This window comes from Mobula hypostoma, chromosome 8 (genome assembly GCF_963921235.1).
Source record: "Mobula hypostoma chromosome 8, sMobHyp1.1, whole genome shotgun sequence".
NCBI lineage: Eukaryota > Metazoa > Chordata > Chondrichthyes > Myliobatiformes > Myliobatidae > Mobula > Mobula hypostoma.
In genome coordinates, this window is record NC_086104.1 from 122562304 (window position 1) to 122634392 (window position 72089).

Below are 72089 nucleotides of genomic sequence, written 5' to 3' on the forward strand. Positions count from 1 at the left end.
TTTTTTCTCCCCTTGCCTCAGTGGAAAAAGCCTGCTTGCATTCACTCTATCTATACCCATCATAATTTTATATACCTCTATCAAATCTCCCCTCATTCTTCTACGCTCCAGGGAATAAAGTCCTAATCTATTCAACCTTTCTCTGTAACTGAGTTTCTCAAGTCCCAGCAACATCCTTGTAAACCTTCTCTGCACTCTTACAACCTTTATTTATATCCTTCCTGTAATTTGGTGACCAAAACTGAACACGATACTCCAGATTCGGCCTCACCAATGCCTTATACAACCTTATCATAACATTCCAGCTCTTATACTCAATACTTCGATTAATAAAGGCCAATGTACCAAAAGGTCTCTTTACGACCCTATCTACCTGTGACGACACTTTTAGGGAATTTTGTATCTGTATTCCCAGATCCCTCTGTTCCACTGCACTCCTCAGTGCTTTACCATTAACCCTATATGTTCTACGTTGGTTTGTCCTTCCAATGTGCAATACCTCACGCTTGTCAGTATTAAACTCCATCTGCCATTTTTCAGCCCATTTTTTCAGATGGCCCAAGTCCCTCTGCAGGCTCTGAAAACCTTCCTCACTGTCTACTACACCTCCAATCTTTGTATCATCAGCAAACTTGCTGATCCAATTTACCACATTATCATCCAGATCATTGATATAGATGACAAATAACAATGGACCCAGCACTGATCCCTGTGGCACACCACTAGTCACAGGCCTCCACTCAGAGAAGCAATTCTCTACCACCACTCTCTGGCTTCTTCCATCGAGCCAATGTCTAATCCAATTTACCACCTCTCCATGTATACCTAGCGACTGAATTTTCCTAACTAACCTCCCATGCGGGACCTTGTCAAAGGCCTTACTGAAGTCCATGTAGACAATATCCACTGCCTTCCCTTCATCCACTTTCCTGGTAACCTCCTCAAAAAACTCCAACAGATTGGTCAAACATGACCTACCACGCACAAAGCCATGTTGACTCTCCCTAATAAGCCCCTGTCTATCCAAATTCTTGTAGATTCTGTCTCTTAGTACTCCCTCCAATAACTTACCTACTACTGACATTAAACTCACCGGCCTATAATTTCCCGGATTACTTTTCGATCCTTTTTTAAACAACGGAACAACATGAGCCACTCTCCAATCCTCCGGCACTTCACCCGTAGACAGCGACATTTTAAATATTTCTGACAATCAGGATCATGGCCTCTTCTCATTACTGCCATTGGGGAGGAGGTACAGGAGCCTGAAGACCTACTCTCAATGATTCAGGAACACCTTCTTCCCCTCTGCCATCAGATTTCTGAACAGTCAACGAACCCATGGACACTACCTCATTATTTGTCTATGTTTACACCATTTGTTTCTTCGTATAATTTATGTTTTTTTTTCACTGCACTCCCTCCACAAAACAACAGACTTCATGTCAGCTGAGTCAGTGATAATAAACCGAGGTCTTATTCTGGAGAAATACAACATCTCAGTTTTAATGGCATGCCTCGTTATTCCGGGGCTGGTAAATTACCTCACTGAGCCCGTACATTGTTGGGATGTGGGAGGTAACGGGGTCAGGAGATGTTTTCTGATGCTAATTAAGATCGGCGCCCGTTCCATCGGCACCCCAGTCACCAGCCCCATGAACAGTCCCTCCCTCCACTCCGGCACACACTGGACATATTCAACAGAATACACCATGGTCACTCACCCTGGGCTACTCCAACAGCCCTTTCTGAAATCTCCTCCCAGCTCTCCCTGCTCAGTAAAGAAGGCAGTGGGGGTGGGGGATGCTGGCAGGGGAACAGCGCCTCCCACAGGATTCCACCCCCTCCCTTTCTGACTCAGAAATCTGTCAGCCATTCATTCGGTGCTGCTGGATCTGAACCTTGGGATCCCTCCCGACCAGAAACGCAACCATGTGACTATCTTCCCCACACAGACTGCACCAAAGAGGTGGCTCACTCCCACCTTGTCACGGGAGGTGGTCAGGGATTATGTAAAAAAATAATGGTCCTGTCAATGAAACCCAGCAACTGTTGAAAATTAATAAAAATTAAAGTTGTTGACAATGATACACCAGGCGACATAAAGTCCTTACCTCTTCACAATGCTCCCCACAGGAAGGGACAGATTAATTGTCAGCGGGACTGCGCAGGAGAATTCTATGGACAGTGTCCGGTTCCTTACAACAATTCCATTTCCTGCACCATTATATCCGTGGACAGTGTTGGAATGTATAAAGTGTGTTCTGTTTACCTAGTTGTTAGAAAACATCATATTATTGAGTCATAGAGTATGGAAGTGAGCCCTTCGGCCCAACTCATCAATACTTGAGTGTCTATATTAACTTTGTCCCTCTTTCCTCATAGGTGCTGTCTGACCTGCTGAGTGTTTCAAGATTCAAGATTGTTTATTATTCTTCTTTAGTAAACGGGCGTAAAGGAGAACGAAATGATTGTTACTCTGGATCCAATGCAGCATAACACACATACACACACATCATTAGCTTAAAAACACAAAATATAAGTGTAACCACTCTCGTAAAATACAATGTACTCATTTGTTTGAGCGTGAGATGAGATGAAGGATGTCCCTTTAGAACAGAGATGAGGAGGAATTCATTTTGCCAGAGGGTGGTGAATCCGTGAAACTTATTGCCACAGATAGTTGTGGGGGCTAAGTTACTGAGTGTATTTTATGTGAACGTTGATAGGTTCCTGATTAGAAAGGGCGTCAAAGGTTATGGTGAGAAAGCAGGAGAATGGGGTTGAGAGGGATAATAAATCAGCCATGATGGAATGGCGGAGCAGACCCCCTGATGGGAGTGGGACAAGCAGTCCCTGAGCATCTCTGGAGCTGCACACTCCAGCATACTCTGAAATTGTAGGCATTGAATTGTACAGCACAGATTCAGCCCACCCTGTCTACGTCAATCGTAATTTCCCTCGATACTAATCGTGCGTTAATCTCATACCTCTCCATGTCCAGCTCATGCAGATACGTGCCCAGATGACACGCAAATACGGGTACTGCTCCTGCCCCCACTGCCTCCTCTGGCAGCTCATTCCACAATCACGAAGAAGGCACGCCCGCACTTCCACCCCATTAGGAGTTTGGCGAAATTTTCTATATCACCAAAGGAGCTGGAAAACCTCTCCAGATGTACCATGGAGAGCATTCTGATGGTTTGCATCACCACCTGGTACAGAAGCTCCCGAGCACAGGATCGCAAGAGGCTGCAGTGTGGTGAGGTGAAGACCCAGCTATCTCGATCAGGAGCACTGCCCCCCACCCATCGGGGACAGCTTCTAGAGGAGGTCTTTCAGTGTCACTCACTGTAAGACATGCCCTCTTCTCATTACTAGAGAAAAACCCACACTCAATGGTTTAGGAACAATTTCTTCCCTATCACCATCAAATTTCCGGCTGCTCCCTAAGCACTTAGATCACTCTTCCTCTTTTGCACTACTTACGTTTTTACAGGGTTGAAAGGTCAAATGCTAGTCGGCACGCACTTAAGGTGAGACATGGTAAATTTAATTGAGATGTGAGGAGCAAATGTTTTTTTATGCCGAGATTAGTGTGTGCCTGGAATGTACTGCCAGGAGTGCTGGAAGTGTTATTTAGATAAATAAGCATATGAATGTGTGAAGTAAAAGGAATCTGACAGTACGTTATGGGATAAAGGGCAGGAGGTGGGTAACCAGAGGGACGTAGGAGGGGGGAAGAGAAGGGGGAAGGGGGCCAGAAGAATGAGAGAAATCAGCGGGGGAATTGGAATTTGCTGTTGGAATTGGTTTATTGTCATCACGTGTACCAAGATACTGTACAGTGAAAAGCTTGTCTTGCATACTGTTCATACAGATAAGATCATTACTCAGTACATTGGGGTAGAACAAGGTAAAGCAATAGCAGATTGCAGAATAAAGTATAACAATTACAGAAAAAGTACAGTGCAGGTAGACGATAAAGTGCAAGGTAGATTGTGAGGCTATGAGTCCAATTCGTTTCATTGGAACTATGGAACTACAGTATCCCATAACAGTAGGATGGAAGCTGCATTTGAGGCTCGTGGTATGTACTCTCAGGCTTTTGTATCTTCTGCCCAATGTGAGAGGGAAGAAGAGGAACTGTCCGTGATCGGGGTTGGAGGGGTAGTCTTTGATTATGTTGGATGCTTCACCAAGGCAGTGGGAAGCTTAGACAGAGTGAAGCTTATTTCTGTGATGTGCTGAGTTGTGTCCATGATTCTTTGGACGTTTCTTGTGGTTATGGTCAGAACAGTTGCCATAGCAACCCGCGATGCATTCAGATAGGATGCTGGCATGGGACATTGATAAATGCTGGTATAAGTTATCAGGGACATGCCAGATTTCTTTTTGTAAAGACAACCGCAGAAGGACTAGCATATAAAAGCAAGGATGTACAGCTTAGGCTTTATAAGGCGCTGGTCAGACTGCATTTGGAATTTAGTACTTTGACAAAAATTGGGAAGGGTGGACGGGGACATGCCAGATTTCTCCAGCCTGGGTCTGACATCATTGTGGCAGTAGAGGAGGCTATGGACAGGCATGTTGGTGTGGGAATGGCATGTGGAATTGAAATTATGGCTACCGGGATCAATATATAATTGGTATGTAATTACCTTGAGCTTCGAGCCGCAGGATCTTTGATGGCTGTTGAAAGTGAACATAACCCTCCCGTGTCTGAGACTGGCCTTGCAGTTGGGATCATTCAGGTGAAGAGATTGAGCCACCCACCCATCGCTGAATAAAAGGCAGCGTGCGAATGAGATGCTGCTGTTGGAGCCACTGCAGGTTAGCTTGTAGTCTGCAAAAGGAAGGCCATTTCCGTCAGTAACTGAGGATTGACAGGGTCATTTTCCTGGGGAGTAAACAACACCAATAGCCTGCCCAGGTACAAACAGATCTACACCATGAACAGTAAAGTTCACCAACACTTCCAATCCTTCAAGGGGGTAAAGATATTTGACATGCCCCATTAAACCTCTGAAATGTTTATCGATGAGGGTCCTTGTTAATGGATACCACCTTGCTGAGGCATCACCTCTTAAAGATGTTCTGGATGTTATCACTGCACCATGAATGGATGTGTCATGTCTTGTACTGCAATTGCTCTTCCCATAACCACAAGAGACTGCAGAGAGCTGTGGACACAGCTCAGCACGTCACGGAAACCAGCCTCCCCTCCATGGACTCTGTCTACATTTTTCACTGCCTCGGTAAAGCAACCATCATGATCAACAACCCACCTACTCGGAAAACCCTCTCTTCTTCCTCCTCCCTTCAGACAGAAGACACAAAAGCCTGAAAGCACGAACCACCAGCTCAAGGACACCTTCTGCCCCACTGTTACTAGACCATTAAATGGTTCACTAGTTTAATTAGTTGCACTCTTGATCTTGCAATCTACCTTATTGTGACCTTGCACGTTATTGTTTACCTGAACTGCACTTTTTCTGTAGCTGTTACAATTTATTCTACATTTTTATTGTTTGACCTTTGCACTGTGTAATGAATTGATCTGTATCAATATAATGCAATACAGGTTGTCCACTGTATCTCAGTACATAAACCGTTTTCAGTTCAATTTCTTGATGGGGTCTCTATCCCTCGGGCATGAAATTGATGAGAACAAGGTTGGTATTTAACTGAGTGGGTAAACAGACTGGTCCAGATAGGGTAATGGATCATACCCCATCTAGCTAACTGACTATTCTAGTTAGAATGCCGAATAAAGGCCATAAGACACAGAGCATAGAGCTAGAATATAGGACATTAAACTTGGAACAATACAGCACAGAAACAGGACCTTCAAGCCTCACGTCTGTATCCAACATGAATCCGTTCTGCCTGCAGCACATTCCAGGCTCCCACCATGCTCTGTGTGAAAAGCTTTCCCCGCAGATCTCCTCTGAACTTAAATGTGTGCCTTCTGGTGTTGGACATGTTAACCTGGGAATAAGTTGCCAGCTGACTACCCTATCTATGCCTCTCATAATTTTATAAACTTCTATCGGGTCTCCCTTCATCCTCCACTGCTCCAGAGAAAACAACCCAAGTTTGTTCAACCTTGCTCTGCAGCGCATACCCTCTAATCCAGCAAGCATGCCGGTGAACTTCTTCCTGCATCCCCTCCAGAGTTTCCATATTCTTCCTCTAATGGGGCGAGCAGAAGTGCACACGACACTCCAAGTGTGGCTGAACCTAGGTTTTATACAGCTGCAACGTGCCACGTTCTCTCTCCTGTATTTATCCCCAACCGATGAAGGCAGGTATGCCATTTGCTTTCTTCCCCAACTTGTCTTCTTACGTTGTCACTTACGATGGACTTGAACGCCGATATTGCTCTGTATATATGTGCTGTTAGGGGCCCTGCCCGTAACTGTCTGCATTTCCCTTACAAGTGCAGCACCTCACACTTGCCTGGATTAAGCTCAACCTAGATCTGTGACCGATTTATATCTCGTTACACCTTTCAAAAACCCTCTTCACTGTTCACAACACGACAGTTGTTATGTCATCTGTATGTAAACTAACCAACCTACCTCCAGAGAAAAACTTTGTTTTACATGCCATCCATACAGAACATTTCATTAGAGCCCCTGTATCCTGCACATCGTCTTCTGCAATGTCCCCCATCTGCAAAGGGATCCTACCACTAACCACCTCCCCATCTCTCCCACTTTCCACAGGGACTTCTCCCTCTGCAATTCCCATGTCCATTCATCCCTGTCCACAGATTTCCCTCCCGGCACTTATCTCTGCAAGCGGCCCAAGTGCTACACTTGCCAATTCACCTCTTCCCTCACCTCCATTCAAGGCCCCAAGCAGTCCTTCCAGGTGTGGCGACACTTTACCTGTGAGTCTGCTGGGGTTGTCTTTTGTGCCCGGTGATCTGATACGGTTCTATATTGGTGACACCGGTCGTAAACTGGGGGACCACTTCGTCGAACACCAACGCTCCATCCACCAAAAGCGGAACTTCCCAGTGGCCAAACATTTTAATTCTGATTCCCATACTCATTTGGAAATGGACTCCACGGCCTCTTCTTGTGTCAAGATGAGGCCACCCTCAGGGTGGAGGAGCTACAGCCTCAAACCTGATGGCATGAATATCGATTTCTCCTCTTCTTCTATTCCCCACTCTGGCCTTTTACCTCTTCCTATCTCTATCACCTCTCCCCGGGTCCCATCCTCCTTCTCCTTCTCCACTGGTCCGTTCTCCTTCCCAATCAGATTCCTTCCTCTCCAGCTCTTTATCTTCCCTACCCACCTGGCTTCACCTATCAGCTTTTAGCTATCCTCCTTCCATTCCCCCCACCTTGTGTCTTCCCCTTTCTTTATCAGTTCTGAAGAACAGCCTCGCCCAAAACATCCACAGTTGATACATTTCCACAAATTCTGACTGGCCTGCTGAGTTCCTCCAACATTTTTTGTGAGTTGCTTTGGATTTCCAGTGCCTTCAGACTTACTTGTGTTCATTATTTCATTACAATGCTGCGTTGAGGAGTACAAGGGAAAAGCATAAAAAGTATAATAAACTGCGGCAATTACAGAGAAAGTATAGTGCAGGCAGACAGTAAGATGTAAGGTCATGACGAAATGGCCTGTAAGGTCAAGAGTCCATCTTGTCATACTGGAAGACTATTCAATACTCTTCTAACAGCAGGGTAAAAGCTGTCCTTGAGCCTGCCGATGGGGTGGGGGGTAAAGAGAGAGTGTCCATGGCAGGTGAGGTCTTTAATTATGTTGGCTGATTTACTGAACTGGTGAGAATTACAGACAGAGTCCATGGAGGGGAGACCAGTTTCAGTGATGTACTGAGCTGTGTCCATAACTCTCTGCAGGGCAGTTACTCTCAAGCCGTGATGCATCCAGATCGGATGTATTCCCAATGCTTCATCCATAAGAATCACTGAAGGCCAATGGGGACATGCTGGATTTCTTGTGTGGAAGTCTAAGCTATAGATGTGTCGTGGACAGTATATTGACCGGCTGCATCACAGCCTGGTGTGGAAACACCAATGCCCTTGAACGGCTCAATCATCAGGCTCTTGAACTAAAGGGGATAATTCACTCATCTTCACTTGCCTTATCACTGAATTGTACCAAAAACCAATGGATCCAGTTACCAGGACTCTGCGTCTTATGTTCTTGCTATGGATGTATTTATTTATCTATTGATAAGTTAATCTGTCTATTTGTTTGTTTATTCACTCATTCATCCATCCATCAATTAATCTATCTATTTATTTATTGATTGATAATTGCTGTCCTTTGCACAATGATTGAATGCCCAAGTTGGTGAGATCTTTCATTGATTCTGTTATGTCTAATATTCTATTATGGATTTATTGAGTATGCCCATAAGAAAATGAATCTCAATGTTATAGATGTTGACATATATGTCCTTTGATAATTTTTCTTTGAACTTTGAAACCAGGGTATGACTAGAATATAAAATCAAGGATGTACTGCTGAAAATTTATAAGGCACAGGTGAGACCACGTTTGGAATATTGTGAGCAGTTTTGGGCCCCGTATCCAAGGAAGAATGTACTGACATTGGCGAGTGTCCAGAAGAGGTCCACAAGAAGGATCAGAGAATGAAAAGCTTAATTATGAGGAGCGTTTGATGTCTTTGGGCGTGTCTTGATGGAGTTCAGAAGGATGGGAAAGGGGGTGTATCATATTGAGACTGCCTGATAGTGGAAGTCCTGAATAGAGTGGACGTTGAGGGAACTTTTCCATCTCTATGACGCCACAGCATCAGAGTATTTAGAACTAAGATGAGGTGGAATTTATTCAGCCAGCAGGTGGTGAATCTGTGGAATTTGTTCCAAATTTGGGTGTATTTAAGGCGAACATTTTTAGATTCTTGATCAGTCGGGGGTCTTGAGGGTTATGGAGGGAGAGTGGAGTTGAAAAACATAACAACGTTTGAATGGCAGACTCAATGGGCTAAATGGTTTAATTCTTCCCCTAAACCTCGTGTTGCACCTGTGCAAGAATGCACTTTGCTCTTTACGCTAAAATGGGCTTTATTTCATGTTCTAATTGTGTTCTTTCTTCAAAAAAATATAGTTTAATTTATGCTTAGTTTGTATTTTTCTCTGAACGTCGCTTCCAATGTCTTTAATTTTAATTTAGCTCTGTGGTTATATAATGCTAATTGTCAACGATGATGTTACAAACATTTCACTGCACACGTGCCTGACAATACAGTAGACTTTGACTTTGACAGCCTGGTATCGCAGAGAGTTACAGGTTCAGCCACCTCCATCATTATTGAGGACATCTTCAAGAGGCTGTGTCTCAAGAAGGCGGCACCCATGGTCGAGTACCCACCCCCTCTGGAACATGCTCTCCTATTATTACCATAATAAGGGAGGAAACACATGAGCCTGAAGATTCACTCTCAATGAATCAGGTACAGCTCCTTCCCTTCCGCCATTAGATTCCTGAACAGTCCATGAATACTACGGTATCTTGCTATTCCTCTTTCATACTAATTATCTTTTGCTACTTGCAGCATTTTTGTGTCTTGCATTGTACTGTTGCCGCAAAACAACAAATTTCACAGCATAGGAATGTCAGAGATAATTAACGCGATTCAGATTCTCGCTACTTCCAGAGTAACATGTACCCATCGGCCTACATCAGCCTTGCAGTACTTGCTGTAATAAATAAACATAATTGCAAACTTATCAGCTGTTCGATAGCGAACAAAACTAATTCAGGAAGAAGAGTTTGCTCTATTACCGTAAGTGCGGTGATTGGCGAGAGTGGTTGTTGTATTACAGAAGCAGCCGTAATTGCCTCCTCGCTCTCCACACCACTCCTCAGCCGTGCATTCCTGATCTCTGCATGGATTGGTTATCGCTGAGGAAAACAGCGGGGCGTTAGTTCACCGCGAGATTCAAACCTCGATGGATCTACACACACAGACATTCAATGTTGACACAAACCTGGCTAAATAGTCTACCCCTCCCCGCTCGACTCCCGTGGGTCGTGGAGTGATACACAAGATTAAATAGAACAATGTTGCACAGAGTCAGAGAGACCGCGGAGTACATTACCCCGAGAGCAGCATTACAGGTACTAGAGGTTAGACCACACTTGGAGAATTGTTATCAGTTGTGGCCACCTCATTATAGGAAGAATGCGTAAATTTTCGAGAGGGGGAAGAGGAGTTTTACCAGGATGCTGCCAGGATTAGAGAACATGTCTTAGGAGGAAAGGTAAAGCAAACTAGGCTTTTCTCTTTGGAATGAAGGATGATGTGAGAAGACACAATAGGGGTGTCTAAGGCAATAGGGGCACAGATGAATAGACAGCCAGGGACATTTTCCAGAGTGGCACTGGCTAATACCAGAGGGCATTCCTTTTAAGTCAAGTGAAGAATATTTGGGGGAGATGGCCGAAGGGTGGGCTTTTACACCGAGATTGGTAAATGCATGAAACACACTGCTGGAGTGTAGTAGAGGCAGGTAAGGAGATTTAAGGGCCTCTAGGTAGGGATATGAATGAAAAGAAAAATGGAGGACTACGTGGGAAGGAATGGTTAGACTGACCGTGCAGTAGGTTAAAAAGTCGGCACAACATTGTCTTCTGAGGATAGATTGAGTGAGCTAGGGCTTTTCTTATTGAAGTGAAGGAGGATAAGAGGCAACTTTATGGAGGTGTACAAGACGATAAGAGGGATCGATAGAGTGAGAGCCAGAGACTTTTTTTCCAATACAAGGGGGCATAATTTTAAGGTGTCTGGAGGAACATATTGGTGGTGGGGGTATGGGGAGGATGTCAGAGGCAATTCAAATGTAAGTTTTTTTTTTTGCAGAGAGTAGTGTGTGTGGGGAACACACTGCCAGCATAGTGGTAGTAGATGAAAATACTTGGGAGATATTGAAGAGACTCTTAGATATACGGATGAATGACAGAAAATGGAGGGTTATATAGGGGGGAAGTGTTAGATTGACCTTAGGCTAGGTTAAAAGGCCAGCACGCATCATGGGCAAAAGGGCCTGTACAGAGCTGTTTATTCCTAAGCGTGTCGGGGAATGAAGGGTGGCTTTAACGGGGTGGATAATACCATGAGGGGAATAGGCAGGGGGAGGGCATCGTCTTTTCCCCTCATTCGGGAAATCAAGATCTAGAGGGCAGAGGTGCAGGGTGGGTTGGGAAAGATTTAGTAGGACCATTTTACTCAAATGGTGGCCTAGATGTGCGGTGAGCTGCTAGTGAAAGTGATTAGAGCAGGTATAATAACAATTTTTAAAAGATGTTTGGAAAGGTAAACGGATAGGAAAGGTTTGAAGGGATATAGACCAAATGCAGGAAAATGAAACTAGCTTGGACTGGACACCGTGGTTGGCATAGATTGGTGGGGCTGAGGGGCCTGTTTCCTCTAACTCGATGAGAAACTGAATGAGCGGAGCTTGCTCAGCCAACAGAGGCTGGTCTGTCCTTCCTGAAGGCTGAAGGGGGGACTTAATCGAGGCATACTAGGTCACCAAAGGCTTATCAGATTTAGTAACCTTCTTTCCAGAGCAGAGATGGCTAAGGGTTTAGGGTGAGCATAGGCCGGTTGGGAGGAATCTGTATTTATAATCCCTCCCTCCCCAGAGGGTGTTTGGGATCTGGGAAACCCTGCCTGAGCACCCATGCTTCCCAGGACCCCGTCATTCACTGTTCAGAATAAACTCTTCACCATCCTCAGACCTACATGAGAACATGAGAAAATCTGACTGAATGGTGCCACGACAACAATCTCTCACTCAATGTCAGCAAAACCAAAGAGCTGATTATTGAGAACATGAGGAGGAAGTCGGAGGCCCATGAGGTAGTCCTTATTAGGGGATCAGAGGTGGAGAGGGTCAGTAACTCTAAGTTGTTTGGCATCATCATTTCAGATATCTGTCCTGGAACCACCACATAAATGCCATCAAAAAGAAGGCAGGACAACTTCTCTATTGTCTTAGAAGTTTGTGTAGATTCAGCTTGTTACCTAAAACTTTCACAAAGTCCATAGATACACAGTGGAGAGTATCCTGACTGGCTGCGTCACAGCCTGGTACAGAAACACCAATGCCCAGGATCAGAAAAGTACACTGATTTTGTTCATTTACTAATGAATCAAAAGCACAGATATATTTCCTTTAAATACATAATATGTTACTCAGTTAAATGGTAGTTTGTTTATTTTACCATTTTAATTATTTCCATGAAACTTCAGCTAATAAGGACAGATGCTTAATTGAACTAAAACGTACTGATCCTGATGTGTCCCAAATAACTAGAATCCTTTGTATTATCATTTGATTTGTATTTGTATTTACACAATTTGTCATCTTTTGCACATTGGTTCTTTGCCAGTCTTTATTTATGTCCAACTTTTCATAAATTCCATTGTATTTCTTTTTATGTAAATACTTGCAAGAAATTGAATCTCATGGTGGTATATACATACATTGGTAAGAAGGACCTGCTCAAAGTCTAGGGAATTTTGGTAACTTATCACAAATGTATCTATTATAACTACTGCCAATTCTTTCAGTGTCCTTAAATGTATCCCACCAGGACCAGCGGACATGTCTACCAGTTTGCTGATCACTACACTCTTTAGTGTCAATGACTGTTTCGACGTCCTCACTTCCCATTGCAGCCCTAAAGTCTCCCTTTGTCATGTTAGACGTGTCTTTGTGAAAATCAACAGAAAATGGTCACTCAAGGCCTCAGCGATATTCACATAACCTATTACTAACTACCCCTTCTCATCTTACAAGTTCCTACGTCCACGTAAGCCACCTTTTCCGTTTTATATAATTGCCAAAACCTGTATTGTCCACATTTTGTGTCAGTTTACTTACATAATCATTGTTCCATTTCTTTATTGATTTCTTTGTGGTTCTTCCTTTCTTTTTGAAGTCTTCCTAATCTTTCAGTTTCCCACTAACTTGCTCTGGAACTAAAGTCACCTTGGCCAAAATAAAATTGAGAAGAATTCCTCCCCAGACCGCTTGCACCTGAAGTTACAACCCCTCGTACCACACACCGCTTTCATGTGGCGGGAGACTTTCTGGAACATAGGAATGAACAGAAATAGTTCTTACGGCAAATTCTGGGATTGCGCCAGGCGGGAATATGCACCCCCTCGAGGATGCATCCTTTCTCGTAAGTGGTGATGGCTCTGCAAAGCCGTGTACCATTCGTGCCATGGAGGCACAGGTCGTACACACAGGACTTGTAAAAGTTCTCAGGGTCCAGACGACGGTGACAGGCAGCGAAGGGTCCGGCGATGTCGAGGATGATGGAGCACAGGGACTCAAAAGAGGGAGACTGGGGGCACCGAGGTTCGGTCACGTTGGAGTTATCTTCACATCTACAGGAGAACAGAATTCAGTGCATGGCAGGCCAGTTATGGTAGGAGGCCATTTTGTCTGCGTGTGACCCGTTCCCCCGTGAGATTGTGTGTGTGAAGGAGGGGTACCCCGTGTGTGTGTGAGCGATTGACAGAAAGAGGCAGAGAGACAGAAATAAAGAGAGAGCGAGAGAGACACTGAGAGACAGAGAGGGGGAGAGGCAGAGAGGGGGAGACAGAGAGAGAGAGAGAGAGAGACAGAGACAGACAGACGGAGAGACAGAGAGAGACAGACAAAGAGACAGAGACAGAGATACAGAGAGAGAGACAGAGAGAGAGAGAGAGAGAGAGAGAGAGAGAGAGGTAGAGAGACAGAGAGAGATACAGAGAGAGAGAGAGAAAGAGAGACAGAGACAGACAGACGGAGAGACAGAGAGACAGAGAGAGATACAGAGAGAGAGAGAGAGAGAGAGAGAGAGAGATCTCCTCCTGGTGGGTCAAAGGGCCTGTTTCTGTGCTGTACAACTTGATGCATCCGATACTCAGTGATGCTAATCCCACTTCCTTCTCATTCAAATTCTCCTCCGCTCTCACCACCCCCTCCACCACCTCCAAGAGTCTCCCCCTGCCCAGACACCAGGTGGAAATTCACAGTGATTGGTTAACCCACTGAGCACGGATCGCTGGGTTGTAGGACAGAACCGCCTTCTCCCGGGAAGCAGTTAATCAGTTACACAGGTTGCGGGGGTGGTAAAGAATGTAGACAACAGGCTTGCCTTTATTAGTCAGCGAATGTAGGTATAAAACTCTGCTCTGTCTAGAGTATCGCATTCAGTTCTGGTCATCATAGTACAGGAAGGATGTTGAGGATTCGAAGAGGGTGCAGAAGAGGTTCCCCAGGATGCTATTTGTATCAGAGGGTATGAAATATAAGGAGTATCTGGACTAACCTCGGTTGTTTTCTCTGTAGTGGCCGAGGCTGGGGCAGTGCGGATAGAAGTTTATGACATTACGAGAGGACAGAAAGAGTGGACAAATAGAATGGTTTCCAGCAATCTAGAAATATCTAATATGGGAGGGCATGCATTTAAGGTGGGGGTGCGGGAGGGGGCGGTGTGGGGAAGATCAAAAGAGATGTGCGGGGCAAATTAAACTACACTCAGTCCCTCTCCTGACACAATGTCCATAATCCTGAATATTCATGTGTCTTTCTCTAAGAACCTCTTAAATGCACATATCGTATCAGCCTTCACCAACCCCCTACCCCAGCAGCGCATTCCAGGCCCTGACCACTCTCTATGTAAAAAACATTTCCCACAATCTCCTTTGAACTGTCCCTGCTCACCTTAAATATATGTTCTCTAGTCTTAGATATTTCAACACTGGGGAGAAAGAAACCACCAGTCTATTCTTTCTATGCCTCTCATCATCTTATAGACTACTATCAGGCCTCTGCCGCTCCAGAGAAGACAATAGGGCGGGGAAGAGAGTGTTTGGCACTCTTCCTTCATCACTCCAGGCACTGAGTACAGGAGATGGGACATCAATCTACAACCTATACAAGATGTTGGTGGGACAGCACGGAGTACTGTACAGTGTGCAGTTCTTGCCACCCAGCTATGGGAAGAATGCCATTAGACTGGGGAGGGTGCAGGAACGACTCACAGGGATGTTACCAGTGACGGAAGGCTGGACAGGCTGGGACTGTTTTCCTGGAGTGAAGGGTGCTGAGGGGTGACCTGATAGAGGTTTATAAAACCATGAGGGGTGTAGATAAGGTGGATGGTCACAGTTTTCCCCTGGGGTCGGGGAGTCTAAAACCAGGGGAAAGACGGGAAGGGGAAGATTTAAACGTATAGGTTTCCACAGACGACGAATGGAAGGAGCTGGCGGAGGAAGTGGTAGAACCAGGTACAACAAAGACCTTCAGAAGATATTTGGACAAGGACTTGGATAGGAAAAGTTCAGAGGGATACAGGCAAACAGGACCTGTATGAGTAGGTTAGGTACGCTAGCCAGGTGTCAGAGAACATTTCTGGAGTGCAGTGTTATATGTTTTACTGGAACAGGGCTGCACGAGGATATACCTGATCAAATCTTTTCCATGGACGACTTCCAGACCGTTCGGGCACTGAGAGCGGTAAGCGTAAAGGAGTTGGGTGCTTACTATTCTGGTTAACAACGGATGGTGCAATCTGGGTCATATTACGATCGAGGAACGTGTTTGTAGACCGGATATTGAACTTTTTGCTGTTGGACCCCGGCCATATTCCACCGAGATACAACACTGGGCGTCACGGGAGGCCGTTCCTTCCTGTGGCCATCGAACTTTGCAGCTCCTCCCGTGGAGGGTCAGACACCCTGAGCCAATAGGCTGGTCCTGGACTTATTTTTATCTGGCATAGTTTGCATTTCATTCTTTGATTGTTTATGGTTTTTGTATTGCTATATTTATGCTCTATTCTTTGTTGGTGCGGCTGTAACGAAACCCAATTTCCCTCGGGATCAATAAAGTATATCTATCTATCTTGGTTGGCTGCGATGGGCTGAAATGCCTGTTTGCCTGCTGAAAAATGCAGCAACACCAGAAACTGCAGAGACTTAGAGACTGAATGAGCTAGGACGTTTCCCTTTGTCGTGAAGGAGGATGAGTGGGGACCTGAGAGAGGTGTATAAGCTAATAAGAGGCATAGACAGAGTGGACAGCCAGAGACATTCCCGGGGCAGAAATGGCTAATACGAGAGTATGTAGTTTTCGTCGGCGATTGGAAGAGAGTATAGGGGGATGTCAAAGGAAGGTTTTCTACACAAACAGTGGCAGCTGCATGGAGCGTGTTGCCAGGGGTGGTGGTAGGGGCAGATACATCAGGCACATTTAACAGACTCACATGGATGAAACAAAAATTGAGGGCTACGTGGAAGAGTAGGGTTAGATTGATCGTGGAGTAGGTTACTAGGTTGACGCAACACTGTGGGCCGAATGGCCTATCCTGGCTGTTCTGCTCCATGTTCTAAGATGCTTTCCCTCAGCGAATGGGACTGTATGGGGAAGTGTTCTGCAGGCCGTTCCCACCTCTGAGAGCTGTTGGTGATTTCCCAGAGATAGCTGAGCTCGCTGCCATTTCTGGAAAGCTCCAGATCGTCATCAGAAGGATCGTCATTCCAGTTGCCACACATCCCACGCAGGAGGCCGGCGTAGGACGGCCCCACCCTCAAAAAGATGGTCCCCTCCCCGTCGAAACGCACTTCCAGCTGGGACGCTGTGACTGCTATGACATCACCACCCACACTGGATACGCGGGCGAGGGAGGGACTGGTGAAGGGGAGAGAGATGAGTGCCCCGTTCATCTAAGAGGAAAAGCAAGGTGATAAGTTAGTTTGGTTGTCCACTTGATAACATTCTGTCTACCTCCACACCGTCCCATCACTCACGCTCGAGGTCAGACACAGAGTAAAGATCCCTCGACAATGTCCCATCACACACTACCGGGGTCAGACACAGAGTAAAGCTCCCTCCACACTGTCCCATCGCATACTCCTGGCATCAGATGCAGAGTGAGGCTCCTTCCACACCGTCCCATCAATTTTGAGTTTATTGTCTGATGCTCAAGCCTATGTGTGCACAGGTGCAAAGAAAAACTTGCTTGCCGCAGCATCACAGGCACTGAGCGTCGGAGACACAACATTCACAAGCACGGCAGTATAAAGGTCAGCGCAGCATTCTACAGTACCAGCCTCACTGATCGTGGTCCAGTTCACGCCGCTGTCTGTGAGGAGTTTTCACTTTTCCCCATGACCGCATGGGTTTCCTCATGGTGCTCCGGTTCCTCCCACAGTAACCAAAGGGTTGGTAAATTGTGGGCATCCTATGTTGACACCAGAAGTTTGCAACACTTGCGGGCTGCATTCCGCTGCACAATACTCTATGCAATCACTACTACAGTCTATGACAGCCACTGTTCTGGTCTATGCTACTGACTCCCCTCCTCTCCACACACTCTAGTCTACCTCCTACTGTACTCTACTCACTAAACTCACTACACTACTCGCCGCGCTGCTTGGCTCTTCGTGGTACATCCCTCGCCACTCACCGTCGGCGGCCTTCCCCTCTCAAGTACAAAGTCGGCGCCCACCAGCTGGAACCTGACACGGGTGACACCCTCTGCCATCTCGCCCTCCTGCCACTTCTCCGCCGTCACTCGAAACCAGGGGGCGGAGGAATTGTAGCAGACCTCGGCCAGCGTGTGTGTGCAGTAACCCCGGAGGCGGGCCGGTCGGCCGTCGAAGGTGAGGAGGTGGGTCCCTCCGCCTGTGACAGTGCAGAGGGCCTGGGCGGTGAAGCAGCCCCTCCTGCCCCCGCGGATGGTGCACACCTCCCCGGCCCCGCAGCCCAAGGGGACGCACTGGACCCTTCTTCCCTGCGAGCACTGGCACACCTCCGCACACTCTGGAGACACGCTTCGCTCTCCCAACTGCAAATAACAGAGAGACATTAGTTCCTGGCTGTGGGACAGCCTCTGTAACAGTGTGTAAATACAGTGGCTCGAATCTCCGGAATACGGGTTCGATTCCAACCTCCAGCGCTGTATGCGTGGCAGAGTAATTGTGTGCAAATTAGAATATGTGTGTGCATTAGTGAGTGTGTGTGTGTGTGTGTGTGTGTGAGAGAGAGACTGAGAGAGACGCATGGAGATAATGCACGTGTTTGTGAATGTCAGAGATAGTGTGTGCGAAACACAATGTGTGGATGTGCGTGGGAGAGAGGAAACTGCATACGTGTATAGCAACTCACGCAAAATGCAGGAGAAACTCCGCAGACCAGGCAGCATCTATGGAAGAGAGTAAAAGAGTTGACGTTTCGAGCGGAGACAGTCGTCAACTGTTTACTCTTTTCCATAGATGCTGCTTGGCCTGCTGAGTTCCTCCAGCATTTTGTGTGTTGTTTTGGATTTCCAGTATCTGCAGATTTTCTCGGTTTTGTATTTGTGTATGTGTAGGTGAAATAGGTAATGCGTGTGCACTTTAGATGTATGAGAGAGACAGACAGATCGAGACAGAGACAGATTCAGAGAGCCAGAGCGAGTGAGAGAGAGACAGCGCGTGACACTGAGAGAGAGCGCGATATAGCGCGAGAGAGCCCGAGAGAGCGAGAGCGAGCCAGAGAGAGCACGACACGGAGTCAGAGCGGGAGAGAGCCAGGAAGAGCCAGAGAGCGAGAGAGACAGATAGCGTGACACGGAGCCAGAGAGACAGAGCGAAAGAGAGCGCGTGATACAGAGCCAGAGAGCCAGAGAGAGAGAGAGAGAGAGAGAGAGAGAGAGAGAGAGAGAGAGGCCGGGGGAGGGGGTGCAAAGCGAGGGATATGTGTCGGCCACTCTGCATTTTCTTGCGGTCACGGGCAGAGCGGTTGCCGTACCAAGCCGTGATGCATCCGGATAGGATGCTTTCTATGGTGCATCGATAACAAAGGATGGGGACCTGCAGAATTTCTTCTGACATTTTCGGATGTAGAGGCTTTGTTGGCTGCAGGAGCCACTTGGTTGGACCAGGACAAGCTAGCGGTGATAGTTACTAATAGTAACTTGACTATCTCAACCCTCTCTACTTCAGCACCGTTGATACAGACAGGGTCGTGTACTCCACCGCGCTTCCTGAACTCAGTGATCAGCTGTGGCACTGAGGGAAAGATTGTTGTCGTGACAACATGCCAACAGGCGCTCTATCTCCTTCCTGTACCTTGTCTCTTGTTTGAGATATGGCCCACAAAGGTGGTGTCCCCAGAAATGTTTAAAGAGGAGGTAGACACATCTTAAAGAAGGTTGGGAAGCTGAGTGCACTGGGGAGCTGGCACTAGGGTTGAGGACTTGGGCAGATCCTAGATTCTCAGAGTCCCACAGCACAGAATCAGCCCTTTCAGCCGAACCCGACCATGATGATCAAGGTGTTTATCTACACATTTGGACCGTATCCCTCTCCACCTTTCCTAGCCAAGCATCTTTCAAACATTGTAACTGTACCCACCTCTACCACATCCTCTGGCAGCTTGTTCCACACACGCACCAACTTCTGAATGAAGTCATCTCTTTCATCTCATCTTTCTCAATTTAAACCTATTTATTAATTCGTTATGTGCCGTGTCGTAAGACATGGGCAATCGTGGTCATGAGCGGCGGGGACGGGGGTGAGGTGGTGGGGGAGAGCGCGCGCGCACCATACGGAGCAAGCGAGAGGGGGAGGGGACGCACCAGCCACACGGAGCGAGAGACAGGGAGCGAGCGCGTGAGACGTAGAGAGAGAGAGAGAGAGAGAGAGAGAGAAGGGGGGAGAGAGAGAGAGAGAGAGGGGGAGAGAGCGAGACACAGAGCCACTGTAAGCGAGAGAGCACGAATGAGTATGTAAATATGCGCGGAAAAGCTCGCAGCATCGGGCCACAGTGGTTCACGGTCCCAGTTGTGTGTAAGACCGCGACGAGACTGAGCTCTTGCCTTCATGTAGACACCGTGATGCAAACAGCCGCAGCGATCCGGGAGGACGCATTCGCTCCCGTCGCGGATGTAGCCGCGATCACAGAAACACCCTTCCGAGCACGACTCGTTGCAGTGTAAAGAGGGGGAACTGAAGACACAATCCAGGCCGCACTCATTCCCACACGCCTCATAGTGACTGTTGGCTGGACACCGGATGCCTGGAAGAGAGAACGACAGAATAATCCTCGCCAACGCTCTGCGCAATGCTCTCAAACCTTCTCTACAAGACTCTGTACATTTTGCTGCCTCGGTGAAGCCAGGAAAGCTTGCCGTACCCCTGTTTCCCCCGGAATCTAAAGAAAGTCAGCGTGTTCCAGATACGCCCCCCCCCCGCCGATTTATTACCATCATTCATAGATGCGTGAGGCGGGGACCTTAGCAGGACTCGATGGACTGAGTTGAGAGGAAGAGGTTGGGCAGGCTCAGGTGGGGCGTTCGGGGGCTGAGGGGTGACCTGACAGAAGTTTATAAAGTTCACGAGGGATACAGATAACATGGGTGGTCATAGTATTTTATCCTCCTAGAATAGGGAAGTCTAAAACTAGTGGGCAAGGGTTTAAAGTGAGAGTGGAAGGAGTTAAATGGGACGCAGAGGGTGGTGGGTGTGTGGAGCCAGCTGTCAGAGAAAGTGATAGACGGGGTGCAATTAGAAAGGACATTTGGATAGGAAACACTTGAGAGGAGATTAGGACAAACACAGGCAGGTAAGAGTGAATGTCTTGTCAGTATGGACTAGCGGGGCCGAAGGGCCCGTTTCTCTGCTGGATAGGTTGGGCTGTTTTGTCCCTAGAAAGCAGGAGACTGAGGGGAAATCTTAGAGCGGTGCATAAGATCATGAGGGGTGTAGATAAGGAGAATTCTCAGTCCGTCTCTTCCTGGGTAGGGGTGTCGAAAGATAGAGAGCACAGGATTAACGTGAGAGGGAAAAGGATTAAGGGTCGAGTTTTTCACACAAAGGGAGGTACAGTATGTGCATAGAACGAGCTGCCAGAGGAAGTGGTAGAGGTTTGTACAATTACAATCTCTGCCCATGTATGTTGATAAAAAGGCTTTAGCGCTATATGGATCAAATATGGGCAAAGGTGGATATAATGCTGTAGAACTCTCAATCTTCTAAACTCCAACAGATACAATCCCCAAAAATTCCAACAATGTAATGTAGTGTATATGGGTTTTAGCAAGGCATTTGATAAGGTACCCCATGCAAGGGTTATTGAGAAAGTAAGGAGGCATGGGATCCAAGGGGACCTTGCTTTACGGATCCTGAACTGGTTTGCACACAGAAGTCAAAGAGTGGTTGTAGACTGGTCATATTCTGCATGGAGGTTGCTGATCAGTGGTGTTCCTTAGGGATCTGTTCTGGGACCCCTATTCTTCGTGATTTTTATACATGACCTGGATGAGGAAGTGGATGGATGGATTAGTAAATTTGCTACAAAGGTTGGGGGTGTTGTGGATAGTGTGGAGAGTGGTCAGAGGTTACAGCGGAAGATTGATAGAATGCAAAACTGGGCTGAGAAGTGGCAGATGGAATTCAACCCAGATAAGTGCTAGGTGGTTCATTTTGGTAGGTCAAATATGATGACAGAATAAAGTATTAATGGTACGACTCTTGGCAGTGTGGAGGATCAGAGCGATCTTGGGGTCCGAGTCCATAGGACAATCAAAGCTGCAGCGCAGGTTGACTGTGTGGTTAAGAAGGCACCCGGTGTATTGGCCTTCATCAACCATGGGACTGAGTTCAAGTGCCGACAGGAAATGTTACAGCTATATAGGACCCTGGTCAGACCCCGCTTGGAGTACTGCGCTCAGTTCTGGTCATCTCACTACAGGAAGGATGTGGAATCTATAGTAAGGGTGCAGAGGAGATTTACAAGGATGTTGCCTGGATTGGAGAGCATGCCTTATGAGAATAGGTTGTGAGAACGTAGCTTTTTCTACTTGGAGCGATGGAGGATGAGCAATGACCTGATAGAGGTGTATAAGATGATGAGAGGCAATGGTCATGAGGATAGTCAGAGGCTTAATCCCAGGGCTGAAATAACTAACACTAGAGGGCACAGTTTTAAAGTGCTTGGAAGTAGGTACAGAGGAGATGTCAGGGGTAAGTTGTTCTTTTTAAACGCAGAGAGTGGTGAGTGCGTGGAATGAGCTGCCGGCGACGGTGGTGACGTGGATACAATAGGGTCTTTTAAGAGACTCCTGGATAGGTACATGAACGTTAGTACTATGGATAACCCGAGGTTTTTTCTAAAGTACATGTTCAGTACAGCATTGCGGGCCGAAGGGCCTGTATTGTGCTGTAGGTTTCCTATGTTTCTAACAATCCTTCACGCGACATCCCACCCATTCCAGAGATTAGTTCGTCGTGACCCCAGTCTTATCCTGGTAACACGAGATCTTGAGGGATCCAGGGAGAGCTGGCTAATTAGATCCCGATTGCTCAGTGGTAGGAAGCAGAGGGTGTTGGTTGTTTCTTGGATTGGAAGCCCAGGACTGATGATGTTCAGAGCTCGGTGTTGTGACTATCTACTTCAGTGGTTGTCATTGTGATCTGCATTATTAATTTGTAGAAGGCACGATTCATGAATTTGCATATGACACCACAATAAGCAGTGTCGTTGACAGTAAAGACAGGAGATTCTGTGAGCCTGACAGAGATACTCGCATGGTGTGTTGCCTCCCAGGTGCCAGGGTACGGGATGTCTCGGATCGGGTCCTGAATATTCTAAAGGGAGAAGGTGAGCAGCCAGTTGTCTTGGTACATGTTGGTACCAATGACATAGATAGGACAAAGGAGGAGGTCCTGAAGAGAGATTTCCAGGAGTTAGGAAGGAAGCTGAGATGCAGGACCTCCAGGGTAGTAATCTCGGGATTTCTACCTGTGCCACGGGCTAGTGAGGGCAAGAGTAGTCGGATCAGGCAGATGAATGCGTGGCTGAGAGACTGGTGTTGGGGGCAGGGCTTCAGATTCTTGGATAATTGGGATTTCTTCTGGGGGAAGTACGACCTGTTCAAAAAGGACAGGTTACACCTGAACCCGAAGGGGACCAATATCCTGGCGGGAAAGTTTAATAGAGCTGTTAGGGAGGGTTTAAACTAATTTGGCAGGGGGATGGGAACCGGAATGATAGAGCGGAGGAAGGGGGAAACAGAAATAAATCTAAGATAGTGAGCAGTAAAGATGTCAGAAAGACAGGCAGGTGGTGGGGCAAATTTCTAGCCATTGGGATGAGTTGCAGTGTAATAAAGTTGCAGTGAAATCAAAGCAAAAAGTGTCAAATACTGGACTTAAGGTGCTGTACTTAAATGCACGCAGCATAAGGAATAAGGTGGATGATCTTGTCGTACAGCTACAGATTGGCAGGTATGATATTGTGGCCACCACTGAGACCCGGCTAAAGGATGCATGTCTCTGGGAGCTGAACATCCAAGGATACACGGTGTATCGGAAGGATAGGAAGGTAGGCAGAGGGGGAGGCGTGGCTTTATTGGTAAGAAATGATATTAAATTATTAGAAAGAGGTGATATAGGATCAGAAGGTGCAGAATCTTTATGGGTTGAGCTAAGAAATAGCAGGGGTAAAAGGACCCTGATGGCAGTTATTTATAGGCCTCCAAACAGCTGCAGGGATGTGGACTACAAATTACAACTGGAAATAGAAAAGGCTTGTCAGAAGGGCAGTGTTATGATAATTGTGGGGGATTTTAACATGCGAGTGGATTGGGAAAATCAGGTCAGCACTGGATGTCAAGAGAGAGAATTTGTAGGATGTCTGCGAGATAGCTTTTTAGAACAGCTTGTTGTTGAGCCTACTAGGGGATCGGCTGTACTGGATTGGGTATTGTGTAATGAACCGGAGGTGATTGGAGAGATTGAGGTGAAGGAACCCTTAGGAGACAGTGATCATAACATGATTGAGTTCACTGTGAAATTAGAAAAAGAGAAGCCGAAATCTGATGTGTCGGTATTTCAGTGGAGTAAAGAAAATTACAGTGGCATGAGAGAGGAACTGGCCAAAGTTGACTGGAAAGAGACACTGGCGGGAAAGACAGCAGAGCAGCAGTGGCTGGAGTTTGTGCGAGAAATGAGGAATGTGCAAGACAGGTATATTCCAAAAAAGAAGAAATTTTCGAGTGGAAAAAGGATGCAACCGTGGTTGACAAGAGAAGTCGAAGCCAAAGTTAAAGCAAAAGAGAGGGCATACAAGGAAGCAAAAATTAGTGGGAAGAGAGAGGATAGGGAAGTTTTTAAAACCTTACAAAAGGAAACCAAGAAGGTCATTAAGAGAGAAAAGATTAACTATGAAAGGAAGCTAGCAAATAATATTGAAGAGGATACTAAAAACTTCTTCAAGTATATAAAGAGTAAAAGACAGGTGAGAGTAGATATAGGACCGATAGAAAATGATGCTGGAGAAATTGTAATGGGAGATGAGATGGCGGAGGAACTGAACAAGTATTTTGCATCAGTCTTCACTGAGGAAGACAACAGTATACCGGACACTCAAGGGTGGCAAGGAAGAGAAGTGTGCGCAGTCACAATTACGACAGAGAAAGTACTCAGGAAGCTGAATAGGCTAAAGGTAGATAAATCTCCTGGACCAGATGGAATGCACCCTCGTGTTCTGAAGGAAGTAGCTGTGGAGATTGCGGAGGCATTAGCGATGATCTTTCAAAAGTTGATAGATTCTGGCATGGTTCCGGAGGACTGGAAGATTGCAAATATCATTCCGCTATTTAAGAAGGGGGCAAGGAAGCAAAAAGGAAATTATAGACCTGTTAGCTTGACATCCGTGGTTGGGAAGTTGTTGGAGTCGATTGTCAAGGATGAGGTTACAGAGTACCTGGAGGCATATGACAAGATAGGCAGAACTCAGCATGGATTCCTTAAAGGAAAATCCTGCCTGACAAACCTATTACAATTTTTTGAGGAAATTACCAGTAGGCTAGACAAGGGAGATGCAGTGGATGTTGTATATTTGGATTTTCAGAAGGCCTTTGACAAGGTGCCACACATGAGGCTACTTAACAAGATAAGAGCCCATGGAATTACGGGAAAGTTACATACGTGGATAGAGCGTTGGCTGATTGGCAGGAAACAGAGAGTGGGAATAAAGGGATCCTATTCTCGTTGGCTGCCGGTTACCAGTGGTGTTCTGCAGGGATCAGTGTTGGGGCCGATTCTTTTCACATTGTAGATCAACGATTTAGATTATGGAATAGATGGCTTTGTGACTAAGTTTGCTGACCATACGAAGATAGGTGGAGGAGCCGGTAATGCTGAGGAAACGGAGAGTCTGCAGAGAGACTTGGATAGATTGGAAGAATGGGCAGAGAAGTGGCAAATGAAGTACGATGTTGGAAAGTGTATGGTTATGCACTTTGGCAGAAAAAATAAACGAGCAGACTATTATTTAAATAGGGAAAGAATTCAAAGTTCTGAGATGCAACGGGACTTGGGAGTCCTCGTACAGGATACCCTTAAAGTTAACCTCCAGGTTGAGTCAGTAGTGAAGAAGGTGAATGCAATGCTGGCATTCATTTCTAGAGGAATAGAGTATAGGAGCAGGGATGTGATGTTGAGTCTCTATAACGCACTGGTGAGACCTGACTTGGAGTACTGTGGGCAGTTTTGGTCTCCTTATTTAAGAAAGGATGTGCTGACGTTGGAGAGGGTACAGAGAAGATTCACTAGAATGATTCCGGGAATGAGAAGGTTAACATATGAGGAACGTTTGTCTGCTCTTGGACTGTATTCCTTGGAGTTTAGAAGAATGAGGGGAGACCTCATAGAAACATTTCGAATGTTAAAAGGCATGGACAGAGTGGATGTGGCAAAGTTGTTTCCCATGATGGGGGAGTCTAGTACGAGAGGGCATGACTTCAGGATTGAAGGGCGCCCTTTCAGAACAGAAATGCGAAGAAATTTTTTTAGTCAGAGGTTGGTGAATCTATGGAATTTGTTGCCACGGGCAGCAGTGGAGGCCAAGTCATTGGGTGTATTTAAGGCAGAGATTGATAGGTATCTGAGTAGCCAGGGCATCAAAGGTTATGGTGAGAAGGCAGGGGAGTGGGACTAAATAAAAGAAAATGGATCAGCTCATGATAAAATGGCGGAGCAGACTCGATGGGACGAATGGCCGACTTCTGCTCCTTTGTCTTATGGTCTTATGGTCTAAAGGTAGTCATCAGGACTTACAAGAGTAGAGGAGTTGAGATGTAAGATGTTGTCGCGGCCATATTAGAAATGTTGTACTCACCCTGCTGTAGGACAGATGTCATTAATATGGAAAGGCATCAGATGAGATTTAAGAGGATGTTGCCGGGAGTCGAAGACCTGAGATATGGGAGAGGTTGGGCAGGTTGGGACTTCATTCACTGGATAGTAGAAACTGAGGAATACTCTTATAAACGGGGCATTGATAGGGTACACGCATAAAGTTCCCCACACCCAGGGCTGGGGAATCAAGAACTAGAGGGCTTCGCGCTTGAGACCGTGGTATTTCCGACAGGCGGACCCTACCGCAGAATGTCTCGGTCCTCCAGGGCTCTGGCCTCATCCCGACTGAGCGGCAAGCCTCGGCATAGCTGGAGAGAGCCTGGCAGAGGGAGGCCTCCAGGCCGCCGGTGGCGCATAGGTCATAGACGCAGCTCTGCTCGAAATCCTGAGGGTTGATAGCGGCATGGCAGAGTCGGAAGGGGCCGGCCCGGGCTCTGAGGAGACCGCAGGAGGACGGCAAGGAGTAGCGCTCCGCCTCGGGGCAGACTCCGCACCTGCCGGTGCAGGAGTCCCGGCATACGTCCCCTCCGCTACCGCCGTCCGCCCTCCAACTGGCCCCGAATATCCCCAGCGAGGTCGTAAGGTTCCCGCTGCGGGTGCGCATGTCGTCGGAGGGGTCCCCGTTCATGTTCCCGCACATCCCACAGACGGCTCCGTGGTAGGATCCGGGCAGGGTGATCGATGCGCGGTGGGAGCCATCGTAGGTAACAGTCAGTCCGAAGTCCGCGGTCGCCCTCATAGTGAATCCGGCGGTCCGGACTTGGAGTCGCCCGTCCTCGAGGAAGACCGGGACGGAACTGCGGGTCCCGTTCACCTGCAAGAGAATCAGCAGGGCTGTATCAGTCCGAAGACAAATCCCACAGCCCTGCATCAATCCTCTAACTTATCCCACTGGTTCCTTCTCTCACACAGAACTGTCAGTTCCTAAACCATGCCGATTGCCCACGCTCTCCCCACAGTCAGCCCTGAACCTGATCCCACTGTCCCATTTCAAACCCCAAACATTCAATCCCAATCTAATCACAATCACTCTCCGCCCAGTGAGCGTCCGGCGTCAGGACGAATTCCACCTATTTCAAGCTAAAGTTAATTGAGTGAAACAATTATTCTCCCAGCGATTTACCAGGACGTAGTCGGTCGTCCCCTTGAGCATGATAACTTCAGTTCCGTAGACCAGGAGACGGACGAGTCTCACCCACGATACGGCCTCGCTCCCGCGGTTCTCGTTCTCTCCCTCCACCCTGTAGTAGGTCAGGTTGGACAGATCATCACACAGCTCGGACAGGACATAGGTGCACGTCCCCTGGAAGTGGATGACCCTCTGGTCGAAGGTGTAGTAGTGGGGGTCTCCGTAAACGTTGCAGGTCTTCATCGAGACTGGGCGACAGGCGTGGAACGGTGGAGCAGGGACGCAGATTTCGACCGCGCCGCACGGTTCAGAAACACACGTTAGCGACCCCTCCGAGGAACAATTACATTTGGTTTGGCAGCTTCCATTGATCCACACCGTCTGATTTTCCCGAATGTACTTTCCTGTGGAAATATTTAATGCGTTACACACTTACTCCGGAGCAACCTCTCAGGTTAACAGGAATCAGAATCTGGTTTATTGTCATTGACATATGATACGAAATTTGTTGCTTTGATTTCTGAATGTTTCGTGCACCCATGAACACTGCCGAGATATTTCTCTTTTGCACTATCCAACTTCTCTGTCGATCTCTTTCTCTATCCAACTATCTCTCCATCCATCTATCTACCTAATTTATTTATTTATGTACAGTATGCATTTTGTTCATATTTATTTTTTCATTCTCTAATTTAGTTCTTTATTGTAACGTATAATACTTTAAAGTATTGAACTGTACGGCTGCAACAGAACAAGAACTTTCACAGCATATGTCAGTGATTTAAAAAAACCTGATTTTGATTCTAATTTTTTGCAGGAGGGGTACCTTACAATCGCCTCCCTTTCAGGATTGAGGGCAATATTGAACGTCAGAACAGCGAAACGCTTCTACTGCTGTTATCTTGCTTTGTGAACTTTACCCTCCAGCCTTTTGATTCCTCGCACTGTTGTCTTATACAACTTCACCATAACATCCCATCTCCTGTACTCAATACATTGATTTATGAAGGAAAATGTGCCTCTTAACGATCTTATCTGTCTGTGATGCCATTTTCAGCGATCTAATCTATCTAAGCTTCTCTTAAATGTTATAATTGAACACGCACCTACTACTTCCACTGGCAGCTTATTACACACTCACACCACACTCTTAGTGAAGAAGTTCTCCTTTAGAATCCCCTTACCCTTAAGTATTTTACTTTGAAGAATAACATCTAGTTCTACATGTACTCACCCTACCTACTCATACGATCTATGCTCGTCATGAGTTTAACATTCCTATAAAATCGCCCCTTAGTCTCAATCGCTATCAGGTTAATATCAATTTCAAAGCCCAGTGAAGCATATTTAAGTTGATATAATCAGTTCAGAGTGTAACTGTCATCACAAGAGCAGGAAATGGGACTTAATTGCAGATTATATTCTCCGCAAACTAGAAATAGGGCGTTGGGGATGGGGGGGGGGTGGTAGAAAAGAAGGGAGAGATAGGACAGAGTGGAAAATTGTGGGAGAGGAAGAGAGCTATTCTATTTAAAAGCACTGGTTCAATTCACTAAGTTAATTAAATATTCCTTACCATTATATATACAACCCCTGAGTGCTTCGAATGTATCCGTCCTGAAGACCCACCGACCAGGTTCGTCCACGTTGCTGGTTGTCTCGATATCGATGATCTCTGACGTCCGGGACCCAGGAATTGTGAAAAAGCTCAAGGAGTCCCCGCTGTTGAAGCCGGCCTGTTTGGGGATGGGGTGGGGTGGTGTTGGGGCGGGGGGAAGACATTAACTCCGACAATCCGTTATCTCGGATTCCTTTATCTTGAAACCTGCCGGAACCCCACTTCCCGCTCGCTTTAAACTCACCGAGAACCCGTTTCCTGCTCGCATTTAACCCAACGGGAACCCGTTTGACGCGATGGAGTGGACTGGATAATTTGTTTCTTGTAGTGCGGGAGTCTACCACTAGCGGACACAGCCTCAAAATAGAAGGTCGTCTCTTCAGAACAGATGTGAGGAGGAATTTCTTTAGCTATTGGACGGTGAATCTGTGGAAGTCATTGGCACGGGCGGCTGTGGAGGCTAAGTCTTTGGGTAAACAGTATTTAAAGCGAGGTTGATAGGTTCTTGAGTAGTAAGAGTGTCAATGGTAAAGGGCAGAACAGAGGAGAATGAGTTCTGAGGGACAATAGAGCAGCTATGATGGAATGGCGGAGCTTACTCGATGAGCCTAATGGCCCAATTCTGCTTCAATGTCTTACTGTCCCGCTTTCCTATTCTGATCACATATACCTGTGCTGGGGTCCCGCCAAGTCCGGTCAACAAGTTGCCACCACTCGCTGTTCCGGTAGTCCATTCAATATTCCCGTAGTTAAAGATGATAAATGATTGTAACCCATCGGTAATCAGGACCGCCTGGAAACTGTTCACCTACAATGTAAAAACAGTCTCACTGTGACGCCGAGTGTGAAAGGGCGGCGAAGATTCGATATTACATACGAGAGAATATCTGTAGATGCTGAAAATCTAAGCAACACACGCAAAATGCTGGAGGAATTCAGCAGGCCAGGCACGATCTATGGAAAAGAGTAACCAGTCGACCTTTACTGATATGATGAAGGGTCTCGGCACGAAAAGTCCCTAAAATCTCTTCCATCGATGCTGCCTGGCCTGCTGAATACCTGCGATATTACATAGACGTATTACACTCAGAAACAGTTTTAATTCACAGCTTTTTAATCTAATGCGGTAGTATAACACCGAGGTTAAATCAGTGAGGGCAGGAAACGGGGTCGGGTGGGTTTCTCTGGAGCAGGAATCGGAGTCTCCGTGTGTTCAAAGGGAGGGAGAAACGAGGTCTCAGTTGGTTTAAGGGGGCGAGGAACATAAAGGAATAAACTACTTGACGAATAATTGAGTTCTCAAATGGCACGGGACCGGATTATTGGAAATTGATCTCAGAACCCATACTGGGTATTCGAATGTACTGAATGAATACCTTGGAGGACCGGGAGCCATAATAAGTAACGTTATCCCAAGTAGCCACAAACACCCAGCGGGCTTGAAATTCGAGTCCGGGTGAGTACTTGCGGACGTCCGCCGTGGCCCGTTGCAGTAACGCTTCCTCGGTACTCTCGCGATAGTAGATGTTACCTCGCAGGGTATTGTCTACATCTGCCCAGAACGGGGCAATGAAGGCGCGCCCATCCGGTAGTGGGAATGTGGTAGGTGTGTACTGGCTCACGGGCACGACAAAGGAGATGACACCGTTGTTGTTGACCTGTGGGGTTTAGCATTAGTAGCATTAATTGGTGCAGCAGATCCCACGCCTTACCACAGAGGGTAAGAAAGGTTCCAGGCCCGACAGTTCATTCAATTCCCCGCAAACACTGACATTCCTCCACCCGCTGAGGTCCTCCGGATTGTTTGTTACTCCAGATTCCACCCCCATATTCTCTCTCTTGTCTCTTTTCAGAGTCACTTTGTAACAGAATCGAGTTATTCGCACCATCAAGCCTCCTCCGCCATTCCATCGTGGCTGATTTATTATCACCGTCAACCCCACTGACTGATCAAGAACCTATCAGCTTCCCCTTCGTATATACCCAAATGACTTAACCTCCTCAGCTGTCTGTGGCGCGATTTCCACAGATGCACAGCCCTCTGGCTTACAAAACCTTAATCTATGTTTTCAATGTTCGTCCCTCAATTCTGATGCTGTGTCCTCTGTTGTTAGACTCCCCCATTATGGGAAACAGCCTCTCTACATTCCACTCTCTTTGGGCCTTTCACTTTTCGACAGGTTTCAATGAGACCCCCTCTCATTTTTCTAAACTCCAGCGAGTACAGGCTCAGAGCCATCAAACGTTCCTCATACGTTAACCCTTTCACACCCAGCATCATTCTCGTGAACCTCCTCGGGCCCTCTCCAAGACCAGCATATCTTTTCTTAGATAAGGGGCCAAAAACTGCTCACAATGCTCCAAGTGCAGTCTGAAAAATGTCTTATAAAGCCTCAGTATTAAACACTTGCTCTTATATTATCGTCCTCCCGAAATGAATGCTAATATTGCATTTGCCTTCCTCGCAAATGACTCAATCTACAAGTTAACCTTTAAGGAATCCTGCACAAGGACTCCCAGGTGTCTTTGCAGTTCTGATTTCTGAATTTTCTCCCCATTTAGAAAATAGTCTATGTTTTTATTCTTTCTACCAAAGTGCATAACCATGCACTTCCCAATGCGATATTATAACTGCCTTTTCTTCGACCATTCTCCGATATTATTTAAATCCTTCTGCAGACTCCCGCTTTCTAAACACCACCGACCCCTCCACCTAACCTTATATTATCCTCAGTTTTGGCTACAAAGCCGACAATTCCATTATCTTAATCATTGACAGATATGAAAAGAAGCAATCCCAACACCAACCCTCTGGCTGTGCTGAACTAATTAAATTGTTAACTTAATGCCTAACTAAAGTAAACCTACCTGCCAAGACAATACTCATATCTTTCCATTCTCTGCACAATTATCTACCTATCTAGGAGCCACATAAATGCCTTTACATATTTGCCTCCACTACCATTCCTGGCAACACCTTCCATCCACCCACTACTCTGTGTGTAAAACATTTGCCCCCACATCTCCCATGAAACTTCCCCTTCTCCCTTTAGAAACAGGCCCTCTACCCTGGGGAATAGACACTGTCTGGTCGACTCCATCTACGCCTCACCAGGGAGAAGCCGCCTCATCCCAAAACCCACCAGTGCACTTACATACAAGGAGTCGTAGAATCTTTCAAAGAATGGGAACGATGTTGAGATAGATATGCTTGGGGAGCTTCCATCATCGCTGACCGGAGTGGTGATATCGCCACTACCGTTACCAAATGGGTAGAACAAATCGCCTGTAAAACCACAGCAACATTGAGTTCACCATTGCAGAAAAAGGCAGCGTTACAATTATTCTTGAATATGACATGAGAATCAGCCAGTGTAATCAAAGATCCCAGCCACCCCAAATGTTCTCTGTTCTCCCCACTCCCATTGGGAAGAAGACACGAGTACCTGAAAACATGTACCACCTAGCTCAACGACAGCTTCTACTCCACTGTTATGAAACCATTAAATGGTTCCTTCGTGCAATAAAAGGGACTCTTAGCCTCACAATCTCTTCTCCTCATGGCCCCCAACCTTATTGTCTGCACTGTGCTTCTCTGTGGCTGTTACACTTGGTTCTGCATTCAGTGACCACTTTCTTTCGTTCTACCTCAAGACACCGTTTAATGGTCTGATCTGCGTGGACTTTACGCAAGATACATCTCGATACATGTGACAATAATATTCCAATTCCAGTTCATTTGGCAGCTAATTCCATATACTCGCACCCTCTCTGTGAAAAACATCCCCTTTAAATCTCAACCTCTGCCCTCTAGTTTTGTATTCCTCTACCCTGAGGAACACAACTGTGAGTCCTATCTATAAACCCTGTATGCGTATTGGTTAATTAATGTCACGTGTGCCCTGATAAAATGAAAAACTTTGTTTTGCATGCCATCCACACAGATCATTTCATTGCACTGGTGCATGAAGAAAGAATAAAGTGTTACACTTACGAAGAAAATGCAGTGCTGGTAGACAAGATCATAACGAGGTAGATTGTGAGGTTATGAGTCCATCTTATTGCGCTAGGGAAGCATTTAATAGTCTTATCACCATGGAGTAGATGCTGTCCTTGAGCCTGCTGGTACATGCTTTCAGGCTTTTGCGCCTTTGGCCCAATGGGAGAGGGGAGAAGAAAGAAGTAGAACACAGAACAGCAAAGGCCCTTCATCCCATGATGTTGAGTGACCCGTATAAACCCACTCCACATTGCATCGATCCCTTCCCTCCTATACAGTCCAAAACTCGGCAGTTTTCTATCATTAATGTGCCTATCTCAGATTTTCTTAAATGTCCCCAATGTACCTGCCTCTACCACCACCCCAGGCACTGCATTCCACACACCCACTACTTTGTGTAAAATACCTACCACCGATATCCCGCCAAACTTTCCAACACTGACCTTCAACATGTATAAGAAACCTTACCCCGTACATCCCCACTTAGGTATTGGCCACTGCTGACCTGGGGAAAAACATGTTGGCTCTCCGTTCGATCTATGCCTCTCATAATTTTATACACCTCTATCAAGTTGTCCCTTAACCTTTGTCACTCCATAAAGTGCCATCTTGTTCAATGCAATGCACACAAAATGTGGGGGAACTCAACAGGCCAGGCAGCATCTATGGAAAACAGTAACCAGTCGACGTTTTGGGTAGAGACCCTTCAACAGGACTGGAAAAAGATACGGAAAGTCAGAATAAGAAGGCTGGGAAGGGGGCTGGGGATGGAGAATACAAGGTGGTAGGTGATAGGTGAAACCAGAAGATGGAGAGGGGGTGAAGTAAAGAGCTGGGAAGTTGATTGGTGAAAGAGATAAAGGACTGGAGGCGGGGGAATCTGATAAGAGAGGGTAAAAGACTATGGCAGAAAGGGAACAGGAAGAAGCTCCAGAGGGAGGCGATGGGCACGTAAACAGATAGGATCAGAGAGGGAGACAAGAATGAGAAATTGTGAAGGAGAGCGAGTAAGTTCGAGAAATTGATGCCATCAGGTTGGAGGCTACCCTGATGAAATATAAGGTCTTGTTCCTCCAATCTGAGTGTGGCCTCATTGCGGTAGAAGAGGAGGTCATGGACTGACATGTTAGAATGGGATTGGGAAGTGTAATTGAAATGGGTGGCTACCGGGCGATCCTGCTTATTCTGATAGATGGAGTGTAGGTACTCAGTGAAGTGATCTCCCAATCTGTGTCAGGGCTCACCGATATAGAAGAGGCCACACTGGGAGCACCAGATACAGTTGAACACCTCAGCAGACTCACAGTTGAAGTGTCGCCTCACCTGGAAGGACTGTTTGGGGCCCTTAAGAGTAGTGAGGGAGGTGGTGTAGGACTAGGTGTGGCACTTGTACGTTTGCAAGGATAAGTTCCAGGAGGGAGATCGATGGGGAGGGACAAGTGGACAATGGAGTCATGTGGGAAAGCAGAAAGTGGAAGGGGAGGGAAAGATGTGCTGATAGTGGGACCCCGTTGGAGATGGTGGAAGTTACAGAGAATTATGTGCCGCATGCGGAGGCTGGTGTGGTAGTAGGTGAGGACAAGATCCCTTTCACTGGTGTGGCGGTGGGAGAATAGGGTGAGGGCAAACGTGCGCAAAATGGAAGAGATACAAGTGAGGGCACCATTGGTGGTAGAGGAAAGAAGGACTCTTTTCTTGAAGAAGGAGGACACCTCATTAGTTCTGGAATAAAAAAGCCTCTTCCTGAGAGCAGATACGGCGGAGACAGAGGAAGACAAGTGACAGGGTGGGAGGAGGCATAGTCCAGGTAGCTGTGAGAGTCAGGAGTGTTTTAAAGATAGCAATAGATAGACAGTCTCCAGAGATAGAGACAGAGAGATCGAGAAAGGGGAGGGAGATGTCCGAAATGGACCAGATAAATTTGAGGGCAAAGTGGGAGTTGATGAAGTTGACGGGTTGAGCATTGATGCAGGAGGCAGCATCAATGCAGTTGTCGGTGTAGTGTAGGAAGAGTTCGGGAGTGATACTAGTGTAGGCTCAGAACATGGACGGTTCTACCCACCTTGTTCAATGTTTCTTTACTGAGGCAGTGAGACTGTTACTCCTCATCTTCCTTTCTTCCATTGAAAACAGTCCCAGTCTATCTATCCTCTCCCTATAACTCAAGCCCTCCAGTACCAGTAACATCCTCCCTGTAGTTGGTCGACCAGAACCCAATACAGTACTTCGTGCAGTCTCGCTGATGTCTTGTCCAAATGTAACATAACGTCCCAGCTCTTGTTCCTTTTGCTCTGACCAGAATACCAAACACCCTTTTCACTGTCCACTTGCGTCACCAGGTTCACGTAATTGTCATCTATCTCTCTTTCTTTGATTCTATCTTCTATATAATACATGTCTGCGCAGAAGTGTCAGTACTCTTTTCCTGCATAGGGAGAGGCTCTTTGGTCCCTCCAATCTGTGCAGTCCATTTTAGTCAATGCATTCAGTTCAAGCGTCAGGAAGTTACGTTACAGCCTTATAATACTCTAGTTAGGTCGCATTTGGGGTATTGCATTTAGTTATGGTCACCCATAAACTGGAAGAATGTAGGGGTTTTGGAGAGAGTGCAGAAGAGGTTCACCAGGATGCTGCCTGGTTTAGAGAGGTTGGACAAACTTGTGTTGTTTCCTCTGGAGTGGCAAAGGCTGAGGGGAGATCTGAAAGAGGTTTATAAGATTATGAGAGGCATAGATTAGAGAGATGGTATCTAATACTAGAGGATGTGGGAGGGGGCAGTTCAATGGAGATATGTAGGGCAAGTTTTCTTGCACAGAGAGTGGTGGATGCCTGTAATGTGCTGCCTGAGGTGATGGTGAAGGCAGATATGATAGAGGTGTTTAAGAGACTCTTAGCTAAGCACATGAATGTGCAGGGAATAGAGGGATCAACATTGTGTAGACAGAAGGGATTAATTTACGAGGAAATCTGCAGATGCTGGAAATTCAAGCAGCACACACAAAATGCTGGTGGAACGCAGCAGGCCAGGCAGTATCTATAGGAAAAAGTACAGTCGACGTTTCCGGCCGAGACCTTTTGTCAGGACTAACTGAAAGAAGAGATAGTAAAGGATTTGAAAGTGGGAGGGGGAGGGGAGATCCGAAATGATAGGAGAAGACAGGAGGGGGAGGGATGAAACTAAGAGCTAGAAAGTTGATTGGCAAAAGGGATACAAGGCTGGAGAAGGAAGAGGATCATGGGACGGGAGGCCTAGGGAGAAAGAAAGGGGGAGGGGAGCACCAGAGGAAGATTGAGAGCAGGCAAGGAGTTATTGTGAGAGGGACAGAGAGAGAGAAAAAAGGAAAAAAAATAATAAACAAACAAACAAACTACAAATAAATACATAAATAGACAGATAGATAGATAAATAAATAAATAAAGAATGGGGTAAATAGGGGAGGAGGGGCTTTAATGGAAGTTAGAGAAGTCAATGTTCATGCCATCAGGTTGGAGGCTACCCAGTCGGAATAGAAGGTGTTGTTCCTCCAACCTGAGTGTGTTCATCTTGACAGTAGAGGAGGCCATGGATTGGCATATCAGAATCAGAATGGGACGTGGAATTAAAATGTGTGGCCACTGGGAGATCCTGCTTTCTCTGGCGGACAGAGGAAGTTAGTTAGTTTAGTTAGTTTGGCAGAACATTGTGGACCGAAGGGCTGTAATGTTTTATGCTTTATGTTTTATGTACAGTTATCATGTGGAGTGATTTTGTGTGCTTTTAACTCTTTCCATGGTAGTTCATAGGTAGCCCGATGCTATTACAGCTCAGGGTGTCGGAGTTCAGAGTTCAATTCTGGCATCCTCGAAAAGGAGTTTGTACGTTCTCCCTGTGTATGTGTGGGATTCCTCCAGGCGCTCCAGTTTTCTCCCACAGTCCAAAAATGAGTACTGGTTAGTAGGTTAATTTGTCATTAACCTACTAACCGGCAAATTGTCCCATGATTGAGCTAGGTTTGATGTTTGGCTTGTAGGGCTGGAAGGGCCCGTTCCACACTTTATCTCTAAGTAAATAAATAAACATTATTATTGACTTATGGACACCTGTACAACTGTTTGTAACATCTTGTACAGGAGTACCGAGTATAATATGGGGAAACACGATTAGCATGTTTGCAGCAAATATGGTTATAATTGTTGTTGCTGGTTTGTCTGGATAGCGTGTTTTGATATGGGATTCACAAAACTGAGATCAGGGAGTTAACTAGAATCAATTCTTCTTGGGTTCGATGTGGAAATTACAGCTCGTGTCACCTGCAGCCAAGCATGAAAGGGAAATGGCGTAGAATGGTAATTCAAACCCTCAGCAGTGCCAGAGTCAAGGTCACGGTCAAGTTTATTGTCAGGTGCACAAGTACACGTGTGCACTGCTGCAAAATAAAACTTGCTTGCAACAGCGTCACACGCGCAGAGCATCAGATAGACAACATTCACAAGGAAAACATGAATTTATACATAACCATAATTTTACAAAAAAAAACACAAAACGAAAATAAGAGTCCAATTGTAGTACAAAATGCAACTCCTGTTGCTGTACTGAGGTAGTGATTAGGATTGTTCTGGTTGGTTCAAGAAGCAAAAGGTTGACGGGAAGTAGCTGTTCCTGGACCTGGTGGTGCATGGGCTTCAAGCTCATGTACCTGCGGAGAAAGGAGGACTCAGCTCAGTATATCAGCCGCACATCCCACTGCACCATCAGTTGTTTCCACAGGAGATATTGCATGAAGAAGGCAACAAAACGAATCAGCTATCATAGATTGATGCAAATTCGATGGGCTGAATGGCCTACTTCTCCTGCCATGTTTTATTAATAGCCATCATTAAGTATCCTCACCACCTGGTCGAGGCCATGCCATCTTCTCACAGCTCCCACTGGCAGGAGGTACAGAAGCCTGAAGTCCCACACCACCAGGTTCAGGAACAGTTACTTCCCTTCAACCAACCATTCGGTTCTTGATCCATCCGGCACACTCCTAATCACTACCTCAGTATAGCAACACTGGAACCACAAAAGGCTTCGCTGTTTTGTTCTGTTTCTGCCCTTTCTTGCAACAATTGTGCATAATTTATGTTTAATTTCTGTTTTTTTTTCTTCTTGTGAATGTTGTGTCTCTGATGCTCTGTGTCTGTGATGCTGCTACAAGTACGCTTACTATTGCACCTGCGCACACGTGGACTTGTTCATCTGACAATAAACTCCAATTCAACTTTAAAAGTTCAAAGAAATTTTATCATCAAATTGCATTTGCTTTACCCTATACTGTATAACCCTGAGATTCAATAAATCTAATAACCATAGCAGAATCAATGCAGGATCGCACCCAACAGAGCGGACAATCAATCCGCAAAAGATAACTGCGCATATACAAAAGGAAAAAACAATAATATTAATAATAAATAAATAAGCAATAAATATCGATTATATGCTGTGAAGGGTCTTGAAAGTGAGTCCATAGGTTGTGGGAACAGTTCCGTGATGCTTTAAAATGGCAAAGTTCATCCTTCCAACCTATACACAATACGCGGGTGGGCCTGACGCAGCTGGTGAAGATGTCGGAGGATGGACAGATCGATGTAGGATCGGGGCACGGAGTTGAAAAGGTGTGTAACGGAGAGCTCGGGATAACCGCTGCGCTCAGAGCGTAGGCGCCCAACAAACCTCGCAAAGGAAGACTCGATAATAATTTGCAACGACTTACCCAAAGAGCACACTGTTAAAGCTACCTCCGACAGGAAAACTGTGGTGGAGATGGAAACGCGCATTAGACAGATGCGGGAACTCTACCTCAGATCCAATGGAATTGTTTCTAAGTAGTTTGTAAGTCATAGAGTTGTATAGAACGATAACAAATCCCTCAGACTATCGAGACTGAGGCATCCATCAGACTCACATTGACATCAATCCCATTTCATTCACCTTGAATTCCCACCGACCCGTAGGAGGGGGTGGGGGTTGCAGGCAATTCACAGGAGCAGATTAAACCTATTCGCCAATTTCAGATATGTCTGCGGAAACAGCAGCCCCCAAGGCGAACCTCTCACACTCCCTCCCCCTCTCCCTCGTCCTCCCCTTCTCCCTCCTTCTCTTTCTTCCCCTCTTCCCCCTCTCTCTTTCTCTCCCTCACATACACCCACAGACACACACAGACACACAGACAGACACACAGACAGACAGACACACGCACGCACGCGCGCGCGCGCACACACACACAAACACACACACACACACACACACACACACACACACACACACACAGTGGTGAAGGTTGAGATCCAACCCGCGTCTCTAGATGTTGGAGCTGATAGAAAAGATATTCGCGTTCGCTTAATGTTTAGTAACAGTGGCCTACTCAGCAATATCATATTTATCAAATATTCTTCTTCCAAATACTCACGGTAATATATTAGAAACAGTCTTGCTGATTGGATTCCCATGGTAAAGCTAAACAAGGAAATAGATCATAGATATAATAAATATCAGTAAAACTCCACAGCAATCCATAAATCTGCTGCAGAAATCAATAGAGTCAGGTCTTTACGAAAGGAGGAAATAGTAACATTGTTTAAACGTCACAAGTGAAGGCCCCCCCCAGTGAGATATTCCATGGGATGAGCTTTTGTCATGACATTGAGTGGGGTTAGCTTGGCTCTGATACAGGGTTGTTTGCGGATTAGTTTGGGGATTGACACAGGGCTCGGGAGCTGATACTGCCCACTTCATTCTATCAGTAGGGCTGAAGGGTCTGTTTCTGTGCAGTGTGATACACCCTGCCCTGTCCCTTGAAGATCTGCAATGTTTCAGTATGGTCACTCCCTGTTCTTCTAAACTCCAAAACAAGTAGATTGAATTTCATTTGCCCCTGGAGCTAGGACTACCCTTTTAATGAAGAAATTAGTTCCGTAATGCTTTCCTAGACTGCAGTCAACATCATATTATTTGTTAAATAAGAGTAATGGTACTATGCCCCAGATGGGACCTTACTAAATGCTACACAGCTATAACATTGCCATGGTGATTTCCTGAGAAAAAAGGAGGAATAGTAGAAGAGACAATTCATAAAGGAGATTGTTAGCCCGATCTTAAACTGGGGCAAGACTGAGATCCAATTACAACAATAGTACTTTGGGATTACACGGTGTAATCCGATGCTAAAAACAGATGCTTGTATATAATCGTAACTAAATTATATTACTTGGTAGAAAACAGAATAGTACAGAACAGGAACATGCCCTTCAGCCCAATGTCTGTGCTGATCATGAGGCTGAATTGAATTAAATCCCTTCTGCCCACATGTGATCCATTTCCTTCCATTCCCTACACGTTCATGTGTCTGCCTAACAGCCTCTTAAATGCCTCTGATTCATTTGAGTTGGTAAATTGGTTTATTATTTGGTAAATTTCTTCTACCATCATCTCTGCCAAAGCATCTCTGCCCACCAATCTCTTTGTAAAAAAAAAAATACCCCACACATTTCTTTTCAATTTCCTCCCTATCACCTTAGGTGCATGCTCTCTAGTATTAAACATTCTGACCTTGGGAAAAAAGATATGACTGACTACTCTATCTCTACTTCTCATTATCTTACACAGCTTTGAAGCTTTGGACACAACCTCACTTTTTTAATATACAGTATTTCTGTTTTTGTACAGTTTATTAATAATCTATTCAATATACATTATTTATTTATTTATTATTTATTATGTTTTATTTAATTTATTTTTCTCTCTCTCTCTGCTAGTATATGTATTGCATTGAACTGCTGCTGCTGCTAAGTTAACAAATTTCACGTCAGATGCCGGTGATAATGAACCTGATTCCGATTCTGAAGCTCTATTACATCTCCCCTCAGTCTCTGCTACTCAAGGATGACAGCCCTGTTTGTCCAACCTCTCTTAACTGCTCATGTCCTTTAAACCAGACACCATACTAGTGAACCTCTCCCGGACCTTCTCCAAACTCTCCATATCCTTCCTGTAATAGGGTGACCAGAACTGCAGACAATATAATGTATGATGTGTTGGCCTTCATCAGTTAGGGGATTGAATTCATGTCCATGAAATAATGTTGCAGCTTTATTATGCTGTTGGACCACACTTGGAGTACTATGTTCACTTCTGGTTGCCACATTATAGGAAGGATTTTAAGGCTTTAGAGAGGTTGCAGAGGAGATTTACCAGGATGCTGCTTGAATTTGAGTGCATGCCTAATGAGGAATGATTGAGTGAGCTAGGGCTTTTGTCTTTGGAGTGAAGGAGGATGAGGGATGATGTGATAAGACGATAAGAGGCATGGATAGAGTGGACAGCCAGCACTCTCTTTGTAAAAAAAACTTGCCCCATACATCTCATTTGAACTTACATCCTTCCCCTCAACTTATACCCAAAGCAGAAATGGCTAATACTGGATGACGTTAGTTTAAGGTGACTGGAGGAAAGTACAGGGGTAAAGTCAGAGGTGTCTTTTCTTTTACGCAGAGAGTGGTGAGTCATGGAACACATTTCCGGGCCTGGTGGTAAAGCAGACACATTGGGGACATTTATGAAACTCTTAGATAGGCAAGAAAGAAAGAAAAATGGAGGGTTATGTGGGAGAGAAAGGTTAGATTGATCTAATGGTTGGCACAACATTCTGGGACAAATGGCCTGTACTCTGCCATACTGTTCTCTGTTCTAACACTCCATGGGTAGCCCAAACAGAGTTTTATACAGCTGCAGTGTGACTTCCTGAGTCTTGTACCCAACGCTCCAACCCATGAAAGCAAGCTTCTTTATCAACATTTCTAATTGTGTGGCCACTTTCAGGGTGCTGTGGACCTCGATCCGAATCTCTCACTCTCTTACTGTGTGTCAGTGGGAACTCAACCCCATGTCCTGCCAGCAAAACAATCTCTCACTGTCTTACTGAGTGTCAGTGGGAACTCAACCCCATCTCCTGCCAGTAGAACAATCTCTCACTGTCTTTCTGTGTGTCTGTAGGAACTCAACCCCATCTCAAGCCAGTAGAATAATCCCTCACTCTCTTACTGTGTGTCCATGGGAACTCAACCCCATCTCCTGCCAGTAGAACAATCCACCAGCTTCTTTTTGAATCTTGGTGATGTTGGAGATAACGTTGTTCAGGAAGATATTTGGAATTCAAGAGCAAGGCAAATCTTATTGTTGTGGCTCTTTTATTCAATGTTCATCCAAGTAGTGGTTAACCAGCGCCACTTTGAACAGTGAGTAGTGCAAAGACAAAGCAGGCAAGCAGGAATGAAAAGTAAGGCCAGTAACAAAGAAACTGATGATTGTGTCAGAAAAACTCAGCAATGCCTCTACTTCCTCAGGAGGGTAAAAACGGGCAGGCCCCCTCAGATGGAGACCATGTGTCATGAAGGTTCAGCAAAATCAGGAGTTTAAAGAAATTGGCCAGGTCCTCTTCGAAGCCTACCACTTTTATCAATACAGCATAGAAAGCGTTCTGTCGGGATGCATCTCGGCTTGGTATGGCAACTGCTCTTCCCGTGACCGCAAGAAATTGCAGAGTGTTGTGAGCACTGTTGAGCACTTCAGGGAAACCAGACTCATCTCCATCGGCTGTCTACTGTTCCCACTGCCTCAATGAAGCAGACAGCATAATCAAAGACACAACCCACCCTGGACATTCTCTCTTCTTTCCTCTCCCTTCGGGCAGAAGATACCAGAGTTTGAAAGTCCGTACTATCTGGTTCAATGACAGCTTCTATCATGCTGTAATCATACATTTGAATGAACCTCTTGAATGATAAAATTAGACTCTTGACCTCACAATTTACCTTGTTATGATCTTGCACCTTACTGTTTACCTGCACTGCACTTTCTCCGTAACTGGTCCACTTTATTCTGCATCCTGTTATTGTTTTACCTTGTTCTACTTCGATGCCCTGTGTAACCATTAGACAAGCTTTTCATTGTACCTTTGGTACATAAAGGTACCTTTGGTAATAAACCAATTCCAATTCCAATTGATAGACAGACCAGGTCTCCTCTCAGCCTCCTCTGCTCCAGAGAAAACAACCCAGTTTTGTCCACCCTCTCCTTATAGCTCATACCTTCTAATCCAAGCAGCATCCTGGTGAACATCTTCTGCACCCTGTCCAAAGCTGCCACACCCTTCCAGTAATGGGGTGACCAAATCTGCACAACGTACTCCAGGTGTGGCCTTAACCAAGGTTTTCTACAGCTGCAATGTGGCTTCCTGACTCTTCTATACTCTGTGCCCCAAACAATGAGAAGCCTTGTATCTAATTATCTCCATTTAGAGAAGTCTGTTATATGCCTCTTTACCACCCTGTCTACTTGAAACTTGGTACATATGACAATAACAAACCAGTACCAATCTATTGCAAACTAGTTTCAGCAGGTTAGGTAAGGGAACCTTCTCTCATAGGAGTAGTCTGTGAGCAATAGTCTTGGCGAATACTGCCTTGAAACGTCAAGCTTACTAATAAAGAAATTTGAAAATCTATGGAATAACGACAGCCAATCAGGTAGTTCTATTGGCAGATAATCAAGCAAAAGAAGATGAAACCGCACTTTCCCTGTTTCTCTGCAACTATTGAACTTTATTCTGCTATTATTTTACTGATGCAGCCACACCAGCAGTCGACTTCATTAGGAGCTTGCGGAGATTTGGAATGTCTCCAAAGACCAGCAATTTCTACAGAAGTATGGCACAAAGAATTCTCACGGGTTGCAGCTCCACATAGTATGGAGGCTCCAGTTTATAGGCTCACAAATGGCTGTGGAAGTTGACGTCTAAACCAGGCACAACCCTTCCCACATTTGAGAACATCTCCAAGAGGCAGTACCTCAGTAAGAACCCTCAACATCTGAGACATGCCCAGTTCACCTCAGTAACATCAGGGAGGAGGTACAGGAGCCTGAAGACCAACACTCAACGATTCCGCAACAGCTTCTCCCCGTACACCATCAGATTTCTGAATGGTGCATGAAACCATGAACACTGCCTCACTATTCACTTTTGCACTATTTATTTTTGTAGCTTATAGTTTTATTATGTACTGCCATCATTATGTTTTTTTAATGCTTTTTATGATAATTTACAATAATTTATGTTAATTTATGGACAATAAAACCAAAGGATATAGGAACAAAATGAGACCATTTGGCCCATGCAATTTTCCTCACAGCCCCAATCACCTACCTTCTCCCCATATCATTTTATACCCAAAGAAATCAAGAATCTCTCAAATTCTGCCTTAAGTATACATAAAGTCTTTGCCTCCACAGCTGCCTGTGGCAGAGAATTCTACAGATTCCTACTAGATTGCTGAAGAAATTCCTCCCCCTCTCCATTCTAAATGAATGTCTAAAAGGCTGCGTCCTCTGGCCTTAGAGTCTCCTACCATAGGAAACATCCTTCACATCCATTCTATCAAGGCCTTTCATCATTCGAAAGATTTCAATGAAGTCACCCCTCATTCTTCTGAATTCTAATGAACACCGGCCCAGAGCCATCAAATGCACATGATATGACAAGCCTGTCAGTTGCGGCCCATCAGGATTTATGTTTGTTTTGTTTGTAATATACTGTACTGCTGCCGCAAACTGCTAACTTTCATGGTGTTTTCTCACTGGCTAGGTGCACCGACAATTATAGACTTGAATTTGAAACTCTAGACAAACCTTCCTTGGAGACGCATATGCTGAGGGGAGAAATGATATTAGTTGATAAGATTATGAGAGGCATAGACCGTCAGAAACTCTTCTTTCCCAAGGCTGGAAATGTCAAGCTAATAGGCTGGGCATAATTTTAAAGTGAGAGAGCTAAATTAAGAATGTGGAGGGTGGTACTTTTTTTTCTTAACACAGAATGTATTCAGTGCATGTAATGGGCTGCCAGGGGTGGTGGTGGAGGCAGACATGAGAGAGGTGTTTAACACGCCTTTAGACAGATACGTGAATGTGTGGGGAATGTGAGGGATACGGATCAAATGCAGGCATTAAAAAATAGCTTCATTTAGTACTGTGTCCAGCACAGACGTTGTGGACTGAAAGGCCTGTTCTTGTGCTAAGTTTATTTTCTTTGAGTTGTTCGAATTTCTAGCTACCTTGTTTAAATCACATACATCTCAAACTAGTCTTCTGCAATATCTCTTTACTATATTCACTTCTGGCCTTTTGCAAAAATCCATTGCCCCTCTCACCGTGTCCACTGGAGATGGTGGGGTCAGCTGAATTGATCCTCACACCACCACAGTCCGTGTAGGAAAGGGATTCCCACGGAGCTGATAGAGTTTGGGGATAGCCTGCTCATGGTGGTGTAGTACCACTACAAAGGCTAACGGTGGGTCCTGTAGTAACTGATCAATACAACAGCGTGGAGATCAATAGATGGCTTATCATCAGTGATCTACTCCAGTAGTAACACATTCAAGGGTCAAAGTAAATTTTAATCCAAATACATATGTGTCACCACACTAACTGTGAAATTCATTTTCTTGTGGGCATACTCAACAAATCTACAGAATAGTAACTATAACAGGATCGATGAAGGACGGCTCAACGAGGACATTCAACTAAATTGTAGAAAACAACAAACTGTGCAAATTCAAAAAGAAAAAAATAACATAAATAAGCAAGCAATGACTATTGAGAGCATTCTGGAACAGTATCCTGCATTGGTGGGGGTCCTACCTCCTTCTCCTGCTGCATTTGTGGACATGTTGCCCTCTCAGCCCGCTCAAGAAATCAATGATCATGCCATCAGGTTGGAAGCCACCCAGAAGGAATACAAGGTGTTGCCCATTCAACCTGAGTGTGACATCACCACAGCAGTAGAGGAGTCCATGGACTGACATGTTGGTATGGATGGGAAATTTAATTGAAAGAGGTGGCCAAGGGAAAACTCGATGTGGACGGAACCAAGGTCCTCAGAGAGGCTGCCTCCCACTCTACATCAGGCCTCAACGATTTATAGGAGGCCACACCAGGAGCACCGAACACTGCAGGTGACCCCAACAGACATGCAGGGGAAGTGTTGCCACACTGGAAGGATTGTTTTGGCCCCAAATCGGAGTGAGGGAGGAGGTGTAAGGGCAGGTAAGGCACTTGTTCTGCTTGGAATCCTCTCCCTGGTGTGGCGACAGGAGGATGGGCAGATGTGCAAAAACTGGAAGAGATGAAGGTGAGGGCAGCATTGATGGAGGAGAAAGGCAAGCCCCTTTCTCTAAAGAAGTAAGACATCTCAGTTGTTCTGGAATGAAAAGCCTCACTCTGAGGGCAGTTCTGTCGGACACGGAGGGATTGAGTGAAGGAACTGGCATTTGTACATGTGACAGGGAGGGAAGATGTATAGCCCAGGTAACTGTGAGTATCAGTGGGTTTATAAAAGATATTAGTAGATAAGCTGTCTCTTGAGATGGAGTCAGAGAGATCAAGAAAAAGGAGGGAGGTGTTGAAATGGACCAAGTATATCTGAGGGCAGGGTGGATGTTGGACTCAAAGTTCAGCGTAGGTGCAGGACACAGCACCAATGCAGTTATCAATGTAGCGCAGGAAGAGTTGGAAAGTGGTTCTGGTGTAGGTTTGAAATTTGGACTTTTCCACGTATCCATAGACCAACCATAGAACCATAGAATATTATAGCACAGAAACAGGTCACCTGGCTCTTCTTGGCTGTGCCAAACCATTTTTCTGCCTAGTCCCATTGACCCGCACCTGGGCGATATCCCTCCATACACTTCTCATCTATGTACCTGTCCAAGTTCTTCTTAAATGTTAAAAGTGAGCCCACATTTACCACTTCATCTGGCAGCTCATTCCAGACTCCCACCACTCTCTGTGTAAAGAAGCACCCCCTCCAATGTTCCCTTTAAACTTTTCCCCCTTCACCCTTAACCCAAGTCCACTGATTTTTTTCTCCCCTAGCCTCAGTGGAAAAAACCTGCTTGCATTCACTCTATCTATACCCGTCATAATTTTATATACCTCCATCAAATCTCCCCTTTTCTTCTACGCTCCAGGCAATAAAGTCCTAACCTATTCAACCTTTCTTTGTAACTCAGTTTCTCATGTCCCGGCAACGTCCTCGTAAACTTTCTCTGCACTCTTTCAACCTTATTAATATCCTTCCTGTAACTTGGTGACCTAAACTGCACACAGTACTCCAAAGTCGGTCTCACCAATCCTTATACAACATCACTATAACATTCCAACTCTTATACTCAATACTTTGACTTATAAAGGTCAATGTACCAAACGCTCACTTTACAACCCTATCTATCTGTGACAACACTTTTAGGGAATTTTGTATCTGTATTCCCAAATCCCTCTGTTTCACTGCACTCCTCAGTGCCCTACCATTTACCTTGTACATTCTTCCAAAGTGCAATTCCGGACACTTGTCTGTATTAAACTCCATCTGCCATTTTTCAGCCGATTTTTCCAGCTGGTCCAAATCCCTCTGCAAGCTTTGAAAACCTTCCTCACTGTCCAGTTACACCTCCAATCTTTGTATCACCAGCAAATTTGCTGATCCAATTTACCACATTTTCATCCAGATCATTGATATAGATGACAAATAACAATGGACCCAGTACTGATCCCTGTGGCACACCAGTAATCACAGGCCTCCACTCAGAGAAGCAATCCTCCACTACCACTTTCTGGCTTCTTCCATTGAGCCAATGCCTAATCCAATTTACTACCTCTCCCTGTATACCTAGCGACTGAATCTTCCTAACTAACCTCCCATGCGGGACCTTAAAAAAGGCCTTACTGAAGACCGTGTAGACAACATCCACTGCCTTCCCTTCATCCAATTTCCTGGTAACCTCCTCGAAAAACTCTAATGGATTTGTTAAACATGACCTAGCACGCACAAAGCCATGTTGACACTCTCTAATAAGTCCCTATCTATCCAAATACTTGTAAATCCTATCCCTTAGTACTCCTTCCAATAATTTACATACTACCAACGTCAAATTTACCAGCTTATAATTTCCCGGATTAGTTTTAGAAACAACGGAACAACATGAGCTAACCTCTGGCGCCTCACCCGCAGATACCGACATTTTAAATATATCTGCCAGGGCCGCTGCAATTTCAACACTAGTCTCCTTTACGGTCCGAGGGAATACTCTGTCAGGTCCTCGGGATTTATCTACTCTGATTTGCCTCAAGATAGCAAGAACCTCCTCTTTTTCAATCTGTATCGCTTCCATGACCTCACTACTTGTTTGCCTGACTTCCATTGGCTCTATGCCAGTTTCCTGAGTAAATACAGACGCAAGAAAAAAAAATTTTAAGATCTCCCCATTTCTTTTGGTTTCATACATAGCCAACCACTCTGATCTTCAAGAGGACCAATTTTATCCCTTACTATCCTTTTGCTCTTAATATACCTGCAGAAGCTATTTGGATTATCTTTCACCTTGACTGCCAAAGCAACGTCATGTCTTCTTTAGCCCTCCTGATTTGTTTCTTAAGTACTTTTTTTGCACTTTTTATACTCCTCAAGCACCTTATTTGCTCCCTGTTTCCTATACCTATTATACAACTTGCTCTTCGCCTTTATCAGAGTTCCAATATCTCTTGAGAACCAAGGTTCCTTATTCTTACTCACTTTGCCTTTAATCCTGACAGGTACATACAAACTCTGCACTCTGAAAATTTCTCCTTTGAAGGCCTACCACTTACCAATCACATCCATGCCAGAGAACAACCTGTCCCAATCCACGCTTTTCAGATCCTTTCTCATTTCTTCAAATTTGGCCTTTTTCCAGTTTAGAACCTCAACCCGAGGACCAAATCTATCTTTAGCCAAGATTAAGTTGAAACTAATGGTGTTATGATCACTGGAACCAAAGTGTTCCCCTACACACACTTCCGTCACCTGTCCTAACTCGTTTCCCAATAGGAGATCCAATATTGCATCCTCTGTAGTTGGTCCCTCTGTATATTGATTTAGAAAACTTTCCTGAACACATTTTACAAACTCTAACCCATCTAGACCTTTAACAGTATGGGAGTCCAAATCAATATTGGAAAATTAAAATCTCCTACTATCACAACTTTATGTTTCCTGCAGTTGTCTGCTATCTCTCTGCAGATTTGCTCCTCCAATTCTGGCTGACTATTGGGTGGTATATAATACAACCCCGTTAATGTGGTCATACCTTTCCTGTTTCTCAGCTCCACCCACAAGGCCTCGGTAGACAAGCCCTCTAATCTGCCCTGCCTGAGCACTGATGTAACATTTTCCCTGACTAGCAATGCTACACCCCTCCCGCCCTTCATTCTTCTACTTCTATCACGTCTGAAACGTCGGAACCCTGGAACATTAAGCTGCCAGTCCTGCCCCTCCTGTAGCCAAGTTTCAGTCATGGCAAAATTGTCTTAATTCCATGTGTCAATCCACGCCCTCAGCTCGTTAGCCTTCCCCACAATATTCCTTGCATTGAAATAGACACACCTCAGAAGATTATTACCACCACACACGACCCTTCTATTTGTAACTTTGCATGAACTTTTAGCATCATTTATTTTCACCCCTGCTCCACTATCTGCTCTGGCGCTTTGGTATCCGATTGAAAGTTCTGCAATTCTGGGGCCCATGTGCGTGCCCATGCCTACACCATTGAAGGAAGTGAGGTGAGCCGAAGGAGAAATTATGGAGGGTGAGGACTAATTCCACGAGGTGGAGGAGAGTGGTGATGGAGGGAATCTGGTTTTGGTCTGCTGTCCAAAAATAAGCGGAGCACATTTAGGACCTCTGATGGGTGATAGAGGCGTATAAGGACTGGACATGAATAGTGAAAATGAGATGATCAGTGCCAGGGGACCTAAAGTCATTGTAAAGGTCAACAGTTTGTGAAGTGTCTCGCATATAGGTAGGAAGGGACTGAAGCAGGGTTGATTAAACAGAGTAAAGGTATTAGGTATGCAGATGCAAGTTCGGTGGAGCAGGAGCAGGCAGAAACAACGGGTTTACTGAAACAACATACATCAAAGTTGCTGGTGAACGCAGCAGGCCAAGCAGCATCTGTAGGAAGTCTCTGTGCGAAGCCTCTTCCGGTGATTCTTCCTACAGATGCTGCTTGGCCTGCTGCGTTCACCAGCAACTTTGATGTATGTTGTTTGAATTTCCAGCATCTGCAGAAATCCTGTTGTTTGGTTTACTGAAACAAATAGGTTCAGGCATCTTGGGTAGGATGTAGAAATGGGAGGTGCAGGTTAAGGAAACTATGCGGTTGGTGGCAGCAGGTAGGAGATCTCCAGAGTTATTAAGGTCAGTGATAGTAGAGGAGACCATGGCCAGGTGCTTCTTAGTGGGTCCTACTAAATCTTTCCCTTCTCAACTTGAACTGTGCCCTCTGGTTTTTGATTCCCCAACACTGGGGAAAGGACTGTGTGCATGCACCCTATGTGAGCCCTGCACAATTTTCTACATCTCGATCCAATCACCCCTCAATGTCCTATGCGCTAAAGGATAAAGTCCTGGCCTTCCCACACTTTCCGTTTAACTCGGCTCTATTGTCCTGGCGACATCCCCGAGAACATTTTCTGCATTATTTCTAGTTTAATAACATAGTTACTTTCCCCAAGCAGTAAGACTGATCAACACTCCCACCTCACCATCACTACTTTGTCATTTACTGTCAGAGTCACTCTATGTACAGACAATCCCGTGCCGGGCATTATGTATCTATGCTGATAAACTATCTTATGTATTCATATTTACTGCTCTTTCATTATTGTCTTTGTTAGCTGATTGTGCTATCTTCATGCTGCAGTTCTGGAGCAACATTCTTTCATTCACCTTTACACCTGTGTACTGGAAATGCCAGTAATCAATCTTGAATCCTGGAATGTAGCATTACACTACAGTATATACACCCTTGTGTGTTGATATTTTAATCCATGTACGATTATTTTAACCCTTCCCTTCAACATCATTCCTCAGCAGGATGCCAAAATTTGAACAGCATACTCCAAGTGTTGACACACACAGCATTCTGCAGAATCACAACATGATGTCCCAGAATTCGTACTCATTTCCCTGTCTCTTGGAGGCTGACATGGTTGGCACAGACATTGTGGGCTGAAAGGCCTCTTCTTGTGCTGCGTTTAGGACAATATGAGTGAGGTTGATGTTCTGGAGCATGTTGATATTAAGGGAGAGGAGCTGTTGGAGTTGTTAAAATACAATAGGACGGATAAGTCCCCAGGGCCTGACGGAATATTCCCCAGGCTGCTCCATGAGGCGAGAGAAAAGATTGCTGAGTCTCTGGCTAGGATCTTTATGTCCTTGTTGTCCACAGGAATGGTACCGGAGGATTGGAGGGAGGCGAATGTTGTCCCCTTGTTGAAATAGGGTAGTAGGGATAGTCCGGGTAATTATAGACCAGTGAGCCTTACGTCTGTGGTGGGAAAGCTGTTGGAAAATATTCTTAGAGATAGGATCTATAGGCATTTAGAGAATCATGGTCTGATCAGGGACAGTCAGCATGGCTTTGTGAAGGGCAGATCGTGTCTAACAAGCCTGATAGAGTTCTTTGAGGAGGTGACCAGGCATATAGGTGAGGGTAGTGCAGTGGATGTGATCTATATGGATTTTAGTAAGGCATTTGACAAGGTTCCAAACGGTAGGCTTATTCAGAAAGTTGGAAGGAATGGGATCCAGGGAAGTTTGGCCAGGTGGATTCAGAATTGGTTTGCCTGCAGAAGGCAGAGGTGGTGGTGGAGGGAGTACATTCAGATTGGAGGATTGTGACTAGTGGTGTCCCACAAGGATCTGTTCTGGGACCTCTACTTTTTGTGATTTTTATTAACGACCTGGATGTGGGGGTAGAAGGGTGGGTTGGCAAGTTTGCAGACAACACAAAGGTTGGTGGTGTTGTAGATAGTGTAGAGGATTGTCAAAGATTGCAGAGAGACATTGATAGGATGCAGAAGTGGGCTGAGAAGTGGCAGATGGAGTTCAACCTGGAGAAGTGTGAGGTGGTACACTTTGGAAGGACAAACTCCAAGGCAGAGTACAAAGTAAATGGCAGGATACTTGGTAGTGCAGAGGAGCAGAGGGATCTTGGGGTACATGTTCACAGATCCCTGAAAGTTGCCACACAGGTGGTTGGGGTAGTTAAGAAAGCTTATGGGGTGTTTGGTTTCATAAGTCGAGGGATAGGGTTTAAGAGTCGCGATGTAATGATGCAGCTCCATAAAACTCTGGTTAGGCCACACTTGGAGTACCGTGTCCAGTTCTGGTCCCCTTACTATAGGAAGGATGTGGAAGCATTGGAAAGGGTACACAGGATTTACCAGGATGCTGCCTGGTTTAGAAAGTATGCATTATGATCAGAGATTAAGGGAGCTAGTGCTTTACTCTTTGGAGAGGAGGAGGATGAGAGGAGATGTGATAGAGTTGTACAAGAGAATAAGAGGAATAGATAGAGTGGATAGCCAGCGCCTCTTCCCCAGGGCACCACTGCTCAATCCAAGAGAACATGGCTTTAAGGTAAGGGGTGGGAAGTTCAAGGGGGATATTAGAGCAAGGTTTTTTACTCAGAGAGTGGTTGGTGCGTGGAATGCACTGCCTGAGTCAGTGGTGGAGGCAGATACAGTAGTGAAGTTTAAGAGACTACTGGACAGGTATATGGAGGAATTTAAGTTGGGAGCTTATATGGGAGGCAGGGTTTGAGGGTCGGCACAACATTGCTGGCCGAAGGGCCTGTTCTGTGCTGTACTGTTCTATGTTCTATGTTCTATATGTTTATTTATTTATTTTGAGATGTTTGAAGTTCTAGCTACCTTGTTTAAATGACAGATATCTCAAACTACTCTTCTGCAATATATATTTAATATATTCATTTCTGGCATTCTGCAAGAATCTATTGCCCCTCTCACTGTGCCCACTGGAGATGGTGGAGTCAGCTGCCTCGATCCTCACACCACGACAGCCGGTGTAGGAAAGAGATTTCCATAGAGCTGATAGGGTTTGGGGATAGCCTGCATGTGGTGGTGTTGTACAACTACAAAGGAAAGCAGTGAGACCTGTAGTAACTGATCAATACAACAGCATGGAGATCAATAGATGGCTTATCATTAGAGATCTACTCCAGCAATAACACATTCAAAGGTCAAAGTAAATTTTAATCCAAATACATATGTATCACCATATTAACCGCGAAGTTCATTTTCTTGTGGGCACACTCAACAAATCTATAGGATAGTAATTGTAACAGCATCAATGAAAGAAGGCCTAAGAGGACGTTCAACAAAATTATAGGAGACAGCAAACCGTGCAAATGCAAAAAGAAAAGAAATAACATAAGTAAGCAAGCAATGAGCAGTATCCTACATGGGTGGGGGCTCCTGCCTGCTGATCCTTCTGAGTTTGTGGACATGTTGCCATCTCAGGTCGCTGGTAGACCCCCAGATAGAGGGGGCACTGTAAACCAAAATTCCCATCGAAGCTAGCTCTAATTGGCAATAATTAACCTATATCCTTTTAAACCTCTCCCATCTTTGCACCTGTCAAAGTGCCTTTTAAATGTTGTTATTGTTGCTGCCTCAAACACTTCTGCACGTCGGATTTATATTCAAACTTAAGCATCACACCAAAATGCTGGAGGAACTCAGCAGATAAGGCAGCATCTATGGGAAAGAATAAACTATCGATGTTTTGGACGGATACCTTGATCAGGACAGGAAAGCAAGAAGCGAAGAGAAATCAGAGTAAGAAGGATGGGGGGAGTGCCGGAGGAAATGCGAGGTGGCAGGTGATAGGTAAAACTGGGAGGGGGCAATGGGTGAAGTAAAGGTACGGGGATAAGGTGAGACAGGTAAATAGGAATAGGGAATGGAGAAAGAGGGGTTGGTGGGGGGTATAGTTACCGGAATTTCAATAATAGATGTTCATGCCATCCGGCTGGTGGCTCCCCAGATGGAATACAAGTTGTTTCTCATTCAACCTGAGTGTGGCCTCATCACAGCAGGAGAGTAGGCCATGGACTGACATGTTCCTATGGGGATGGGAAGTAGAATTGAAAGAGTTGGCCACTGGGAAACCCTGCTGTTTGATGCAGATGGAGCAAAAGTCCTCGGAGAGATGGTCTCCCAATCTACTTCATGTCTCAGTGTTATATAGGAGGCCACATCAGGAGCACTGGACACAGTAGGTGACCCCAACAGACGTGCAGGTGAAGTATTACCACACTGGAAGGATTGTTTCAGCCCTCAGTGGTAGTGAGGGAGGAGGTGTAAGAGCAGGTAAGACACTTGTTCTGCATGCTGGCATTGTTGCAGAAGGGAAATCAGTGGGAGGGACAAGTGGACCAGGGTGTTGTGTAGGGTACAATAACTGTAGAAAGCAGAAAGTGAGGAGGGGGAGTTGTGTTTGGTTGTGAGATCCCGTTGAGATGAAGGGAGTTGTGGAGAATTATCTGCTGGATGCAGAGTCTAGTAGGTTGGTAGGTAAGGACAAGAGGAACCTCCTCCCTGGTGTGGCGGCAGGAGGATGGGGTGTGGGCAAAAATGCAAAAAATGGAAAAGAGTAGGGTGAGGGCAGCATTGATGGAGGAGAAAGGTAAGTCCCTTTCTTTAAAGAAGTACGACATCTCAGTTGTTCTGGATTAAAAAGCCTCACTCTGAGGGCAGTTCCGTCGGAAATGGAGAAACGGAGTGAAGGAACTGGAAATTGCACAAGTGACAGGGTGAGAAGGGGCGGGGGTGTAGTTCAGGTAGCTGTGAGGGTCAGTGGGTTTTGTAATAGACATCAGTAGATAAGATGTTTCCAGATATAGCGATTGAGAAAAGTGGGGTGGTGTCAGAAATGGACCAAGGACATTTGAGGACAGGGTGGAAGTTGGAGGCAAAGTTGATTAAGTTGATGAGCTCAGCATGGGTGCAGGAAGCAGGACCAATGCAGTCATCAGTGTAGCGTATGAAGAGTTGGGGAGCGATGCTGTTATAGGCTTGGAATATGGACTGTTCCACGTTGTCGATGGAAAGACCTGCAATGCTGTGGCCCATGTGATGCCAAACTTCATTTCTTTTTCTCTATCAACTGTTCAATCCTAGCTTGGTGGGTGCCTGTAATACGCTGCCCCGGTGGTGATGAGGCAGATATGAGAGAGGTATTTAAGAGGTCTTCCGGCAGGCACGCGAATGTGGGGGGAATGGAGAAATATGGATCACATGCGGGCATTAAAAATGACCTCATTTAGTATTGTGCTCGGCATAGACATTGTGCCTTCTCCTATGCTGCATTTTTTATGTTCAAGATGGTTGAAGTTGTACCTAACAAACAACAGGAGATGCTGCCTGGCCTGCTGCGTTCACCAGCAACTTTGATGTGTGTTGCTCGAAGTTGTACCTAACTTACTGAAATCACAGACATCTCGAACTACTCTTCCGCAACAGCTCTTTAATCTATTTATTTCCGTCGGCTGGCCCCTCTCTCCCCGCACACTGATGAAATGGAGTGGGGACGGTGGGGTGGTGGGTGTCAGCCGTCTCCACTCTCACACCGTCACAGTCCGTGTCGGAACGGGGTTCCTCCGGAGCTGTCGGGGCTGAGGGATAGCCCGTGGGTGGTGGGTACCATTACACTCAGCTCGGTCAAATGCCAGTTGGTCCATCAGTCCATGCCTTTTATTGACCTGTATTTGAGCTACCATTGACTTCTGACGCAGGGAGACACCGTCTCAACCCGCTAACCCACCCTGCCGTTCTTGACCCTTTTATGTGTGGGAGAGTTTGGGAGATCGGGAACGGTTTTCGGAGTATCCCTGGCCAGTAAGTGAAGTTCGTTCAGTTCGGGGCGTACACTTAAACCGCAGCGTCTTCCTGGACCATTGATTTTACCTGCCCACTCCTCCCGGTGCAATAAACCCCTTCCCTTAAAAATCCCCTGTTCTCGCGTTTTTTACCACTCACTCACCTGCAGCGCGTCACATCCAGGGCACTCGAGGATTGTTTGAGAGTTTCGTCCCGACCAGCCTTACATAGCGGCGCGATGTGCAGTCATCTCCCAGTGTTGTTGCCTCCGGCGATGCCCACGGATTGGATCAGCAAAGTGCTGATAGTCAGTGTGCGGCACGGAAGGATTCAATTTCGTTGGGGTTTTCCCCACACTCCTGGTAAATTTCCGTCATGTGACAGCGTAAGCTGGTACCTGTGACGGCTCACTGACCTATATAGTTTCGACTGATTCGGATAAAAGAAAAATAAGAAAGGATTAAGGAAATAAGGACTGTCGGGGTAGGGGGTGGGGGTTGATGTACACAGTTCGCTTTCATCTCTTCCACCCGCACTATGTCCTGTTCTTAAATCCATCACTCTCTTTACAACTTAAAAAAAAGCTTGTTACAGTTTTTCCTAGGTCTAAGGAAGGGTGTTGAACTGGTTTCTACCCTCCACGGATGCTGACTGCCCTTTTGAGTTTTTCCACCATCTTACAGATCTTAAAATGTTGACAGCTTAAACATCACTCTAAACCCCCACACACACAGGGTCATAGACCCACACACTAACCCGAAACGTCGTCTGTACTCTTTTCCATTGATGATGCCTGATCTGCTGAGTTCCTCCATCATTTTGTGTGTGTTGCTCGGATTTCCAGCATCTGCAGATTTTCTCTTGTTTGTGAAGAGGTGCTGGTGTGATCTCTGTAAAGCCACCTCAAGGGTGAAGCGGATGGCTCTGGAAAGCCATCTCATGGGCGCACCAAACTGGAATCAACGAGGGATCCTTGAAAACTTTGGCAGGGTTTGAATGCTACTACCTCTGCCAAGTTAAATCGAGCAGGAGACAACAGAGCTTCACTCCCAGCTGAGTTCAATGCTTCTATGCTCCCTTTGACTGTCCGTACATGGGGGAACTATTGCAGACCCCCACATCTCCCGGTGATCCTATGATCTGAGGCTGACATGTAGCTGCTCTCAGGAGAGTGAATCTAAGGAAAGTATTCGGACCGGACGCGGTACCTGGTCATGCTCTAAAGACCTGCACTGGCCAACTGGCTGGTGTGTTCACTGAGAACTTTAAACTCTCGCTTGGCAATGTGAGGTACCCACTTGCTTCAAGCAGGCTTCAAGTATATCAGTGCCCAAGAAGTTCATGGTGAGCTGCCTCAATGACTATCGCCCGGTTGCACTTACATCCACAGTGATGACGTGTTCTGAGAGGCTGGTGATGGAGCATATCAACTCCTGCCTGACCTCTTGCTCCGTTCCCATTTGCCTCCCGGAGCAACAGGTCCACAGAGAATGCCATTTCGTTGGCTCTTCACTCAACATTTGGACAGCAAAGATACATACATCAGGATTGTCTTCATCAATCACAGCTCAGCATTTAATACTACCAACCCCTCAAAACTAATCAATAAGCCCCAAGACCTTGGCCTCAGTACTTCCTCGTGTAATTGGATCCTGTATTTCCTCACTCGCAGATACCAGTTAGTTCAGATTGGCAGGAACATCTCCTCCATGATGTCTATCAGCACAGGTGCACCAGAGGGCTTTGTGCAAAAGGTAGAAGGCCCTGCTTTACTTGCGTTACACCAATGACCGTGTGACTAAGCACAGCTCTAATCATATATACAAGTTTGCTGATGACCCCACTGTTGTGGACCAGATCAAAGGTGGTGATGGATCAGCATACAGGAGGGATGTTGAAAATTTGGCTGAGTGGTGTCGTAACAACCTCTTACTCAATGTCAGCAAGACAAAAGAACTGATTGTAGACTTCAGGAGATGGAAACAGAGGCCCAGGAGCCAGTCCTGATTAAAGGATCAGAGGTAGAGAAGGTTAGCAACTTTAAATTCCTGGGTGTGACTCTTTCAGAGAACCTGTCCTGCACCCAGCATGTAAGTGCAGTTACGAAGAAAGCACGGCAGCACCTGTACTTCATTAAGAGCGTGCAGAGACATGGGATGACATCTAACAATTTGACAAACTTCCTTAGATGTGTATGAGAGAGTGTATTGACTGGATGCATCATGGCCTCGTATGGAAACACCAAAGTGTTAAATGGAAAATTGTACAAAAGATACTGGATCCGGCAGAATACATCATGGCTAAAACCCTCCCAACCATTGTGCAAATCTACATGAAATGCTGTCGTAGGAAAGCAGCATCCATCAGCAGAAATTCTCAACACCCATGCTCATTTCTCACTGCTGCCAGCAGGTAAAGGGTACAAGAGCCTCCAGACTCATATCACCAGGTTCAAGAACAGATACTACCCCAAAACCATCAGGCTCTTGAACAAAGGGGTTAACCACACTCACTTATCAATCCATTGAGATGTTCCCACAACCAATGATCTCACTTTAAGGACTCTTTATTTTTTTATTTCCTGTACTCGTTATTTATTGCTATTTATTTATATTTGCATTTGCACTGTTTAATGTCTCCTGCAATCTAGTTTTTTCACTGATCCTCTATAGATTTGCTGAGTATGCCTGCAGGAAAATGAATCTCAGGGTTGTATATGGTGACATATATATACTTTGACATACCTTGACCAATACACCATGTGCTCTCCTAACCACTTTATCAACCTGCAAGACCACTTTGAGGGACCTATGGACTTGGACCCCAAGATCCATCTTCTCCTCCACATTGCGAAGAATTTCACCATTAATCTTTTTGTCTATCTTCAAGTTTGACCTTCCAAAGTAAATCACTTCGCATTTCACCAGATTAAACTCCATCTGCCTCTTCTCAGCCCAGCTCTGCATCCTATCCCTGTCCTGTTGTAACCTACAGCAGCCTTCTACACTCTGATGAAACTACCAACCTTTGTGTCATCTGAAAATTTATTAACCTAGCCTCCCATTTCCTTATCCAAGTTATTTATAACAATAGTCATAGTCATAGTCATAGTCATACTTTATTGATCCCGGGAGAAATTGGTTTTCATTACAGTTGCACCATAAATAATAAATAGTAATAGAACCATAAATAGTTAAATAGTAATATGTAAATTATGCCAATAAATTATGAAATAAATCCAGGACCAGCCTATCGGCTCAGGGTGTCTGACTCTCCAAGGGAGGAGTTGTAAAGTTTGATGGCCACAGGCAGGAATGACTTCCTTTGACGCTCTGTGTTGCATCTCGGTGGAATGAGTCTCTGGCTGAATGTACTCCTGTGCCCACCCAGTACATTATGTAGTGGATGGGAGACATTGTCCAAGATGGCACGCAACTTGGACAGCATCCTCTTTTCAGACACCACCGTCAGAGAGTCCAGTTCCATCCCCACAACATCAGTGGCCTTACGAATGAATTTGTTGATTCTGTTGGTGTCTGCTACCCTCAGCCTGCAGCCCCAGCACACAACAGCAAACATGATAGCACTGGCCACCACAGACTCGTAGAACGTTCTCAGCATCGTCCGGCAGTTGTTAAAGGACCTCAGTCTCCTCAGGAAATAGAGACGGCTCTGACCCTTCTTGCACAGACTCTGTGTTCTTTGACCAGTCCAGATTATTGTCAATTCGTATCCCCAGGTAGTTGTAATCCTCCACCATGTCCACACTGACCCCCTGGATGGAAACAGGGGTCACCGGTACCTTAGCTCTCCTCAGGTGTACCACCAGCTCCTTAGTCTTTTTCACATTAAGCTGCAGATAATTCTGCTCACACCATGTGACAAAGTTTCCTACCGTAGCCCTGTATTCAGCCTCATCTCCCTTGCTGATGCATCCAACTATGGCAGAGTCATCCGAAAACCTCTGAAGATGACAAGACTCTGTGCAGTAGTTGAAGTCCGAGGTGTAAATGGTGAAGAGAAAGCGAGAGAAGACAGACCCCTGTGGAGCCCAGTGCTGCTGATTACTCTGTCGGACACACAGTGTTGCAAGCACACGTACTGTGGTCTGCCAGTCAGGTAATCAAGAATCCATGATACCAGGGAAGCATCCACCTGCATCGCTGTCAGCTTCTCCCTGCAGCATAGCAGGGCGGATGGTGTTGAACGCACTGGAGAAGTCAAAAAACATGACCCTCACAGTGAAGAACAGAGTTTTCCGGGACACCACTGGTCACCGAACTCCAGGCAGAAAACGCTCCATCTACTATCACATCTGCCTTCAGTGGGCAAGCCAATTCGGATTCCACACATCGAAGTTCCCTGTCTGACACCTCCCGACTTTCTGAATTAGTTTCCAATGGGGAACGATGTAGAACAGCTTAATGAAACCCATACGCATCCAATGCTCTGCCTTCATCAAATTGTTTTGTCAATTCCTCGAAAAAGTCAGTCTAGTTCCTGAGGCACAACCTGCCACTTCACAAAGCCACGTTGATTATCTCGAATCAGACTACACTCATAAATTCCCTGTCTGAGCATACTCACCAATAATTTTCCATGACTGATGTAAGACTAACTAGTCTATAATTCCCAAGGTTATCCCAATTAGCCGTTAACAATGAGGTGAATTTATCTGTATGAATAGCATTTAAAACTGTGTTTTTCACTGTGACAATAATAAAACAATCCTAATCCCAATATGATCACAAATTACAGTCACAATTTCGAAACGGATGTGGATGTTAAGCACTGTAATACAACATATAACATTAGACATTAAAGGTAGAAAAGTCCAGCACAGGAACTTGGCGCTTTAGCCCATGATAGCCGTGACAAATACAATTCCAAATTGAACTACATCTCTTTTTCTTACAAAATGTCCATTCCCTGCATACTTCTGTGTTTATTTAGTAGCCTCTTAAAAACCTCTATCGTATCCACCTCCATCATCAACCCTGCATATCTTTTTCGAACCTTCCTCCTCCCTCCGTAAATTCAGGCCCTCTGGGATTAGTCATTTAACCTCAAAACAATTACCCTCTCTATGCCTCTCAAAATATTATAAATTTTTCCCTAATCTCCTGCTGCTTCAGGGAGGGTGCAGAACAGGTTCCCCAGGATGCTGCCCGGATTAGAGGGCATGATCTATAAGGAGTGGTTGGACAAGCTGGACCGGTGGAGGCTGAGAGGAGACCTGATAGAAGTCTGTACGTTTATGAGAGTATAAATATAGTTTGTAGCTTTCTTTCAGGGTTAATATGAGATGAGAAAGTTTAAAGGAGAAGTATTTTACACAGAGAGTGGTGGGTGCCTGTATTGTTTGACAGGGTGGTGGAGGTAAGAGTCAATTAGACAGTCACATGAATGTGCAGAGAATCGAGGAATACGGACTGTCCAGACAGAAAATGATTAGGCATTAAATTACAAGTTTACTTAAGTGTTAAACAGCGTGAACAGTGAAGTGGGTGAGGTGAGCAGTTAAACCAATGGAACATCCTCTGCTTTGCAACCTCACACTGCACTCCAGTTTCAAGTTCTTCTGGTATTTTGATTTCATAAATCCATTTATGGGCCTCAATTGTCTTCCCACTCTGTGAATGACAGATGTAGGTCTGGATGTAAAATGACCCAATATTCAGCTACCGACACAAAAGACAAAGTGTTTTAATCGGAAAGGCAGTGATTCAGAACAAAACACAGCACTCTGTGGCCACTTTATTAAGTATCTCCTGTACCTAATACAAGCGGCCACTGAGTGTATGTTCATGGTCTTCTGCTGTGGTAGCCCATCCACTCCAAGACTTGGCATGTACATTCAGTGCTGCATTTCTGCACACCATTTGCAGTGATGCATGTTTATTTGAGTTACCGTGGACGTCCTGTCAGCCCGAACCAGTCCAGCCATTCTCCTCTGACCTCTCGCGTTAACAAAGCATTTTCACCAAAGAACTGCTGTGGACTCGATGTTTTGTTGTTTTTTTTGTTTTTCACACCTTTGTCTGTAAACTGACATAATTATGTAACGTGCTTTTACCGCGCTTTGTGTTCAGTGTTTGGAGTGAATGAGTGGTTACTGTATTTCATAAACATAAAACGCTTTCGTCGTTTTTATTTGCGAAAACCTACATTGGTGACCCCGATGCTCGAGAACGATTCCAGGGTTATTGAACATGTCGGCTAATGCAATCGCTTTCAAACTGCTGGAGTTTGGCAACAAAATGCTGTTGCTTGGTCTGCACAAACCGAGGCCTAGTTCGCGCTGCAAGAAAGCTCCACCGACAGCGTCAAAAATTTCAATGTGGTAGCGTCGCTCAGCAAATCCACTGCTGCTAGAGAGGCGACTCTACCAGAACACCCGCCTGAACACGATAAATACCGATCTCCGAAAACTCTCCTTGTGCGGACATTTGGACTATCGGAGTCCGAATGTGCCAAACAGTTGCTCTCCTTGGTCAGCCTCGGAGCTAACTGACAACATGCTGTCTCTCCTGGGAAAGCACCATCCTTGCTTTACACTCAGCCGGGCAGTGGTGCCTCCTTCCTCTACCTCAATAAACCCAGTCAGCAAGGCCGCCAACATAAGAACGTCTGTGACTGCGAGCTGACGATGCCGGGCCTGTGTATATACCACGGTCGCTTTGGTACGAGCGCTACCACCTTGCAGTTTCGACAGTGCCAGCACGTCTGGGCATCAGAGCTCTGAGCACCGGCTGCCAGGGTCGTGTACTGTTCATTACGAGCGCCCTTTCGGGGCGACGTTTCTTGTGTGAGACGGGTGCACAAGGGAGTGAGATGCAGCATCGCCTATTGATGAGACGGCAAAGAACGACGAAACCTCGTTGGAGGCCGCAGGATCCAGACTTACGGGTGACCCTCTGCTTCAGTGGCTAAAGTGGCTACACCTCTGCTCGGAGCAGATTTCCTGTCTGCCAAGGACTGTTAGTCGACCTTACGAACTACCGGTTTCTGGATGTCAAGGACTTTGAGTTGTTACCCTGCTCCTCGAGTAAGTTCTTCACAGCTACTCTGTCAAGTATATGCACCACTGCATGTGATTTTACTCGACTACTGGACGAATTCCCAAACCTCATCAAGCCCACATTCTCCACTACAGCCGCAAAACATAGGGCAGAGCACCACATTTCTAAAACTGGCCTGCCAATCCATGCCCGCACGCATAGACTGCACCCAGAGGAACTGGCAATCATGAAGGCCAACATGGAAAGACTCACCATTGTATGCTGGTCAAATAGCCCCTGGGCTTCATCCTTCCATATGGTTCCTAAGTCCGATGGTTGTTGTCGCCCAAGCGGCGGTAATCGACGCCTTAGTGAGGCCTCCACCTCCTGGCGCAACCCCCCCCCACCCCCATCGTTACTCGGTTCTACAAATCCAAAACTTTTCCGGCACATTTAGCCGAGAAATTAATGTTTCCACAGTCAATCTAGTTGGGGGCTACCATCCGATGTCTGCGTTCTCAGAAGTTATTCCCAAAACGGCTGTGATGCCATTTGGTCTGAAGCATAGACATTCCAACGGCTGATGGACTCTGTTTTAAAAAGATTTAATTTTTCTTGCTTGTCACCATTGCATCCAAAACCTAGCATGTACCTCATCTCCGCACACTTTTCAAGTGCTTAAGCCAACACGGGATGACTATTAACCTTGCTAAATGACATTTTGGGCTGTCAGCAATTGACTTTCTCGGCCAACACATCTTGCAGAAGCTACGAAACCTCTCCCAGCAAAAGTAGCCAATATTATTACTAAAAGAATTACAGAAGTTTTAAGGCATTGTGTATTTATCCGAATCAGGTCTAATCTCACTGGCATATGTCATGAAATTTGTTAACTATACAGCAGCAGTACAATGCAATACGAGATAAATAAACAAAAAAATTGAATCACATGGAGCATAGATATGTATATTATATATTTAAATTAAGATAAGCAGTGCAAAAAAAAAGAAATAAAAAGTAATGAGGTAATGTTCATGTCTTCAATGTCCATTTAGAAATACGATGGCAGAGGGGAAGAAGCTGTTACTGAATCACTGAATGTGTGTCTTCCGGCTTCTGAATCTTCTTCCTGATGATAACAGTGGGAAGTGGGCATGCCCTGGGTGGTGCAGTTCTTGCTGATGGAAGCTGCTTATCTGAGGCACTGCTCCTCGAACATGTCTTGGATACTATGGAGCTCGCAGAGCATTCCGCGAGCTGCTGAAATTGTGCTCCCCTGTATAGTGAGCATGGCGTACCCCTAGTCACATGCTTGACTGGTCAGCGGACATGACCAGGGCATATGATGATTCCAAACGAGTTCTCTCCATCGTGAGCCTACTGGCGCACCCACTCCTCAATGCACCCATAGTCATTACAACTGATGCTTCAGACTGTGCTGTGGGTGCTGAGCACGAACAGTTAGTCTGAGGCGTGTGGCAGCCGCTCGACTTCTTCAGCCAGCAGCTTCGTACCCCCCGAAAGGAAGTACAACACTTATGACCGTGAGCTTCTCAGTCTCTATCTGGCTGGCTTCCATTTTTGTGTTCTTCAGAGGGTCGCCATTTCACAGCGTTCATGGACCACAAACCTGTCATGCATGCATTGGCCAAAATATCAGACCCTTGGCCTGCAATGCAGCAACGCCAACTGGCCTACACATCAGACAGGATCACAATGCTGCTTTTTGTAAATTCTGTTGTGGGGTGAGGTCCTGAAGTGTGAGTTTCGGGAATTAGGCAGAAGGCTGAAGAACTGGACCTCAAGGGTGACGTTCTCAGGATTGCTGCCAGTGCTACGTGACAGAGATGGTAAGAATTGGAGGAGATGGCAGTTGAATGCGTGGCTGAGGAGTTGGTGCAGGGAGCAGGGTTTTAGATTTTTAGATCATTGGGATCTCTTCTGGGGAAGGTGGGACCTCTACAGATTGGATGGGTTGCACCTGAACTCGAGGGGGAGCAATATCCTTGCAGGTAGGTTTGCTTGCATGGTTCGGGAGGGTTTAAACTAATTTGCGAGGGGGATGGGACCCAGAGCATAGAGCAGTGAAAGAAGTGCATGGAGTAAAGCCAGATCTAACATACAGAGAGGCTTTGAGGAAAGAGAAGCAGAATAAACGGTGTAAAGACAGTAAGGTAGAAGGGTTTAAATGTGTGTACCTCAATGCAATAAGCATCAGGAACAAAGGTGATGAACTGAGAGCTTGGACGCATACATGGAATTATGATGTAGTGGCCATTACAGAGACTTGGCTGGCACCAGGGCAGGAATGGATTCGCAATATTCCTGGATTTCAGTGCTTTGAAAGGGATAGAGAGAGCGGAAAAAGGGGAGGAGGGGTGGCATTACTGGTCAGGGATACTATTACAGCTACAGAAAGGGTGGGTAATGTAGCAGGATCCTCTTTTGAGTCAATATGGTTGGAAGTCAGGAACAGGAAGGGAGCAGTTACTCTACTGGGGGTATTCTATAGGCCCCCTGGTAGCAGCAGAGATACAGAGGAGCAGATTGGGAGGCAGATTTTGGAAAGGTGCAAAAATAATAGGGTTGTTATCCTGGGTGACTTTAACTTCCCTAATATTGATTGGCACCTGATTAGTTCCAAGGGTTTAGATGGGGCAGAGTTTGTTACGTGTGTCCAGGATGGATTCCTGTCACAGTATGTGGACAGGCCGACCAGGGGGAATGCCATACTAGATCTAGTACTAGGTAATAAACCGGGGCAGGTCACACATCTCTCAGTGGGTGAGCATCTGGGGGCAGTAACCACCGCTCCCTGGCCTTTATAATTATCATGGAAAAGGTTAGAATCAAAGAGGACAAGAAAATTTTTAATTGGGGGAAGGCAAATTATGAGGCTATAAGGCTAGAACTTGCGGGTGTGAATTGGGGTGATGATTTTGCAGGGAAATGTACTATGGACATGTCGTCGATGTTTAGAGATCTCTTGCAGGATGTAAGGGATAAATTTGTCCCGGTGAGGAAGATAAAGAATGGTAGGATGAAGGAACCATGGGTGACAAGTGAGGTGGAAAATCTAGTCAGGAGGAAGAAGGCAGCATACATGAGGTTAAGGAAGCAAGGATCAGCTGGGTTTATTGAGGAATATAGGGAAGCAAGAAAGAAGCTTAAGAAGGGGCTGAGAAGAGCAAGAAGGGGGCATGAGAAGGCCTTGGTGAGTAGGGTAAAGGAAAACCCCAAGGCATTCTTCAATTATGTGAAGAAAAAAAGGATGACAGGAGTGAAGGTAGGACCGATTAGAGATAAAGGTGGGAAGATGTGCCTGGATCCTGTGGAAGTGAGCGAGGTCCTCAATGAATACTTCTCTTCGGTATTCACTAATGATAGGGAACGATGATGGTGAGGACAATATGAGTGAGGTTGATCTTCTGGAGCATGCTGATATTAAGGGAGAAGAGGTGTTGGAGTTGTTAAAATACATTAGGACAAATAAGTCCCCGGGGCCTGACGGAATATTCCCCAGGCTGCTCCATGAGGCAAGAGAAGAGATTGCTGAGCCTCTGGCTAGGATCTTTATGTCCTCGTTGTCCACAGGAATGGTACCGGAGGACTGGAGGGAGGCGAATGCTGTTCCCTTGTTCAAAAAAGGTAGTAGGGCTAGTCCGGGTAATTATAGACCAGTGAGCCTTACGTCTGTGGTGGGAAAGCTGTTGGAAAATATTCTTAGAGATAGGATCTATAGGCATTTAGAGAATCATGGTCTGATCAGGGACAGTCAGTACGGCTTTGTGAAGGGCAGATCGTGTCTAACAAGCCTGATAGAGTTCTTTGAGGAGGTGACCAGGCATATAGATGAGGGTAGTGCAGTGGATGTGATCTATACGGATTTTAGTAAGGCATTTGACAAGGTTCCACATGGTAAGCTTATTCAGAAAGTTGGAAGGAATGGGATCCAGGGAAGTTTGGCCAGGTGAATTCAGAATTGGCTTACCTGCAGAAGGAAGAGGGTGGTGGTGGAGGGAGTACATTCAGATTGGAGGATTGTGACTAGTGGTGTCCCACAAGGATCTGTTCTGGGACCTCTACTTTTTGTGATTTTTATTAACGACCTGGATGTGAGGGTAGAAGGGTGGGTTGGCAAGTTTGCAGACAACACAAAGGTTGGTGGTGTTGTAGATAGTGTAGAGGATTGTCAAAGATTGCAGAGAGACATTGATAGGATGCAAAAGTGGGCTGAGAAGTGGCAGATGGAGTTCAACCTGGAGAAGTGTGAGGTGGTACACTTTGGAAGGACAAACTCCAAGGCAGAGTACAAAGTAAATGGCAGGATACTTGGTAGTGTGGAGGAGCAGAGGGATCTTGGGGTACATGTTCACAGATCCCTGAAAGTTGCCTCACAGGTGGTAAGGGTAGTTAAGAAAGCTTGTGGGGTGTTAGGTTTCATAAGTCGAGGGATAGAGTTTAAGAGTCGTAATGTAATGATGCAGCTCCATAAAACTCTGGTTAGGCCACACTTGGAGTACCGTGTCCAGTTCTGGTCCCCTCACTATAGGACGGATGTGGAAGCATTGGAAAGGGTACAGAGGAGATTTACCAGGATGCTGCCTGGTTTAGGAAGTATGCATTATGATCAGAGATTAAGGGAGCTAGGACTTTATTCTTTGGAGAGAAGGAGGATGAGAGGAGACATGATAGAGGTTTACAAGATAATAAGAGGAATAGATAGAGTGGATAGCCAGCGCCTCTTCCCCAGGGCACCACTGCTCAATACAAGAGGACATGGCTTTAAGGTAGATACAGTAGTGAAGTTTAAGAGACTACTGGACAGGTATATGGAGGAATTTAAGTTGGGAGCTTATATGGGAGGCAGGGTTTGAGGGTCGGCACAACATTGCTGGCCGAAGGGCCTGTACTGTGCTGTGCTATTCTATGTTCTATGTTGTGCAGGGTAACATAATTGGTGGAAATGTACATAATTGACAACCACTGATGTTGAGTTGGGCTGCCCGTTAAGAGGCTGGCCTGATGTGATGACCTAATTATGTAATGTACCCTTACCACACTTTGTCTTCAGTGTTTGGGTACAATACAGGAGCGGTTACAGTTTTTCTTAAACACAAAATGTCTCTGTCATTTTTATTTGTGAAAACCTACAGTGTTTCACTGTGGAGCAAAAGATGTCCCTGAGCCTGATGGTATGAGCTTTCAGGCATTTGTAGTTTCTGCCTGATGGAAGAGGGGAGAAGAGAGGATGTCCAAGGTAGGTGGGGTATTTGATTCTGTTGCTTCACTATTGAGACTGTCAGAAGGAGTCTATGGAGGGGAGTTATTGCTGTGCTGAGTTGTGTCAACAATTCCCTGGAGTTTCTGGCAGTCACATGCAGAATAATTGCTGTACCAAGCTGTGAAGCCTCCCGATAAGATTCTTTCTATAGTGCATCGTTAAAGTTGGTGAGGATTGATGGAATGAGTTATGTTATGCATAGGTTCCATTTTTACAAAAACCCACAAGTCTTGATCACATGGATAAGTTTACGGAGGAATGGCAAATTGAGTTTAAGTCAGATAAGTGCAGGCTGTTGGATTTTAGGAAGGCAAATCCAGATGGGACTTAAACAGTGAACAGTAGGACCCTGGGAAGTGTTGTAGAACAGGGGAAGTTTGGAGTACAAGGGTATTGTTCTCTGAAAGTGGAGTCACCGTTACATCGGATGGTGAAGAAGGTGTTGGCGTGCTAGCCTCATCAGTCACGGCACTGAGTCTAGATATTGAGATGTCGTGGTGTAGTTGTGCAAGATGTTATTGAGGTCACACTTAGAGAATATTCTACTGAGACTGAGGTGTGATCTTATAGAGGCGTATAAAAGCACAAGAGGCAGAGACAGGGTAAATGCTCAGAGTCTTTTTCTCAGGGTTTGGGAAATCAATATCTAGGTTTAAGGTGGGGGAGAGAGCTAATAGGAATCTAGGGGCAAGCTTTTTTCAAAGGGTTTTATGAAATTGGAATAATCTTCCAAAGGAAGTGGTTGAACAGGTCCACTAATAGCATTTAAAAGACAACAGGTACATTAACCACATTTAAAGGGTGGCGCACACTGCAAACATCATGCACCAGTGGTGAAGGGAGTAATTTCGGAGAATAGACGGGGTGCTGATTGAACAGACTACTCGGTCCTAGATGGTGTCAAGCTTCTTGACAGTCATTGAGGCTGCGCTCCCCCAGAGAAATGGGAAGTGGCCCTTCGCACTCCTAACCCATGCCTTGCAGACGTGGGAAAGGTAATGCAGTGGATGAGGAGTGCATGGACTAACTCCACCCAGGCAAGTGGGGAGTGTCCCATCACACTGCTGGCTTGTCCCTTGTGGGAGACAGATAAATGTTAATGTGGTGGATGTGGAGTGTGTGGTTGAACACTGGCATGGCAAATGGAGAGTTTCCCATCACAGTCCTGACTTGTGCCTAGTCAGATGTCGGGGGTGGGGGCGGTGTTGGAAAACAGTTGGACGTAATGTGGCGGATGCAGAATACATGTACTTAACTTCACCCAGGCAAGTGTCCCAAAACATAACTGATTCGTGCCTTGCAGATGTGTGTGTGTGTGTGTGTGTGTGTGTGTGTGGGGGGGGGGGTGTTTGATAGGTTTCCAAGTTGATCTAGTGTGTGATTTGATGGGAATCTGTGGGTGGTGGTGCTCCCCTGAACCCAACACTATGTGTTAGGAAAATGCACTCTAAGCTCTTCCATTGGTCGGGTTGACCATGCGTGTTGCCTCCTATCTCTCTACTGATATGCAAGTTAAGGCAATACAATATGGTGAGCAAGCTGTTGAGGGGGGAATGTGTCAGAATAACAGTATTGCATATACATCTCCCATGTATTTCTTTCTTGTTTTATTGAATAAATATAAATCCTGCTCTTCCAGACCACCTTTCCCTTGTGAAAACCTTGTGTAATCTGAGAAATGCCTGCACTGTTATGAACAATAGATGCCTTTGTCTTATTGACATTAAGAGCAAGATTGTTGTTGCAACACCACTCAACCAGCCGATCTATCTCACTCCTGTACACCTGCTCCTCACCTGATCAAGTGTCTTTTAAAGGTCATCCTTGTATCTGAGGGGACCCAATATCCTGGCAATGAGGTTTACTAAGGCTATTGTGGAGAGTTTAAACTAGAATTGCTGGGGGGTGGGAACCGAACTGAAGTGACGGAGGAAAGGGAGGTTGGCTCACAAATAGAGAAAGCTTGGAAACAGTGGAAAGAGAGGATAGGCAGGTGATTGAGAAGGGACGCACTCAGCCCGATGGTTTGAGATGTGTCTATTTTAATGCAAGGAATATTATAAATAAAGTGGATGAGCCCAGAGCGCGGATCAGCACATGGAGCTATGATGTTGTGGTCATTACAGAGACTTGGATGGCTCAGGGACAGGATTGGTTCCTTCGAGTGCTAGGCTTTAGATGTTTCAGAAAGGACAGGAGGGAGGCAAAAGAGGTGGGAGCATGGCACTGTTGATCAGAGATCAGCCATTTTTTGAGCATGTCACTAGACAGAAGGTACAGCCGTAGATGTAGTGTATATAGATTTTAGCAAGGCACTTGATAAGGTACCCCATGCAAGGCTTATTGAGGAAGTAAGGAGGTATGGGATTCAAGGGGGCATTGCTTTGTGGATCCAGAACTGGCTTGCCCACAGAAGGCCAAGAGTGGTTGTAGATGGGTCATATTCTGCATGGAGGTCGGTGACGAGTGATGTGCCTCAGGGATCTGTTCTGAGAACCCTTCGTGATTGTTATAAATGACTTGGATGAGGAAGTGGAGGGATGGGTTAGTAAATTTGCTGATGACACAAAGGTTGGGGGTGTTGTGGTTAGTGTGGAGGGCTGCCAGAGGTTACAGCGGGATATTGATGGGATGCAAAACTAGGCTGAAAAGTGGTAGATGGAGTTCAAACCAGATAAGTCTGAGGTGGTTTATTTTGGTAGGTCAAATACGATGGCAGAATATAGCATTAATGGTAAGACTCTTGGCAGTGGGGAAAATCAGAAGGATCTTGGGGTCCGAGTCCATAGGACACTCCAAGCTGCCACGCAGGTTGACACTGTGGTTAAGAAGGCATTGGCCTTTATCAATTGTGGGAATGAGCTTAAGAGCTGAGTGGTAATGTTGCAGCTGCACAGGACCCTGGTCAGACCCCACTTGGAGTACAGTGCTCATTTCTGGTCGCCTCTCTGTAGGAAGGATGTGGAAACCATAGAAAAGATGCAGGGGAGATTTACAAGGATGTTGCCTAGATTATGAGAATAGGTTGAGTGAACTCTGTCTTTTCTCCTTGGACCGACAGAGAACGAGAGGTGACATGGTAGAGGCGAACAAGATAACGAGAGGCATTGATTGTGTGACTAGTCAGAGGCTCCTTCTCAGGGCTGAAGTGGCTAGCACGGGAGGGAATAGTTTTACGGTGCTTGGAAGAATGTACAGAGAAGATGTCAGGGTTAAATGGTTTTGTGCCTAAATTTGCGGATGACACCAAGATAGGTGGAGGAGCAGGAAATGTTGAAGAAACGGAAAGGTTGCAGAGAGACTTAGTCAGTTTAGGAGAGTGGGCAAAGAAATGGCAGATGAGATACAATGTTGACAAACGTACGGTTGTTCATTTCGGAAGAAGTAATAATCGGGCAGATTATTATTTAGATGGGGAGAAAATTCAAAAATCGGAAGTGCAAAGGGACTTGGGGGTCCTCATGCAGGATACCCTAAAGGTTAACCACCAAGTTGGATCAGCAGTAAGGAAAGCGAATGCTATGTTGGCATTAATTTCAAAAGGAATAGTGTATAAGAGTAAGGAGGTGTTGATGAGGCTCTATGGGGCATTAGTGAGACCTCATTTGGAATACTGTGTGCAGTTTTGGGCCCCCTATCATAGAAAGGATGTACTGATGTTGGAGAGAGTTCAGAGAACATTTACGAGGATGATTCCTGGAATGCAGGGGCTAACATATGAGGAGCGTTTGTCGGCTCTTGGACTGTATTCATTAGAGTATAGAAGAATGAGAGCGGATCTCATAGAAACATTTTGAATGTTGAAAGGGTTGGACAGAGTAGATGTGGAAAGGTTATTTCCCTTGGTGGGTGAGTCCAGGACAAGAGGTCATAGACTTAGAATTAGAGGGTACGTAGTTGAAACAGAAATGAAGAGAATTTTTTTTTAGCCAGAGGGCTGTGGATTTGTGGAATTCATTGCCACATACAGCTGTGGAGGCCCAATCATTGAGGGTGTTTAAGGAGGAGATTGACAGGTATCTAATTAGTGAGGGTATCAAGGGATATGGGG

The 72089-nt window shown here is 45.7% G+C and overlaps 2 protein-coding genes across 2 annotated transcripts in view; both read right to left on the minus strand.

Annotated features, from left to right (window-relative positions):
• LOC134351193 (pancreatic secretory granule membrane major glycoprotein GP2-like) overlaps positions 1 to 2151 on the minus strand; it is an 8748-nt gene extending 6597 nt beyond the window's left edge. The window contains exon 1 of the mRNA XM_063057303.1: positions 2115 to 2151. The gene's annotated coding sequence lies outside the window, so the exon portion shown is untranslated. The remainder of the gene's footprint in view (positions 1 to 2114) is intronic.
• Positions 2152 to 13097: 10946 nt separating this feature from the next.
• LOC134351194 (alpha-tectorin-like) lies at positions 13098 to 38754 on the minus strand. The gene is made up of 11 exons (XM_063057304.1): positions 38691 to 38754; positions 32111 to 32241; positions 30332 to 30613; positions 29626 to 29763; positions 28914 to 29073; positions 27332 to 27741; positions 26452 to 27022; positions 19884 to 20083; positions 17490 to 17870; positions 16472 to 16746; positions 13098 to 13419 (listed from the first exon to the last, which is right to left on the minus strand). Exons 1-11 carry the CDS (start codon positions 38752 to 38754, stop codon positions 13098 to 13100), a joined length of 2934 nt encoding a protein of 977 aa, XP_062913374.1.
• Positions 38755 to 72089: the final 33335 nt, after the last annotated feature.

Coding starts and splice junctions, on each gene's coding strand:
- LOC134351194 (XM_063057304.1), bottom strand. CDS start 38,754: ATGCGCGTTTCCATCTCCACCACAGTTTTCCTGTCGGAGGTAGCTTTA. Junction 29,074..29,625: donor TTGGCGGGACCCCAGCACAG/GTATATGTGATC, acceptor ATCCCCAAACAG/GCCGGCTTCAACAGCGGGGA. Junction 27,023..27,331: donor GGACGACCGACTACGTCCTG/GTAAATCGCTGG, acceptor ATTCTCTTGCAG/GTGAACGGGACCCGCAGTTC.